At 43.6% G+C, this 72,089-nt stretch overlaps 1 protein-coding gene across 3 annotated transcripts; it reads left to right on the forward strand.

Moving 5' to 3' along the window:
• Positions 1-14,165: 14,165 nt before the first annotated feature.
• LOC147888822 (uncharacterized) lies at positions 14,166-44,511 on the forward strand. Of its 3 annotated transcripts, none has more exons than XM_087392723.1 (3): positions 14,166-14,401; positions 40,328-40,351; positions 43,836-44,508. In XM_087392723.1, the coding sequence occupies exons 1-3, from the start codon at positions 14,191-14,193 to the stop codon at positions 44,231-44,233; spliced, it is 633 nt and encodes a 210-aa protein (XP_087248849.1). In that variant the 5' UTR covers positions 14,166-14,190; the 3' UTR covers positions 44,234-44,508. The 3 variants fall into 3 exon arrangements, with proteins under 3 accessions (XP_087248849.1, XP_087248850.1, XP_087248851.1); XM_087392724.1 differs by lacking the exon at positions 14,166-14,401 and adding an exon at positions 20,732-20,961 and having other exon boundaries at positions 43,836-44,511; XM_087392725.1 differs by lacking the exons at positions 14,166-14,401; positions 40,328-40,351 and adding an exon at positions 20,732-20,961 and having other exon boundaries at positions 43,836-44,511.
• Positions 44,512-72,089: the final 27,578 nt, after the last annotated feature.

Below are 72,089 nucleotides of genomic sequence, written 5' to 3' on the forward strand. Positions count from 1 at the left end.
TACTACCTTGGTGAGGATATTGCATATGATTTTATTTGTGGATTCTGCTAGTCAATTCCCTTAAGGGTAGTAGGGTGTGCTTTTTCTATGAATGACCATGAAGCCAGACAAGAGTTCTTGGATTACCTCATTGACAAAATGTGTGCCTCTATCCGACACAATTTCAAGGGGGCATCCGAATCGGGTGATCACATGTTCGTACAAGAATCTTGCTGTGCTTTTGGCATCTGCCTTTCTGACTGCTTTAGCTTCAGCCCATTTTGTAAAGTAATCAGTGGCCACAATGATGTAGCGTGCCTGTGTTCCTTTTGCTGCTGGATGTATGGGACCCACATAATCAATCCCCCATTTTTCAAATGGCTGTTGTGCAACAACTGTTGTTAGGGGATTAAAGTCTTTGTGTTGTGGTTTAATAGTTCGTTGGCAAACATCACAGCCTTTTACATATTCATAGGCATCTGCCCACAGGGTTGGCCACCAGTAGCCTGCGAGGAGAACTTTTCTTACTGTGGCTTCCCCTTGGAAGTGTCCTCCTGCAATGCCTTCATGGACTTCACTCAGGATTGGCAGAATCTCATGAGGCATTACACATCTTCTTAATATCTGGTCCTTGCCCATCTTGTATAGTTGTCCTGCAATGAGTTGATAGGGTGCAGCCTTTAGAATCAATTTTCTGGCATCTACTGCTTTCATGTTAGGGGGTGGTCTTCCTGCCATCAAGTACCCAATGATATCTCCACACCATTTGGGAACAGCATCTATTTGAAATAGTGTGGCATCTGGTAAGTCATCTTCTACTCCAGTGGCTTCTTCTCCTGTCTTGACTCGAGACATGTGATCGGCAATGTAGTGTTGGGCACCTTTGCGGACCACAATTTTGAAGTTGAATTCTTGTAGCAAGAGGAGCCATCTGGTTATTCTTCCTATGGTACACGGACGGTTCACAAGATAAAGCAATGCTTGATGGTCAGTGTAGAAGACAAAATCATTTGCAAGAAGATAGTGCCGAAATTTCTTTACACTGTACACCATTGCTAGGGCTTCTCTTTCTGTGGTTGTATAGTTGATCTCTGCATCATTGAGTTGTCGACTGGCGAAGTAGACAGGGTAGTCTTTCTTATGTTCACCCGGTTGACAAAGCACACTCCCAATTGCATACTTGGATCCATCAGTATGAACATGAAAATCAATATCCCAATTGGGAGATAGAAGGATGGGTGCTGTGATTAGGCGCCACTTTAAAAGCTCAAAGGCTTGGTCGCACTCTTCGGTCCATAAGAACTCCACTAATAATTTGTAAAGTGGTCTAGCTATCATGGCATACCGCAATATAAATCTTCTATAATAGCCGGCATGTCCCATAAAGACCTGTACACCTTTGGAATTTGTAGGAGGAGGCAATTCCATGATGATCTTGATTTTGTCCATGTCAGTTGCAATCCCATGTTGAGAGATGATGTGTCCCAAAACAACTCCGTGGGTGACCATGAACTGGCATTTTGTTGGATTTAGGGAGATGCCATAGTCCCTGCATTTGATTAATACTTCTTCCAGACATTTGAAGTGGTCCTGTTTGGTTGAATGGATGCACAAACCATCCAAGAACACCTGTAAAAACTTATTCAAGAATGACTTAAAGCTGTGAACATGACTCGCTGGAATGTGGCTGGGGCATTACAAAGGCCGAATGGCATGACTCTATATGCAAAAATACCCCATTCTGTAGCAAATGCTGTTTTTGATTGGTCTTAAGGAGCAATTTGTACTTGGTTATAGCCACTGAAGCCATCCAAGAAGCTATAAATTTCGGATCCTGCCACCTTTTCCAACACTGTTTCTGTTAAGGCTAGGGGGTAGTGATCCCTAATTGTGGCGGCATTCACATTTTTCAAGTTTACGCATATTCTGAGCTTCTTGTTGCGTTTAGGCACAATGACAATGGGTGAAACCCAATCAGTGTGCTCTATCTCGTAGATGAATCCGGCATCTAGGAGTTTTTCCAGCTCGTCATAAACCATGGTGCCATATTTAGGATTTGTGCGATAAGGTCCACATACCTTAGGGCGAGCACCTTCCCTTATAGGGATCGTGTGAACTGCCACTTCTGGTGAAATTCCTTTCATCTCTTTGTATGACCATGCTAGGCAGTCACGGTATTCCATTAGGAGGTCTTTGAGTTTGATTTCATCTTCTTCACGGAGCTGTTTCCCAATGAACACCAACTTTTCTTCCTCCCCTTCAAGGGCGAGGTTTATTGTGCGTGTTTTTGCCGGTCCCTCATAGATTGGAGGTTCTCCAATGCTATCGGTTTCTTGAACTTCAGATTCTCTGATTGGTCTTGGCATTGATATTGGTGCACTGCCACTTGTATAATTCTTAAAGTATTCCGGCATTGCTCGAAGATCGGCCTCTGATGGGGTTGAACTAGCCTGAGATGTGGCATGAGTACTGGGTGGCATAGTTGCATTTAGTAATTTGTTAGGCTCTTCTTTCCTTCCTTTGTCTGAAGTCTCTTGATCGAGCTTCATCCGCACATGTGGCTTATATTTCCAAAACTTCTTACGTTGGGAACTGTGGGGTAACTTTTCCACTGGTAAGGTGTTTCCAAGTAAGGGTTCATGTGCTGCACATACTCCTTCCAGTCCCTCAGGGGACCATTCAAGAGGTGGTGGTTTTGACTTTGAGGGGACTGCCTTTGCAAGATACAATTCCACACTCCGTGTTTGGACTCGTTCGAATTCATTGAAGTGCTCGGCCTTGGCTTTTCTGCGATTTCCTCCGGCAGCTTTCTTGCGGGATCTTCTGCTGTTATTCAACTGTGGAGGTTCAACTTTTGGAAGCTCAACTGCCATTAGGGCATGCAGAATGGCTAGGTCATTATCAAAGATTTGATCTTCAATTTCAGCATTCGCAGCCTCTGTTTCAAGGTCCCAAGGAAAATCTGAGTCATCATTGGTATGGGAACCTTCTTCAGGTTCATTATTCCATTCGAGGTCTGCCATAAAGAATGGCATCTCTAGATCGATTTGTTCTTCATGTGTCGGTGGAGGATCGACCTGTAATGCGTTAACATCTATTTGTGAGAAGATGGGGTCTAATGAATGGCAGTTGTCGATGGTTGCCAATGTTTGTATCCAATTATTGACATTGCTTTGTGAGTCACCTGCTATGGCATGCTGTTGCAAGGGATCTGATTTGCTCGAGATTGTCGTGGAAGATGTGTCATCCAATGCTCTAGGAACAATTGGTTTAATAGCTCCTGTCCCCACATTCACCCTGACTGTAGTGTCTCGATTCTGGATTGTCAATCTATCCGTTCCCCAGTCATGGAGGACTGATGCTTCCCGTAACCAAGGACGTCCCAGTAAGATTTGATAGGATTTTTTGGGGAGATCCAAGATTGTGAATTGAAGGGAAAAGCGGACTCTTGCGATCTTTGTGGACACGCCATTCAGTATTCCCAAGGGTTTAGCCTGTGAATCATCGACAAGGCGTATGTTGAAATTAGCCTTTTGCATTGGTGGGAGACCCCATTCTTCGTAAAGCTCCTTTGATAGGACATTGACACCTGCTCCACCATCCACTATGGCTTGGATTTCATTATATGCCTTGTGGATCAAAGGCACAGTGATGTTGCGTATGTCATCTTTCTCACCCATCCGTACAGGGATATCATCAATGTCGTTCATAGGTGGAGGGGGATTTGCAAGTTCAATCCATCCTTTGAAACTCTCCCAGAGATTGGGACAATTTCGTAAGAGGATTCCGATGGGAATGGACACAGGGCAACTCAGGATGCTAGAGAGTGCAGCTCCTTCAAGTTGACATGGCGGTACATTCTGTTGTGGAGTCTGTTGTTGGAACAAGGGCTCGAGTATAGTATCAATCCTTTGTGGGGCCAAGTCATGGAGTGGGTCTTGAGCTTGTTTCTGAGCCTCAAATTGAGCTTGTTCATTTTAGACCCATTGCTGAAGTGCCTGAAAACGAGCCTTCTCCACCTCTGCATTCGGGAATGTTGGAGCTTCTTTTATTCGAGGCTCGGGAGTTGATGTGGATGAACTCGGCTGCTCATTGCTTGGCGGATGTGGAGGCACTTGTGCTTTCTTTCTCAGAAGTCGCTTCGGTTGGATTGGAATGATAGGGTCCTTCGTGGCCTCTTTTTGTTGGCGTGTAATTACATTGATAGGTTGTGACCTCAGACTTGCCGCAGACCCAGACTTTGATGGTCCACCCCAATGATGCCGATGGGGACGTCAGGCTTAACCTCTGTTTGTTCTGGGGCCTTATTTTTCATGGGACAATCCATACAGGCATGTCCTATGCTACAATCTCTGCAGAGTGGTTGGAAAGTGGCTGGGCTACCGCGATGAGGGCACTCTGCGATTCTATGATTTTCTCCACAACCGTAACACTTGATTGGTGCGCGAAATGTGTTGGGTCGCACTTGATTTGATAGACTGGTATTAGACCCTCTGCACCTTCTACATAGTACACTGGGTACTCTGCTTCATACTCAAATAGTGAGTCTACTTCTTCGGCTTGTAATTGATGTATGGGAACTGCCTGAGGAGCTGGATTTGGTGCTCTTGGATACGGTCGTGGATTCGGATTCCTGAGGAGTTGTGGGACTTGTGTCCGAACGGGAACAGGATTTAGTCTCGGAGCTGGGGGCGCTTGTGCAAGTGTCGGTTGCCTGTATACTGGCATGGGTGCCACTTGGTATTGTGGTGGTCGAGGCGGATTGTTGCGCATGTTGAAGATGCAACTGGTCTCATCATGGCCGCCGACGACACAGATATGGCACCACAACCATGGCGGTGGATTTGCTTGTGCATTGATTCTTGCTCTTAGGACTGGGCATTCATTTGCTGTATGATTTGCCAAGCAGTGTGGGCACCAGACATTTTCTCGCCGTGGATATGTTTGAGTTGGTGGCTGAGACAAGTGAAGTTTTTGATCCATGGCCTGCATCATATGTTCTTTCAGCTTCAAGGTCATGGCCTCGAGGCGATCTTCATTGGATGTTTCGGCAGTGTCCTTTGATTTACCTTTTTTCGAGCGCTTATCTCGTGTATTTGATCTAGCATCATCACTGCTAGTGTCTGAATCTGTCATGCCATCTTCGATGTCAATTGCTGCCGCATGAGCAGCACTGAATGTTTCATAGCTACTTATCTTTTTCATATCCTTGCGGATTTTCTTTCTGAGGCCTGCTATGAACCATGCCGTGAGGTACTTTGCATCTGGGCGTGGGTCACATTTGGCGATCAATCTCTTCATCTTTCCCAGGTATGTGCGTACATCTTCCCTCCGGCCTTGTTCGATCTTGCTGAGTTGGAGAGCGGGATCATCTTGTAGCCTCTCCGTTTGAAAGCGACGTTTGAATTCGGTTTGAAGTAGGTCCCATGTAGCACGTTCTTCCACAAGAAGGTCGAGGTACCATTCTGACGCCTCATCAGTTAAGGCCATTGGAAACCAAGCCACCTTAGTTTCATGGGATTGATCACCACCTGCGCGACATGCGGCATCAAAATGTTGGAGGAAGCGAGCAGGGTCTCCCCTACCATTATATTTGGGAAGTTCCAGTTTTCCCAAGGGGCGTCGGCCGTGATTGTTGTGATTTCGTCGATTGAAGAAGTTGTCAGCCTCGGCATCGAGCTCGATGTCCCCATCATGCTCAGGACGACGTCCAGCCATGTTGGGGCGTGGAGGAGTTAAAGGAAGTTGTTGAATCTCAGGGGGGAATTCGGGGTAGAGGATTGGCGGGGGCGGTTGTTGCAGTGGAGTAAGTTGCGGATTGGGCGAGCGTTGGAGTCGATTGGCCGGAACATAACTGCATGCAGATGGTGCGTGATTTGCCAAGGGTATCGCTACCCCAAGTGTGGGTGGGGAGGTGGTGCTGTTAGGAGAGTTAGAGTGGTGTTAGTTTGTGTAGGGACCGTCGTGTTAATAATGTGCTTAGGATTGTCCTACGTGTGTAGGGAAATGTGCCGGTGCAAACGGATCGTTAATCGGAAGTCGCGGCGTGAAAATACGAGTGAATTAATGCAAAATGAGGCCCACACGGGGGCGCGAATGAACGTGTGCGAGGGATGCCGAAATGGTGTGCAATGGGCTGGAAAAATACCCCGTAACGTGGTGTTTCTGTGTGTGAAATCTGGGTTCAAACAGGGTTCAATTTGGGTCCCAAACGGATGAGTTTCGAGGGGTTAAAGGAGGGGTAAATTTGGCGTTTGGGGGGGTCCTAATGGTGGTGTGAATGGACTTTAAGTCCAACCGAGGGGTTGAAACCAAGTGACTCTAGTGAGACTAACTAACCTAGATCCTCCCAGTTACTGTAACTGGGAGGTTAAACTAACTGTAGTTAGATACTAACTGAAGAGTTAGTCTAACGTAACCGAGGGCTAACTAAACTAACCTAACCGCAGTTACTACTAACCAAACCTACGTAGCTAATCTAACTGAGGTTAACTAACCAGCCTAGTTATCCTAACCTAACTAACCTAACCTAACTGTAGTTAGGACTAACTAACCTAAGGTTAATCGACTAACCTAACCTAACTGTAGTTAGTACTAACCTAACTATGGTTAAACTAGGGCGGCGGCGCTGCGTGCGCCGCCGCGGGGGGGGTAGCGGGGGGGTACAGAGAGGGGGGGGGGGTAAGGGGGAGGGGGTAAGGGGGAGAGAGAGGAGAGGGGGGGGTGGAGGGTCGAACGTAAGGGGTGGGGGAGAGAGAGAGAGGAGCGAATGAGAGAGAGAGGGGGTGGGGGAGAACGAGGGGGGAGAGGGGAGGGAGTGAGAGAGAGAGGGGGTGGGGGAGGGGGAGGGGAGGGGGGGAGGGGGAGATGTAGGGGGAGGGGGGGGGGTAGCGGGGGGGTACAGAGAAGGGGGGGTAAGGGGGAGAGAGAGGAGAGGGGGGGTGAAGGGGCGAACGTAAGGGGGTGGGGGAGAGAGAGAGGAGCGAATGAGAGAGAGAGGGGGTGGGGGAGAGGGAGAGGGGGAGGGGGAGAGGGGGAGGGGGGAGGTGGGGGGGTGGGGGAGAGGGAGGGGGAGAGGGGGAGGGGGGAGGTGGGGGGGTGGGGGAGAGGGAGAGGGGGAGGGGGAGGGGGGGAGGGGGGGGGTGGTAGTGGAGGGGGAGGGGGAAGCGGGGGAGGTGAGGGGGTGGGGGAGAGGGAGAGGGGGAGGGGGAGAGGGGGAGGGGGGAGGTGGGGGGGTGGGGGAGAGGGAGAGGGGGAGGGGGAGAGGGGGAGGGGGGGGGGGGGGGGGGTAGTGGAGGGGGAGAGGGGAGGTGGTAGTGGAGGGGGAGGGGGAAGAGGGGGAGGTGAAGATGAAGGGGGAGGGGGAGAGGGGGAGATGGTGGTGGAGGGGGAGGGGTAAAAGAGCAACAAAAAAAAACTGAAAGACGAAAATTGAAAAGCAAGGCGAAGTGGTTACTTGACGCTCTCCAAGTCTTTCTCGATGGAACGGGATTGTCGCGGAACAATGGACGGTGGGTGGAAGGCTAGGTCATCGCTGCGAGAAGGGCTCGATGTCACTTACATGATGGCGAGGATAGGAGTAAGGGGGCGGTCGATGGAGAGGGAGAAGTGTCTTGCGTGGGGCTCGGAAGGAGGAAGAGAATGGAGGCAAAAGTGAAAGATGAAGGATGAGGGGGGGTGGAGTAGGTTTTTATAGGTTTGGATTTTATGTTTAGGGTTTAGGTTTAGGGTTTAACCCTAAACTCTTCCCGAGCCATAACTCTTTATGGAGAGCTCGGTTTGCCTTTCTGTAAAAAGGTAAAATGATCGTAATTGAAAGCTCTATGCAACCGTGTCCACTACCTAGCCGAATTGTACCATCATGTGGCTTTTACACCTACCTACGCATGTTTACTCGCTACTTGAGACGCTAGTCTCCCCGGCAACGGCGCCAAATGTTGGCTCTTTCCTACTGCTTTCGTAGGAAGAGCTGGGTGGTCTATGTTGCAGGGTTCCGAGGCTTTTTGTCACCTACAGATATATTGGGTTTGTCGTTGTAGTATATGTGTAGCTTAGGACCTCGAGTCGTGTTCCGGTGAGAGACGTAGGCTTAAGTGTGGTGAGTAAACAAAATGCAAGCATGTGTAAAAGGCACGTAAACCATTGTTGTTGGGGTGGGGGTTGTAGGGTTTAGGAGGAGTTTAAGAGTTCAGAAGGCGGTTCCAGGGTTTAGAAAGAGTTCAAGGGTTCAGAAGGAGGATCCAGGGTTTAGAAAGAGTTCAGGGTTAGAAAGAGTTCCAGGGTTTAGAAGGGGGTTCCAAGGTTTAGAAGGAGTCCAGGGTTAGAAGGAGGGTCCAAGGTTCGGAGTAGAGTACATGGTGGAGAACTCGTCTCCCTCGTAGATCATGGAGTTGAAGGGTTTAGGAAAGCATAGGAGTGGGAGAGGAAGAAGGTGTAAGAGCATGGGTGAAGGAAGAAAGAGAGGAGGAAGGAGGAGGAGGGAAGAGGAGGAGGGAGAGGAAGGAGAGAGGAGGAGGAGGAGGAGGGAGGAGGAGGAGGAGGAGGAGGAGGAGGGAGGAGGGAGGAGGAGAGGGAGAGGATGGGTTGCAGGGTTGGAGGAGAGGGGAGAAGGGTTGCAAGGTTAGGACATGCTTTTGGACGTGCAGTGCAAGGAAGCATGGACACTTGAGACAAATGCTTGGAATACCAATGTAGACTCAACACAACGCCCCAAGAGTGTGGGCTTCATTCCATTATGGGGTATTTATACAAGTTGGAGAGCTTCTCTCTCTTCATGTAACACAAAGTCGTATCACAAAGTTGTAACAATCACAAAGTTGTAACACAAAGTTGTGTCACAAAGTCGTAACACATTCTCTCTCTTCATGTAGAAGATGTAACACAAAGTTGTTACACAAAGTCGTAACATAAACTTGTAACACAAACTTGCAACACAAAGTTGTTACACAAAGTCGTAACATAAAGTTGTGTCTAGAAGTTGTAACACAAAGTTGTAACACCTTCTCTTTCTTCATAAGTTCATGTTGGCACAGAGTCAACAGGGGAGGAAGGAGGAGGAGGAGGAGGGAGGAGGAGGAGAGGGGAGGAGGAGGAGGGAGTACAAGGGTAGAGAGTGCAAGGGTAAGGGCATGCTAGAACACGATAATGTAAGAGAGCATGGACGCAATGGAGATCAATCACATGAACACAATAGTGAGCTTGAACACTGAACCCCAAAGAGTGGGAGCTTCATTCCATTGAGATATATTTTTACATGTTGGTCTCTACACAATGCATAGGTACCTTCGTGGTGGGATCTCTTTTGTAGGAGACCTTTTGGACATGAGTCCCTCTGCTTTTGAAGGGGACCTTTTGGGTCTCTACACAAAGTGGGGGGACCTCAGAAAGTGTAGCCTTTTAGTATTTCTCTCTCTATATTTAGTCTTTCTCTCTCTAGATCCTGATTTTACAAATATGATTGGATCTTTTCTAGAGAGAATTTTGGCTATCCTCATCCTTTCAGATTTATCATACCATCTTTCAGGATCAAGATATTACAAGCGGAGATTTGCTGCTACTCTACACACACAATGCTCTCATAGTTGTTGTCTTAGTCTATTGTACTTCTCGCCCTTGTTCCCATAGGGTTAGCAGACCACTATCCTCCAAGGCCTCGTATCCCATTGTCCCTTCTCGTCTCCTGTTTGAAAGTTGACTCCCTGGTATATCCTATCACTATGGGTAATCCTCTTTGAGGAATCTCATGTGTTTCAGTTTAGAATATCATTTCCTTACCATTGTAGGTCTCTGAGAAGCCCCTTGGATCTAACCATAGGGTGCAATTACAATTCCATACTCATGGCTTCAATTCATGTTGCCCCCTCACCCCATGGTCTAGGAACCGTGTCATGCACTATGTCCACCTGCATCGTCTCCTTTGTCTTTCCTTTCACGGATTATAACTTTACCATCCCTACAGACAGCCCATTCGACCTCCTCTCTAGTTGCCGTAACAAGTATAATTCCTTCCTTCTGATGTTCCTGCTGCAAGAGTGTAAGATTGTCATCAAGGTATGTCTTAGTCCCTTTTAGAGTAGCTCTCATGCTCATAAAAGTGGATCTATCCATGGCAGTCTTGAACTTAAATATGAGTGGCCTTATGGCCACATCATCTCTTGGTACTCACCACATAGCCTCAAAGGTGAGATCGATGTTCATCTTAGTCGTGAGAGCTTTTGCATCCGCCATTGGGATCTCACCCACCATTGCCAAGTCTCTTACTAGCACATTAAGAGCTTTATTGCTTTGTGCTTTTTCCTCCTCTAAGACATCAGAAATGAAAGGCTTCTTCAGGGCTACTCCACCTTTTTTGGCCTCTTTTTCTCCTTCTAGGATTTTTTCCTTCCCTTCTATTATTTGCCGTGTAAATTCTACAATTTGCCTTGTATATTAGCTTGAGTTACAACCATCTCCTTCTTGAAGGTTTCATTGCAGATTTCAGTTTCTCTAATGCTTTCTTTGTTTTCTCTTCTAGTGACTTTAGGGAGTTGACTTGATCCTTAATGGTATTTAGCTCCTCATTTAGAGGTGGCTGGAACTCACCCTCCTCCCGTTGGATGCATGCTTTTAGTGCTTCATTCTCAGCTTTGAGTGTGGCAATTTGACGTTATAATTTTTTATAATTGAGGCAGGGAGGTGGAGAGGGGGTGGGGGAGGAGAAAGGGGGGGGTATTGGGGGGAGGAGGAAAGGGGGGGGGTGGAGAGGGTGGGGGGAGGAATGGGGGTGTGGAGGAGATGGGAGGTGGAGGTGGAGGGGGAAAAGGGTGGGAGGTGGAGGTGGAGGTAGGGGGGTAGAGAGGGGGGAGGTGAAGGTGGGAGGTGGAGGTGGGGGAAAGGGGAGATGGAGGGAGAAAAGGGGAGATGGGGGTGTATAGAGAGGTAGAGAGATGGTGGGGGTGGAGAGGGGGGGTGGAGGTGGAGGGGGGGGAAAAGAAGGCGCTGGTGGGGAGAGGAAAAGGGGGAATGGTGGTGGAGGTGGAGGGGGTAAGGAGAGATGGGGCGTAGAGAGAGGTAGAGAGATGATGGAGGGGAAGATGATGCAAGCACGTGCTCCGCTTTCACTTGAGGTGTTAGCCTCCCCAGCAGCGGCACCAAATGTTGTCTCTGTTTTACCCAAATGCAGGTTTCGAGGGTGTTGGTCACCTACAGTCGTGTCATTGCTCGTTGTAGTGTAGGTGTTCACAAGTGTAGCATAGGTCCTCGGGTCGTGTTCTGGTGAGAGGTGTAGGCTAAAGCCTGGAAACTTGATCTCATGCACACGTGAATGAGAAAGAGGGCTTGATTATAACGATAGATGGAGGCTTTCCCCTCCATGGGAGTTCAAAGGTTTAGAAGGGGATTTCAAGGTTTGGAAGGGGGACAGAGTTGAGAGAGCTAACTAGGAGTTCCAGGGTTCAGAGGGGGTTGCACGGTTTAGGAGGAGTCCAAGGCTGAGGAGTGGAGAGCTAGTCTCCTTCGCGGATTCAAGGGTTAAGAGTTGAGAAGGAGGGAGGAAGGAGGAGCAGGAGGAAAGAGGAAGAGGGAGGGAGGGAGGAGGAGGAGAAGGGAGGAGGAGGAGGATGAGGGAGGAAGGGGGAGGAAGGAGGAGGAGGAGGAGGGAGGAGGAGGAGAGGGAAGGAGGAGGAAGGAGTACAAGGGTACAGAGTGCAAGGGTAAAGGCATGTTAGAACACGATAATGTAAGAGAGCATGGACGCAATCGAGATCAATCGCATGAACACAATAGTGAGCTTGAACACTGAACCCCAAAGAGTGGGAGCTTCATTCCATTGAGATATATTTTTACATGTTGGTCTCTACACAATGCGTAGGTACCTTCGTGGTGGGATCTCTTTTGTAGGAGACCTTTTGGACATGAGTCCCTCCGCTTTTGAAGGGGGCCTTTTGGGTCTCTACACAAAGTGGGGGGACCTCAGAAAGTGTAGGCTTTTAGTATTTCTCTCTCTATATCTAGTATTTCTCTCTCTAGATCCTAATTTTGCAAATATGATTGGATCTTTTCTAGAGACGATTTTGGCTATCCTCATCCTTTCAGATTTATCATACCATCTTTCAGGACCAAGATATTACAAGCCGAGCTTTGCTGCTACTCTACACACACAATGCTCTCATAGTTGTTGTCCTAGATTGTACTTCTCACCCTGGTTCCCATAGGGTTAGCAGACCACTACCCTCCAAGGCCTCGTATCCCATTGTCCCTTCTCGTCTCTTATTTGAAAGTTGACTCCCTGGTATATCCTATGACTGCGGGTAATCCTCTTTCAGGAATCTCATGTGTTTCAGTTTAGAATATCGTTTCCTTACCATTGTAGGTCTCTAAGAAGCCCCTTGGATCTGACCATAGGGTACAATTACAATTCCATACTCATGGCTTCAATTCATGTTGCCCCCTCACCCCATGGTCTAGGAACCGCGTCATGCACTATGTCCACCTGCATCGTCTCCTTTTTCTTGCCTTTCATGGATTATAACTTTACCATCCCTACAGACAGCCCATTCAACCTCCTCTCTGGTTGCCATGACAAGTATAATTTCTTCCTTCCGATGTTCCTGCTGCAAGAGTGTAAGATTGTCATCAAGGTATGTCTTAGTCCCTTTTAGAGTGGCTCTCATGCTCATAAAAGTGGATCTATCCATGGCAGTCTTGAACTTAAATATGAGTGGCCTTATGGCCACATCATCTCTTGGTACTCGCCACATAGCCTCAAAGGCGAGATCGATGTTCATCTTAGTCGTGAGAGCTTTTGCATCCACCATTGGGATCTCACCCACCATTGCCAAGCGTCTTACTAGCACATTAAGAGCTTTATTGCTTTGTGTTTTTTCCTCCTCTAAGACATCATAAATGAAAGGCTTCTTCAGGGTTGCTCCACATTTTTTGGCCTCTTTTTCTCCTTCTAGGATTTTTTCCTTCCCTTCTATTATTTGCTGTGTAAATTCTACAAGCTTGCCTTGCTAATAGGATTTTTTCCTTCCCTTCTATTATTTGCCGTGTAAATTCTACAAGCTTGCCTTGTATATTAGCTTGAGTTACAACCATCTCCTTCTTGAAGGTTTCATTGCAGATTTTAGTTTCTCCAATGCTTTCTTTGTTTTCTCTTCTTCTAGTGACTTTAGGGAGTTGACTTTATCCTTAATGGTATTTAGCTCCTCATTTAGAGGTGGCTAGAACTCACCCTCCTCCCGTTGCATGCATGCTTTTAGTGCTTCATTCTCAGCTTTGAGTGGGGCAATTTGACCTTATAATTTTTTATAATTGAGGCAGGTTGGCTGGCTTTTTCTTCAATCACCCAAGTCATATCCTCCTACATTTGCTTTAGCTGAGTTTTTCACTCTACATGTGTTGAAATCCTTCTATGTAGAGTCTCTTACCTTGTGCATACTTCCATCTCCTTTGATTTCTCCTACCTTTTCTATAGTGACTCAATCTTGGCATCTTGTATCTTAATAATGTCTTTAGCTTCTACTCATACGCATGCCTTGGCATTTGTATCATCCACATTCTAAATATTTGCCCCACTGGCATTGTATTTTTGCTGATTGTCCCCATGTGTTTTCTTATCCCATGAGTTATCCATCTTCAAATATCCAAAATTTGAATCCCCCAATTACAACTGTTATATATATGTGAGACTTCTACTGAAAATGAAGTTGAATTAGACCTCATTGAAGTTATATCTAGAGAAGGGGTGTAGGTTGATGTGGCTGCTGCTATGTGCGTGAAGATTATTCCCATGAGCGTGGATAGCTAAGACCCCCACCCATTCCTAACAACAGGTCTGCCATTCGGATAACGTTATCACCTTGCAAAATTGTCAATTCAGATTTTTAGCAGTGCCCCATTAGGGGCAGGGCTCTAGCTACTAGAAAGCTGCTAATTTTGATGCCCTTTAAAAGCGGAACGATGTCACTTATACTTAGCCACTTGGGGGCAGGTGTGCCTCTTGTTTTTCCCACTTCCCTCGCGATCGTCGGCTTGTGTGTGTACACACACACCCCAATCCATTTCTCGCACGGGTGGGCATCAAGCCGGGTGTACGGCCCTGGAGCGGGGATAGGACCACATGAGGGTGGTGCCGTTGGTGGGTAGGTGTAGTTTTTACGCCATAGACAGGGCAATAGCAACACCCACCACCGCACATCTTACAACATACCACCCCCTCCCATCCTTCCCATGATGCCACCTCCTCAGTCATCTCCGGCTTTCGGCCCTTCTCCATTGAAGCTCCTAGTACTCGTCCTTGCCCTTGCGCTTGCTGTTTACATCATGGGTCCTCCTCTGTTCCGGCAGCTTGCCCAGGATGCTGCAGCCTCTACACATTCTGGATCTTGCACTCCATGCATTTGTGAGTGTTCGCCGGAGAGCGACTCGCTGTTATTGCCCGGTAAAGCTCTCAAGCATTTCCTACTTTACAGCTTTGAGAAGAAAGGGCTTGTTTTGGACTACTAACATGCTAAACATATTGTCTTTTGACAGCGCACGCTGCCCCCTATCAGTCAAATGTATGCGTTTTGTTTCGCGGTAGCATCGGCATCACGCGTGCTACATTTTTTGGCACCTGCATTGGCTCTCCCACTTTGTTCCGCGATACGTAATAAGAAGTAATGCGTTGCGAGATCGCCACAACTCCTTTACAACGCTGGATGAGATGTCCACGGTGGACCTACCTTTGGATATAGATGTGTTTTAGAATTTGCGTGCGTGTCTTGCTCGTGCATGTCGTTCTCCTCAGTCCGTCCATGGGGTGAATTCAATAAGCTTTCACACTAGCCTATGTGACAAGTGGCTCATATACAGTGGATCAAAAGCATGATCAAAATGCACCTGAACATGGCTAGGAGCAAGTAGATCTCATACTGTATTAGGCAATGTAGTCAGAATACGTTGTGCCTCAGATCTAGTCAGGTGTCCCAAGGCCTGCTCCTTTATGAGGTAGGATCTCATCTCCCGGCACTCATCATCATACTAAGGATTCTGTGGCATCTTTCCAGTTGGGGAGCGAGCTATAGATCTGGTCGTGGGGAATGATCTGATGGCAGCATCATGTATAATAGATACTAGTGCATCTAAGGCTAGAGCAAGGTCTGCATCGTCTCTCAAGGGAGTCGCTAGCCTTTGTGATAAGTGGCTCATATACACTGCATCACGAGCATGATATCAAAATGCACCTGAACATGAGTAGATCTTGCACTGTATCAAGCAATGTAGTTAGAACGCTAAATGACAGCTATGAGTGATCGACACCAAGGGAGGGGGACCTATGAAGTCTTGTACTGGTGTCACAAAGGTCGGGGAGCCCATCAAGTAGTCCACAGTGCTGTTGCCCCCTCCATGTGGGAGACATGGAAGTCCTCTAGACCTCGGCCATCGCTAGAGACTGATGATCAAGTCATGTACACTCCCGTATCTAATAAGTGTCTCCCATAACTTGTCATATGTGATGCATCCTTTGAGTGTCTCTCTATCCTGAACTCTGTTGGGTCTACCTCTGGCACTCGGAGGGGATCTGACTCAAAAGTCAAGCAGCTCTACTTGTCTATTCCCCATACGCGCATTGAAATCACCAAGGAGGATTATCTCTCCATGCCAGGAAAACTCCATTATCTCCTCTAAATTATCTCATAGGGGCTATGACCATTTGTAGTGACCTTACGTGTGTAGGATGATGTGTCTTGGGGGAAATAGCACATTGCAATAAAGAGGGGTGGTGTGCCAAGTGGCTGGAATCGTGCCCACATATGTCCTGTGTGCTCCTCCTTCCATATCACAGCTGTAATTGGCCTCAGATGCAATCTAAATAGGACTGCTACCCTCTAGAGCCTCGTATCATTTTCCCTCCTCGTCTCCTGTCTGAAAGTTGATTCCCAGGTATATCCTGTGACTGCGGGTAATCCTCTTTCATGAATCTCATGTGATTCAGTCTAAAATATCATTTCCTTACCATTGTAGGTCTCTAAGAAGCCCCTTGGATCTGACCATAGGGTGCAATTGCAATTTCATACTCCTGTCTTCAATTCATGTTGTCCCCTCACCCCATGGCCTAGGCACCATCATGCACTATCTCCACTTGCATCCTCTCCTTTGTCTGTCCTTTCACGGATTATAACTCTACCATCCCTACAGACAGCCCATTTGACCTCCTCTCTGGCTTCCATAACAAGTATCATTCCTTCCTCCCGATGTTCCTGCTGCAAGAGGGTAAGATCGTCATCAAGGTATGTCTTAGTCCCTTTTAGAGTGGCTCTCATGCTCATAAAAGTGGATCTATTCATGGCAGTCGTGAACTTGATTATGAGCGTCCTTGTGGGCACATCATCTCTTCCTAGTCGCCATGTAGCCTCAAAGGTGAGATTGATGTTCATCTTAGTCATGAGAGCTTTTGCTTCTGCCATTGGGGTCTCGCCCACTACCAAGCCTCTTACTAGCACATTAAGAGCTTTATTGCTTCGTCGTTTTTCCTCTAAGGCATCAGAAATGAAAGCCTTCTTCAAGGCTGCTGCACCTTTTTTTACCTCTTTTTCTCCTTCTAGGAAATTTTCCTTCCCTTCTATTATTTGCTGCGTCAATTCTACGTGCTTGCCTTGTATATTAGCTTGAGTTACAGCCATCTCCTTCCTGAAGGTTTCATTTGCAGATTTCAGTTCCTCCAAAGCTTTCTTTGTTTTCTCTTCTTCTAGTGCCTTGAGGGAGTTGACCTGATCCTAGATGGTATTCAAGGTGGCTGGAACTCACCCTCCTCCCGTTGCATGCATGCTTTTAGTGCTTCATTCTCAGCTTTGAGTGTGGCAATTCGACCTTATAATTCTTTATAAGTGAGGCATGTTAGTTGGCTTTTTCTTCAATCATCCGAGTCATATCCTCCTGCATTTGCTTTAGCTGAGTTTTCCACTCTACATTTGTTGAAATCCTTCTGCGTAGAGTCTCTTACCTTGTGCATACTTCCATCTCCTTTGATTTCTCCGAACTTTTCTGTAGTGACTCAATCTCGGCATCTTGTATCTTGATAATGTCCTTAGCTGCTACTGATATGCATGCCTTGGCATGTGTATCATCCCACCTTCTGAATATTTGCCCCACTGGCACTATATTTCTGTCGATTCTCCCCATGTGTTTTCTTATTCCATGAGTTATCCATCTTCAAATCTCCAAAATTTGAATCCCCCAGTTACAACTGTTATATGTGCAAGAACTTTGCTGAAAATGAAGCTCAAGTAGACCCCCTGGAAGTTACATCTTGAGAGACCTTCAGCTTGCAATAGCTTTCTGTTTTGCTGTCTTGATTAAACTGCTTCACTGCTTTATTGTTTGCAGGTGTGGACTATAACATTCTTGTACAAATTGACCCCCAAGACAGTGATGAACTTTGTAGAGGGCCCTTAAGGGAGTATTGGTGATCCAGGTAGAGGTGAGGGGCTGAGAAGCATAGGCGGGGAAAATCTGCAACGTTGGATAGCATGGCGGGCTGTTGAGGACGCGACGAAGCTACATGCGGGGGTTGAAGGTAGCCTTCACGGGTGGAGGTAGGGGGCCGGGGCTCACACAGTCCTTAGGCTGTACTGGGTGGGGATCGACCCCTCACTGTTTGCAGCGAGTGGCAGATTGCCCTGCCTTAGACAGAGGCGACAGCCTCTGCAAGGTGGCCCTTGACAATAGGGAACACCCCCCGTTCAGTTCGGAGGGGGGGGTTGGGGCAGTTGAGTTGCTGCGGCAGAGACCCTCAGTAGGGGTCGTTATGAGTTGGTGGGTGGGTTGGGGACTGGCCTGAAGGACATAGAGAGAGAGAGAGAGAGAGAAGAAGAAGAAGAATATATTATCGTCCTCTGAAGACCAAAACCGGCCTATGGGACCTGAGCAATACAATATCTGTGGGAGAGAGAGAGAGAGAGAGAGATGTATTAACATCTGTGGGAGGCCTACGTGCCTATGTGACAAGGTGAGAGAGAGAGAGAGAGAGAGAGAGAGAGAGAGAGAGAGAGATGTATTAACATTTGTGGGAGGCCTACATGCCTATGTGACAAGGTAAAAAGTACACCAAAAAGGAAAATCTCATACAAACCTCAATGGGTTGGAGCGAAGGGCGGGCGCGCTAGGGCTCTTGCTGAGTACTAAACTAATCTACGGATCTCAATAGCTTGAGCAAAATCAAATGTAAATATATGAATCAGAGTCAGAGACTAGCTGAAGTGGGACTAATCTATGGTGCTAACGGAGCTCAATAGCTCAAGCAAAATCAAATGTAAATATATGAATCAGAGTCAGAGACTAGCTGAAGTGGGACTTAGAAGCCGCAGCCCGGCACCGTGGTGGCTCATCTGTGGGTAGCAAAATCTGCATCTATCGGCCTGTCTCATGCTGTGGAGGCGAGGGAGGGTGTGGTTTCCTTGATCCTTCAGAGTGACCCCCCTCGTCTCCGGCAGTCCCTCTGAGGAAAGCTATGATAGGCTATGAGGAAAGCTATGATAGGCTCTTCGTGCTGTAGGTGGTCTTTGCGTCCCTCTCTCAGTGATCCAGGCTGCGTGCATGTCAGCTATCTCCTCCTCTAAGCTATGGAGAGAGAGAGAGAGAGAGAGAGAGAGAGAGAGAGAGAGTCCTTGATACATGCAAATCTTAGAGAGATTAAATCATTAGTACATGTGAAACATAGAGATAGGAAATCCTTGATACATGCAAAAGCATATATAGACAAATTCCTTGGTACATGCTATAGAAAGAGCTAGGAGGTCAAGCCCACGTATAAATACTTCATAATGTAAAGACACTCATAGTCTTTGGGTAGTGTATTCACTCTACTCTTGTATTCTTGTGCAATCTCACTCTTAGTGTCCATGCTTCCTCAACACTATCAGACAACATGCTCTAATGTTGCAATCTCCCATCTTCTACTTACTCTCTTCCCTACCATCCTTGAACTTTCTCACTCTTCTACTCTCTTCCCTACCGTTCTTCTACTCTTCGAGTCTCTGTCCATCTCTTTGTTCTGCTATGCGTGATGGAGTTTATGGTTTTCAATCTTATGAATGATTATCGTGAGATTGAAACTGCACTATGTTGTGTTTTTAGAGGATGAGTTTGGGAATGTTCATGGATTCATCAAGGTATAGGCCTCCTTGGGACATTGCAAAGGTAGATGTGCTCATGGGATTGTAGATATTGGGCTTCTACCAAAAAATAGTAAATGATACTGTGTAGAGTTGCGTCTATGGTAAGATGTTAAAACAATTATAACAAAATATAATGAGGTCTCCTTGGTACATTGAAAAGCCAATGAGCCCTTTGTTGTAATAATCCCATAATTGCAAGAAGTTTCAAAAATAAACTATCAACTTTGAAAGGAGTAAAATGGTGGCCAGAAGAAGCCACGCCTTCTCAATGTCATAGATGTGGCAAATTGGTGGTCGAATAGCTAGGTTTTGAAGTGGCCTTAGACTTCCTAAGAGCACATGCCAGGACAATTCTAGATTTAGACGTACACATTAGTACGATATTAGCATCACAAAGCTCCTCATTTCCCAATTGCAAGGCCACGGATTTCTCCTTATTTGGAGTCATCCACCATCATCTCGGGTTTATTGCTCCCATTGTTTTATAGGAGCCTTTCACTTGCCTCAAGAAGCGATCAATAAGGCTGTTAACTCAGAGACTATAGAATTCAAAACTTGCAATTTAGTCCAAGTAGTCTTTGGAGTCTTGGTGGTGGCTACTCGTGTTTGGACATACGTACCATATTGCCGAAAAACACTTTGAAACCCTCACGACATGCACATATCAGGGTTTCGTGTTCCAAATGCTCCATCGGGAGGAAGATCACTCACCAAAACAGATGCAATAGGGACCGATGCACTTTAAATAAGGCTGGTGGCACAAAAGCAATCGTGAAGCCAACCAATCATCTGAATGTAGTTGGAGTGAGGCATGTATAGTGTTTGGTGGCAACGCCCAGCCCCAATGACATGTCACGGTCCATTTTGTGGTATCTTCTTTTAGCTTGTCACGCATGCCCCCCCGCTACTCTCGTTCCATCTTGAAGAACAGCACAAACTCAAATTGGTAATCCTTTCGAAGGTCAACAATTTTTGTGTTTTCCAAGGTTTACCAATAGCTGGCAAAACATGTGAATGCAACAACGGTTGGTGGCCATTGATCAAGTGACCTTTTTGAGGCGAAAAAGGGATGCCAAGGAGTGAAGCGGACATCGAATGGTTTGAACTAGGCCTAATTGGCTAGTTGTGGAAGTCCATGAATCTGTGCTTGTGGTGCTCATGTCAATGCACGCCCACCAGAGAGAAGGGGCGTAGGGTGACCCACGAGAGAGAAGGGGCGTAGGGTGACCCACGAGAGAGAAGGGGCGTAGGGTGATGTGGCTGCTACTGCGTGTGTAGATTATTGGATCTTTGAAAAAGGGGGACACCCATGAGCATGGATAGCTTCTTAAGACCCCCGCCCATTCCTAACAATAGGTTTGCCATTCGGATAACGTCGTCACTCTGCGACATTGTCAATTCAGATTTTTTTTTCTGCGATGGTCTGGTTGGTGTGTACACACACACACACACCCCGCCCAATCCATTTCTCGCACGGGCGGGCATCAAGCGGCAGGTACGGCCCTAGAGCAGGGATAGGACCACGAGGGTTCTACCGTTGGTGTGTAAGTGTAGTTTTTACACCATAGACAGGGCAATAGCAACACCCACCACTGCACATCTTACAACATACCACCCCCTCCCATCCTTCCCATGATGCCACCTCCTCAGTCATCTCCGGCTTTCGGCCCTTCTCCATTGAAGCTCCTAGTACTCGTCCTGGCCCTTGCACATGCTGTTCTCATCATGGGTACTCCTTTGTTCCGGCAGCTTGCCAAGGATGCTGCAGCCTCTACACATTCTGGATCTTGCACTCCCTGCATTTGTGAGTGTTCGTCGGAGAGCGACTTGCTGTTGTTGCCCAGTAAAGCTCTCAAGCATTTCCTACTTAGAAGAAAGGGCTTGTTTTGGGCTATGAACATGCTCAACATATTGTCTTTTGACAGCCCCCTATCAGTCAAACGTATGTGTTTTGTGGTAGCATCTGTATCTAGCATGCTACATTTTTAGCACCGACAAGTAGTGCTTGAGTTTGTAATGAATTTGTATCGACCTACATTGGCTCTCCCTCTTTGTTCCGCGATACGTAGTAAGAAGTAATGCGTTGTGAGATTGCCACAACTCCTTTACAGCGCTGGAAGAGATGTCCACAGTGGACCTACCTTTGGATATAGATGTGTTTTAGAATTTGCGTGCGTGTCTTGCTTGTGCATGTCGTTCTCCATGCGGTGAATTCAATAAGCTCTCACACTCGTGCACACATGTTTCTTTTTGTTGTAAGAAGCATATTTCCTAGTTAGCTACTACTCTCTTCCTCTCTCTCTCTCTCTCACACACACACACACACACACACTTTTTTTTTTGTGAGAAGAAATATTTTATTGCTGTGAAATAATTACATTCATAGTTACTCCAAAAGCGGAGTAAACTACTCAACTGAAAATTTCAGTATAAGCCATACATACATCATGATCAATCAAATGAGTCTGAAAGCAATCATAAAACGATTGCCGCAGAGATCGTTTGAAAAAATGAAAGATGTAAAAGTAGGATCACCAAAGGCTCTATGATTTCTGTCCATCCATAGAGTCCAAAGTGCCCAATAGCGCACCCAAACAAAAAATAAATTAAAACCCTGTCTAGCGGGATGAAAACCAAATAACCAGAAAAACGTGCCAAAGGTAACAGTAGGAAATCTCGATCGAAGCCCTTGACGAATGAGAGCGAGGAAATCACAAGTATGTGGACAGTGCCAGAAAATGTGAGGCACAGATTCAGTAGAATGTAGGCATCTATGGCAAACAGCGGGGGCAATATGTCTATGCGCGAGTAACTGCCCAGATGGAAAAATGCCAAGTAGGACTCGCCAGAGGGAAAGCTGTTGCCGAAGAGGGACTTTATAATGCCAAAGGAGACGTAGCCGCTTTCTCCACCACTTTGATGGGCGATCCATATGCCAAACAGAATTGGCTCTGTCAGAAACCCAAGGCGGAGGTAACAACACTTTATACAGAGAAGGCACTGTAATATGTGAGAGCTTCAAAGGATGGCTGAATAATGAGCTCCCAAACCATACTTGCTAGCAATCGTATAAAAAGATAAAAGAGTGCCATCATCCTGAAGTACATCCGCCACAGAAGAAATACTTTTGAAAGATATAAAATAAGAACGCTTGGGTTCTTGTATAGCCAAAGGAGGGTGGAATACTTTGGACCAATAAATATTCTCAGCCCTTAAGGAATTTTCCGACAAAGAATCCCTGCCATTCCATTCCAAGTGGGATAAAATATGCTTCCAATCAAGAAGCAAACGAGAGACAAAAGGGCAGCCTTTGATCTTGCCTTGAATAGAGTCAAATAGAAAATCCCACTGTGTAGGCTGCCAATGCCTAAAAGCAGAAGTATCAATATGCATCAAAAGAGAGCGGATCATGAAAGCCCAAGGCTGATCCCCTTGCATAAACTGCAACATCATTTTCCCCCTGTGAGCAAGTATATGCACCCCCGTGCATCTTTGGAGAACAGATACGATGCATAGAGAGTAATGTAAGACTTTTCTTGCCATTTTTTGAACACAAAAAAATCTCCATGATAGCAGACATAAAGGAAACCAGATCTGCCTTAGTAAACATGATGAGAGGCATATAGAATTGTATGTATGCTATCAAAATGGATTGTGTTATTCGCAAACGAACATGTAATGGCTAAGTTGCAAGCTTCCAAAATTCAAGTTTTGCCCTCAACTTTGTGAGCTCGCAATCAGTTTGTTGAGAACGAGTGAGCCCTCAATCTAGAGGATAGCTAAGATTTCGAATCAATTGAGAAGTTGGAACAATTTCCCCAGGCCACAAAAGACTGTGCCAGTGTTTAGCATGCAACGGCAATAGCTTGGATTTCCGAAAATTCACATTGAGACCAGCAGCTAAGCCATATGTAGGAAGAGCCTGCATAATCAAGGAGAGATCACTCTGAGTATATTTCGGGGTAAAGAAAGAATCATCAGCATATGCTTGAGTGATCATGCTACGGCTGCCAAGAATTTCCAATCCGTGCAACATGCCAGTGTCCAAAAGGTGGCCATATATTGAAGCATTGGATGTGTGAGGGAAAGAGTGAGGGAGTGGAAACGAAGGAGACAGAGAGAGAGAGGGGGAGACACAAAAGTGTGGGTGTGAAGTGTTGAGCCACACCACAAACTCATAGGTTTTATTAGGATTAGGCTTTCACCCTATGACTGTCTTAAGACAGTCATAGGTGTCATAACTTTAACAAAAGGGTGGCAATGTGCCTTTACCCCAACAACCTCCCACCTAAAGGCCAATGTGCCTAAAGGGGAGAAAAGAATAAAAGTTACAGCAATATACAGTTACTGTATACAAGACCATAAAATAAGAATGGTCTCATCCTAATCCCATGATGTGGCGGCAATGTGCAAACCGCTCTGTAGACAAGCTCTTAGTGAGCAAATCTGCAGGATTATCATCAGTATGCACCTTCACAAGCTCAAGCCGCTATGTGCTTGGTCTTCTGATGAAAGACCGGATTCTTTGCCAACATGATAGCACTCTGACTATCACAATGCAAAACTAGCATATCTCCTGTAATGCCCAAATCTCCCACCAGCCGAGTAAGCCATATTGTTTCCTTGCAAGCCTCAGTAGCTGCAACATATTCAGCTTCAGTGGTTGATAGTGCAACGCATTTCTGCAACCGAGACACCCATGAGATAGCACCTCTTGCAAATGTGAAAATATAACCGGTAGTAGACTTCCGGTTATCTGCATTCCCTGCATAGTCTGAATCTGTAAAACCATGCACCAATGCATCCTGCCTACCATAGCATATGCACAAGTCTTTGGTACCCTTGAGATACCTCAAGACACCTTTCACTGCTTCCCAGTGCCGCTTGCCTGGATTTGCCATATACCTGCTGATGACTCCCACCGCAAAAGCAATATCCGGACGAGTGGCAACCATGGCATACATCAAAGAACCAACTGTAGATGCATACGGAACCTTGGCCATTTCAGCCTTATCATCATCTGATCTGGGGCTGTCCTTACTGCTGAGTTTTAAATGTGGAGGCAACGGGGTACTAATAGACTTCCCCCCCTCCATTTTAAATCTCTGCAGTACTTTGTCAATGTACTCCTTGTGTGACAGAAACAAAAGTCCCTTGGACCTGTCCCGAAGAATCCGCATACCAAGAATATGATTTGCATCACCCAAGTCTTTCATGTCAAAAGACTTATGCAGTTGTTTCTTCAAAGCAATAATCTCCTGCTGAGATTTGCTGGCAATCAGCATGTCATCCACATATAGAATGAGTAGCATCAAACTGCCATCCTTTGCCCGTTTGGTGTACAAGCAGTGATCAGTCTCACACCTATGATACCCTTGGGACTGCATGAAGGCATCAAACTTCTTGTACCATTCTCTTGGCGCCTGCTTGAGTCCATACAAGCTCCTCTTGAGCTTACACACAAGCTGCTCTTTCCCTTTAACAGCATATCCCTCTGGCTGACTCATATAGATCTCATCATGAAGATCTCCGTGAAGAAAAGCAGTCTTCAGATCCATCTGACATAAATCCATGTCCTCATGAGCAACAAGAGCTAACACTGCTCTCAAAGTAGTCATCTTGACTACAAGGGAAAAGATCTCATCAAAGTCAATGCCCTTCTCCTGCTTAAATCCCTTGGCAACCAATCTGGCCTTATACCTTGGTAAAGCATTTGAATCCACTTTGACTTTGTAAACCCACTTGCATGGCAAAACCTTTCTGCCTGCAGGTAGTTGCACCAAGTCCCATGTATCATTTTGAAGTAGGGAGTCCATTTCTGACTGCATGGCTTTCTCCCACTTCCTTTTCTCTGTTCTTCCCATAGCTTCCTTGGAGCTGGAAGGCTCACCACAATCTGTCAGCATGATAAAATTAGCCACATTATTGGCTCCTGGAACAAACCTGTCAGGAGGCCGTTGTACACGAGTGCTCCTCCTAACAAAATGTTCCGGATTAGGCTGCTGTCTAGCCTGTTCGTCATGCATGACGGGTGGCTGTACCACCATATTTGGCTGTTCTACAGCCCCATTTGCTGGCATATCCAGTGGTGCATCATTGGCAAAATTGTCTGGCTGATTTTCAGCCTGTATACCCTCTTGAACAGGGTCATCTACAGCAGCCTGCTGCTGCATATTAATGGGCATTCTTTGCTGTCCGACATCATCATAAACAACCCTCCTGTATTCCACAGGTTGCACGGGTTCTTTGTGTACACTATCCTCTTTAAAGATAACATCATTGCTGCGTATAATCTTCCGTTTGACGGGATCCCATAACCTGTACCCCATTTCACCTTCGTCACCATAACCCATAAAGATGCATCTTGAAGACTTTGGCTCCAGTTTGGTGCGTAGTTCTTTGCGTATATGAGCAAAGCACTCGCAGCCAAACACACGTAAGTGCTTATATGAAGGTGGCTTGCCAGACCACACCTCCTCTGGCACTTTCAACTCCAAAGCCTTGTTCGGCGACCTGTTAATTATGTGAATTGCTGTTTGCACGGCTTCTGCCCAAAAGCCATGGGGCAATGCAGCATAAGACAACATACATCGAACCTTCTCTTGAATAGTTCGATTCATCCGCTCACTCACGAGATGCATTATGAGGGGCTGTGAGTTCCTGTTTAATGCCCTTAGCTTCGCAAAATTGTACAAAAGCATGTGACACATACTCACCCCCATTATCGGATCTGAGGCATTTCAGCTTGCGATCTGTCCGATTCTCAACCTGAGCGACAAACTTCTTGAAAGCATCTAAGGCATCGCTTTTATGCTTCAAGAAATAGACCCACACTTTGCGTGTGGCATCATCAATAAAAGTAATGAAATACTTTGCACCCCCTAGTGATAGCTGTGGCATCTCACACAAATCAGTGTGCACTAGATCAAGCGGTGCTCTATTTTGGGGAGTTCTCCTCTTATGAGGAGTCATAGAATGCTTGCCAAATATGCAATGATCACAAGTAGGCAAATCTGAAAATGAAAGAGACGGCAGATAACCCAAACGTGACAGTTCTTGCATTCCTTTAACGGACATGTGTCCCAACCGGCTATGCCACAATGAAACCTTTGGCAGCTCGGTTATGGCAACAACATGATTACCTACACTGGAAACATAAAGAGGGTACAAGGTATCACTCTTATAACCCTCAGCCACTACAACCTGGCCATCAGTAATCACCCATTTGGAATTGCCAAATGTGGTGTGGTAACCACTGTCATCCAACAAGCCAGTGCTAATCAGATTTTTCTTGATTTGCGGCACATGGCGAACACCATCAAGCATAAATGTGCGTCCATCATGGAATACTATTTGTATACTGCCAATCCCTGCAATCTGACATGCATAGTTGTTCCCAAGGTGAACAACTCCATGAGTACCTGTGTAGGAAGTAAACCACTTCCTATGAGGAGTAACATGAAAAGAAGCACCTGAATCCAAGAGCCAGGTGTGCATGTCATGGCCATCAATAACCAATGTATGTGCAATTACAGCAGAAGAGCATAAAACATCATGTCTATCACTTTCACTGTCCTCTGCTGCAACATTCAGTGCATCCAAGTCATCTGCCTTGGCCTTGCCTTTGCCTTTGCTTCCACTGCCTGCATCCTTTGTCTCAGCCTTCTTGGCTTTCTGATCCCGTATAAACTTGAAGCACTTAGACTTCACATGTCCCTTGCCACGGGACTGACTGCGGGACTTGGACTTGCCAGCAGATCTCCCCTTCTGCTGAGTCCTACCTCTTTCCTGTACCTGCAAAGCATTGGAAGACTTGCTGCCCATATTATTCTTCCTGCTCATCTCCTCCATAAGGAGAGAGCTCTCCACATCAGCATACATAAGAGTGACATTTGAATTTGACAGAGTGGTCTTGAAAGTGTCCCAACTCTCAGGGAGGGTACACAACAAGAAAGTAGCCTTGAACTCCTCATCAAGGTTCAATCCCTGTGCAATAAGCTGTGTAAAGATGGCATTGAACTCACTCAAGTGTGAGGTCATAGCTGTACCTTCCTTCATGCGAAGGTCGACAAGCTTCTTCAACCAATAAACCTTACTGGCTGAGCTCTTTTGGGCATACAACTCTTCTAGCCTCTGCCATAGGCCATAAGAAGTCTTTTCAGCCTGAACATTGAACACAAGAGAATCACTGAGAGTGAGCATGATAGCAGCCCTAGCAGACAAATCAAGCTCCTCCCACTCATCATCTGACATCCCAGATGGCTTGACACCCTTCACCCTTATGGGCTTAGAAATCTTCTTTAGCAGAAGTACATTCAAACACTGTTCTGCCCATAATGCATAATTGTGTGCCCCTTCCAATTTCTTTATGTTCAGAATTGAAGATTCACTTCCCCTTGATGCCATATCAGATAAGGAAAGTATCTGACTCCCTGTAAGTCAAAAAATGACTAAATAAAATTCTGATTTCTCAGAAAAACTGCTCTATCAAGAGCCAGGAGCACTCACAATAGTGCTGTTTTTACTGTCAAAAAATCTGCAGCAAAACAGAAAAATTTTCTCTCCAGTCACTGTACCTTCTGACACACTGTACCGTGCTCAAATAGGCATAAAACAGTAACTTCAGAATGCTGCAACTGTTCCACAAGTGCTTTATTAGTGCATCATCAGCTGACGAAGCACAAAACACTGCTGTCCTGGACACTTCTCCCACCTCAGATGAGGTATTGCACTGATTTTATATGCATAAACCACTTGTCATACACTGTTTTGTCCACTGAAAGAGGTTCCAAACACCTCAGCCTGTCACAAACCTGCAACAAAGAATGGGACAAATCCCAAGCAATCACCCTTCTGACAAGGGGATAAAAGGCATCTGAAGGTCTCAAACAGTAACTCAAGTGCTCACAAGCAAAATCTGGGCAAAAGCCCCTTGATTTGACAATTGTACCAAGTGAAAAACACCTCAACACTGAGGTAGCATACAAAATACAGCGCTCTCCTGGCACTTTCACCTTACAATGTAATGCATAAATGGCCCTGTGTACACAGTAACAACACAGATCCCAACGTACAAACACTGAAGAGAAAATCTTTTGAGCACTGTCAATGATGGACAGTTAGGGACCGAGTAAACTCGATGCGCCCTGGCCAAGCGTGGCTCAATTGAGATTTTTCAAGGTGTCGTACACAGAATGTGACCTGCAAGAAAGGTCACTGAATACACTGCGGAAACAAGACCAATGTGGGCACCCTGGCTCCACACTGCCTCAAGGCATACACTGCATAAACTTCCAGGCAAAAGCCCTTTGAAATTGTCACCCAAAAGCTGAGATTTGCACTCAGCAAAAGCATAAAAGCCCTCTGCAAAATCAAGGCATTTGACCTTCCCGAAGCAAAATAACTGTGCAACCACCACACACTGTGGCACTAGTCACCTCAAGCACGAGGGACACGAGGGTACTTGCTGTACCTCCAACACACAGTTTTGAGAACTGAACAACCGGGAATGAAGAGCAGAGTGCTCTCTCTTTTCCTTCTTCCCTCAAAAAACAAATGTGCCTCCTGTACCTGCTGTATCTGTGCAGGGTACTTGCTGTACCCTGTACTTGCAAGGGCACGAAATCCCAGAAAAAAAAAAGACCTGAACCTTGTACTTTCCTGACGCAGCGTCCGTACGGTACGGCTGCTTGTATGGCATCCGTACGGTTGGTACGGACGGTCGTACCTGTTTGTACGAAGGGCTGCCTGTACCTGCGGCCGTCGGTGCTGTGCGGTGCACAGCTACTAGCTGCTGCTGCGTGTGCGCGCTGCCCCGCGTTGCCCCGCTCTGCCTGTGCGCGTCGACTGCGCGTTGCTCTGCTCTACCCGCGCGCGCTGCCTGCACGCTGCCCTGCTCTGCTCGCGCACACTGCCCTGCTCTGCCCGCGCGCGCTGCAGTTGTCCGCTGCTGTAGGGTGCGATGCCCGAGGGGAGAGGAAGGGGTAGAGGGAGGGGTAGAGCGGAGTGGAGAGGGAGGGGTAGAGGCTCTGATACCAGTTGTGAGGGAAAGAGTGAGGGAGTGGAAACGAAGGAGAGAGAGAGAAAGAGGGGGAGACACAAAAGTGTGGGTGTGAAGTGTTGAGCCACACCACAAACTCATAGGTTTTATTAGGATTAGGCTTTCACCCTATGACTGTCTTAAACTCATAGGTTTTATTAGGATTAGGCTTTCACCCTATGACTGTCTTAAGACAGTCATAGGTGTCATAACTTTAACAAAAGGGTGGCAATGTGCCTTTACCCCAACAGGATGAGTGGCTATGGCAAGTAGTAAAGCACTGAGGGGACAGCCTTGCCGAACAGAACAACCAAGAGTCTAGGTTGTAGAAATATGCCTTGAAAGTATGCAGGCAGCTTTACTATCTTGATATAGCCAATTGATAACTTGCATTGAACAGTATCAAAAGCTTTGGCAATATCAACTTGCAATAGCAAAACATCCCGTTGCATATATTTGGCATATTCTATTCCAACATAGGCATTAGCAATATTATCTATGATATGTCTACGAGGAACAAAACCATATTGTGCAAGATGCAACCCATCATGCAAATAACCTTTTATCCGATCAACAATCATTTTGCTAGTAAATTTGTAAATAATTGGCATAAGCATGATAGGTCTCCAATCAGCCAAAGATTCACAGATTTGCTTTTTTGGAAGGAGTTTAACAAGACCTCTCTTCCATGTGTCTGGCATTTTTTGATTTTGCCAAGCAGAATTCACCATATGCAGCAAAGTATGCTTCAAAAGAGGCCAATATTCTAAAAAAAACTCAATTGTAAGACTATCTCATTCTGGAGATTTCCATCTACCACAGGATTTGATTGCATGTGACAATTCCCTTTCAGTAAAAGGTTCCTCCAATTCCAAAGCTTGAGTAGTGGAGATAATAGGAGAAACATGCTGTAAAAGTAAATTTCTTGCAGACAAAACCTGCTATGAGGGGAGATCTGCATAACCAAATTGCTGAGAGAAATAATGTACAGAGACAGAATCAAGCTGTGACCGTGATGTAGTCCATGAACCATCAGGCATAAGCCCGCTGCAAATGTTTGTTTTTAATCTCTTCTGATGCAAGCTTTTAAAAAATTGTTTGGAAGAGCAGTTTATCTTTGAAAGCTCTTTATCTTGCTCTGGTCTCCCATTTAGCAAGTTTTCTGTGATCGTTGATTTGGAGACAATGTTTAGCTTGGCATAGTGTTGTTTGCTCATGCAAGGACAAAGGACGAAAGTGACTGAGTTCAGTGAGATCTTGACAAGTCAATTTAACCTGAGCAATAGTTTTTCTTAGAGTCGGCTCTTGTAAATGCTCTTTCTTCATGCCTTTGCACTTCTCTTTGACTGAGAATGCAATTGGGCATTGGCTACTATGTCCTCTTGGTGATTGAGGACTTGGTTCGAGTTTTTAGGGCTTGGTGAGTTGTGATTTTGTTGCTGCAATTTCTTTTTGTCATAAGCTATTGGTCGGCCTGGTGTGCCGCCTCTTTCTTGGTTCACAGGTGCCCAGGCAGTGCTACATGAGTCATTCTTTGGTTGGGTACTTTGTTGATTTTATTTTGGAGCTTTGAAAAGCTTTGTGAATGCCATCTGGAAACCACCCAAAGAGAGTGCAGCTGGGGTGCAGTGTGATTGCATCTGGACAGCCAATGGAATTGCACTCGGAAAAGAGAATGCCTTTGGATTGAGCCTATGGGTTAAGTGCACGTATGTGATGGTGTTCTATGCTTGAAAGCCTTGCGAAGGCTCAGTGAATTGGGGTTGCGTGCTCAGTTGCAGGGAAGGTCTCCGAGATGCAACTTGTAATCATTTCACTGTGAAATATAAAGAAATACTGAAAGGGGCGCCACGGTGTTTGGGGCCAATGGGGTGCACTTGTCTATGCTTGTTGAGCAGGGGCATTCTGGCCTCCATCCCTTTTTCAGTGGTTTTGTTTGTGAACAAATGGGTAAATGCCAAATGGTGATCATGCAATGGTTAATGGTTGTGATATATGCTTTGTGAACTGTAAATAAGTTTTGAAGTAATAAAAGATTTAGCTATTTCCACTGCCATCTGAGTGATTAGAGGCTGGTTTCATTGGTTCCATTGCCGGGATACCACACTCGCCTCGGTAGTTTGGTGGAAGGATATCTTTGCTGCACTTTTTGATAGATGAATATTACAGCCATAACATGGTGAGTACCCATGAGCAAGAGAGCTCCACAACTCGTGAAAGGAGAAGGCAGGAAAGCCTTAATGATCCAACTAGTGTACAGTTGCAGGGAGCACAACAAATGCTTTTTGAGCAGGCCACACATGAAGCTACAACTCCGCTCAACGGTGATACTAGCTCTAGCAGTGAGTCGATGCATGGATGCAGGAGAAGAATTTGAGCTTTATGCAGCAAGAAAGAAGACAGCAAACGGGTTGCCAAACACCAGGATAAGAAGGACATCAAATCTGAAAATAAAAATTATGGCAAACGACCGCTTCAAAAGGGAGGAAAAGCCCAATTCAAAGCTGGCCAAAGGCGTGGACAGCCTAATAAACAGCCCTGTACCAAGTTATCTGATGAAGAGAAAAAGTCACTCATGGAGCAAAACAAATGTTTTATATGCAAAGGAGAGGGACACCGCTCTTATGATTGCCCATTCAAGAAAAGAGACAGGTCAGATGATGATAAGAATGATGATAAACAGGCTGATCGGAAGAGCAAAAGGCCTAAACCTTCCACAGGACTTCTTCCAGATGTGATTGGGAGTTTGCCACATGCACATGATGAAGAGGAAACGAAAAAGACTGAGATGTGCAGAGCATGGGGAAAAATCAGATATTAGAATTGTTTGTTTTTTTTTGATTCTGGGGCAAAGGCGAATTTCATAACTCCTGATATGGCAGGAAGGCTTGGCATCAAGCCTGAGGAAATGGGGCCATTAGGCATGTGTGACATGGCCAACCCTGAACTTAACACACTTGTCACTCCTATCAGTGGCAAGTTGAGGATGCATATTTAGGGAAATTAGGATACAGAGGACTTCTACAGTATGCCTTTGCGAGAGTGTGATGCTTTGCTTGGGATGCCTTGGATGTACAGGGTGGGGGCTGATGTGCAGATGAGAAACAAGAAGATTTCTTTAACTCATAGAGGCAAAAATCATGTACTTGATGTAAAGTTGAAAGGGGAGTCCATCCCTGTAGTTTCAGCTTCTTGTATTTCCAATGTAATAAAGCATCATATGTCAGCGTACTTGATTTTTGTCAAAGAGGACAGCCAACTAGTTCAGGAAGGCTCTACTCTTTCTGCTTTAGATAGAAAAAGGGTTGCTTTTATTTCAGATTTTCAGAATTGTTTCTCAGATGCACTTCCTCAAGAATTACCTCCCAAGAGGCTCGAGGATCATCAAATTGATATAATTCCAGGAAGCTCACCGCCTAATATATCTCCCTATCGTGTTAGTAAGGCAAAATAGGAAGAGAACTCTTGGAAAAGGGATTAATACAGCCAAGTAATTCTCCTTACTGTTCCCTTGTGTTGCTTGTGCAAAAGGAGGATGGCAGTTAGAGAATGTGTATTGATTATAGGGCTTTGAATAAAGTCACAATTAAGAACCGTTTTCCAATCCCACGCATTGATGATATATTAGATCGGTTGGAAAGTTCCTCAACGTTTAGCCGTTTGACCTTAAAAGTCGATACCATCACATCGTACAGTGAAGATGTCTTCAAGACTGCCTTTTGCACTTCATTTGGCTTATATGAGTTCCTTGTGATGCCTTTTGGTTTCACTAATGCACCCGCCACTTTCAATGGAATGATGGATATAATTTTTAGAGCACACAAAAAGTTTGTGGGCACTTTCTTCGATGACATCATTGTGTTCTCTAAAAATGAGCAGGAGCACAGGAAACACCTCACTATTGTGTTTTAAGAGTTAAAAAGACACAAGCTGTTAATAAACACCAAGAAAAGTGAGTTCTTTATGCATGAGATTCATTTTCTCGGTCATATAGTGTCAAAGGATGGAGTCAAGATGGATCCTAACAAGAGTTGAGGCCATAAGGAGTTGGCCAATTCTGAAAAATCTGCATGACGTTAGGAGCTTCCTTCGGTTGTTGTTCATACTATCGGAGGTTTATAAAGTACTTTGCAGAAATTGCTTCTCCCTTGTATGCTTTACAAAAGAAAGCTGTACCGTTTCGGTGGGGACTAAAGCAAAATGCAGCTTTTGAAGAGCTGAAGCAAAAGTTGTGTTCTGAACCCGTTATTATCTTGCCAGATGTTGTAAAACCCTTTGCTGTAACTTGTGATGCATGTGGGAACAGCATAGGAGGAACTTTGATGCAGGATGGCAGAGTGGTTGCATATGAGAGTAGAGTTCTCAAAGATGCTGAATTGTACTTGAAGCAAAAGTTGTGTTCTGAATCCGTTATTATCTTGCCAGATCTTGTAAAACCCTTTGCTGTAACTTGTGATGCATGTGGGAATAGCATAGGAGGCACTTTGATGCAGGATGGCAGAGTGGTTGCATATGAGAGTAGAGTTCTCAAAGATGCTGAATTGTACTTGCAGAAATACGAGAAGGAAATGTTAGCAGTGATACTTGCTTTGACCACATGGAAACATTACCTTCTTGGAGCTGATTTTTATGTGCAGACAGATCATCAGCTACTTAGATATTTTCTCACGCAAAGAAAATTATCTGAAAAGCACATGAGATGGGCTAACTTCCTCTCAATGTTTCATTTTCAAATTGTACATGTGCCGGGTAACAAAAATGTTGTGGCTGATGCACTTTCCAGGAAACCGCAGCCTGAAGCAGTCTCCAAGAAACCCAGTGTTTCAGCAGTGAGCATTGCTTAAAACAATGTGTTAGATGTGATGAAAGATCAGTATGTTTATGATGCTGATTTTTCAACTATTTATGATCAGCTTTCTGATGGTCAAAGGCATATCACTATATGTTGAAAGAGGGTTTCATTTTGATGCATGGACGACTCTGTGTCACTGATCAGATGTGACAGAAAGTCATAATGGAAAGTCATGCTTCATAATATGCAGGACATAGGGGAAGTACAGCAGTGGAGCAATACTTTTATTGGCTATCTTTGAGGAAAGATGTGGAAGAATATGTGAGAACATGCATGGTTTTTCAGAAAGCAAAGTTTGACAAGTAGAAGGCACCTAGGTTGTTACACCCTTGGCCAATTCCGGATAGACCATGGCAAAGCATAGCTATGGATTTTGTGTTTGATCTTCCACGTACTCCTACTAGACATGATGGGCTGTGGACAATAATTTGTAGGTTTAGCAAACAAGCCCACTTTGTGCCAGTAAGAAAGAAAATTATAGCATATTAAATGGCCAAATTGTTTCTGCAGCATGTCTTCAAGTATCATGGAATCTTGAATCCATAATCAGTGATAGAGATCCGAGGATGACCAGCCTCTTTTGGAGAGGGCTGTTCGAAAATATGGGCACTACGCTGAATTTTTCGTCATCTTTTCACCCTCAGTCTGATGGACAATCAGAGCAAGAAAACTCTACCATCCTGGATATGTTTAAATGCTGTGTCTCAGACCACAAAAGCAAATGGGAGCATTATTTGCCTTTGCTGGAATATGCTTACAATAATACGGTGCACACATCCACAGGTAAAGCACCTTTTGAAATAGTGGAAGGTGCTAGGAAGATACCTCCCATTTTGCATACAAAAGAGAATCTTCGAAGCTGATCGTTTTGTAAAAAGCCTTGAAGAGGCTTACAAGAAGATCAAATATGTCTTGCAAAGAAGTCAAGATAAGCAGAAAAGAGCAGCAGATAAGCACCGCAGGGAATTGGTATTCATAGAAGGTGATTGGGTTTTGCTGCGTTTTCAGAAGGCAAGGCTGAAAAATAAGAAAGGCAAGGAAATGTGTTACTATGGTTCTTTCCAGGTTTCTGAAAAGATAAACGAGGTAGCTTACAGGCTGAAGTTACCTCCGCATTGTAAGATACATAATGCCTTTCATGCGAGCTTGTTAAAGCAATATCATGGAGATGTTCCCGAGGATTTACCTGATGAGGTACAGCCTGAAGTTGAAGAACATGATAAACTTCGGGTCCCAGAGTAGATTCTGGCACACAGAGATAGAAAGCTCAAGGGTAAAGTTATCCGTTGCTACTTGGTAAAATTACAAAATTACCCATCACTCCATGCGAAATGGATGGAGGAAGGTGAATTGGCAGTCTGCAGATTCACTTGGGATATTGCAGCTTTACCTTGATGCTTTCCAAATAGAGTCGACTCTGGTCCCAGAGCAGATTCTGGCATACAAAGATAGAAAGCTTAAGGGTAAAGTTATTCGTCGCTACTTGGTAAAATTACAAAATTACCCATCACTCGATGCAAAATGGATGGAGGAAGGTGAACTAGAAGATTCACTTGGGATATTGCAGCTTTACCTTGATGCTTTTCAATTAGAGGCTGACTCCGGTCTGGGCTCCTACAGGTAGTTCAGCAGAGCGAGCGTCTGGAGCATTACTTGGTGTTCGAGACGGGGGTAGCATCCCCACTCCCTTAGTACAGACGGGCTCACCGTGATTTCATGAGGTCGCTTGATGACTTTGTATGTTTCATCCGAGATACTGAGCTGATAGTATTTCTGCTGTGAGACTTCATGATATTGATGCATCTTGACTATTGATCGCCGAGAATCACATAGATTTTGAGCAGTGTATATGAATGGATGCATGCCTCTCCTAGCCATATTTTCATTGTCTCTGTATACTATAGCTGCGGCTTTCTTGTATACTCTTTCATGGTATATTTCATGCTCGCTTTTGCATTTTGGGGCAACAAACTGTGGTTGGTTGTTTCAAGAGAGGGGTATGTCACGGGGGCGTGCAATTCTAAGTACTTTTATGTACTACAAGACTGTGACAACTTTGGTTTTAAAAGTCCAAGCGTGGGCTTAATAATGTGTAATTAAACGCGGCATGATGCCTAGCACATAAGCGTAATTAATTCCTAGGTCCAAAGGCATTCCAAGGAATTAAAAGAGTAGTTGTTGGCATTTTTAATGGGCCTCCTAGAGGGCCATGTACCTGTAGTGCCCCCTAGAGTTCCAGGTGGCTCTAGTGCCTTCTACATGCTCCTTTGCCATTCCTGGACCTTCTTGGGCCTTCTAAACTTCACATGTGTGGTTTTCTCTCTCATCTTCTCCCTTTGTTGAGATTTTGGACTGGTTTCTCAACTTCCTTCAACTGAATTCCGTTTTTCTTCATAACTCCTCATCGTTTGGATTCCTCGACTTCCGTTTGGATTCCTCGATGGCTTCCTCTCTGCCTCTCCTTAGCAGTGATATGCTTTTCCCTCCGTGCGTTTGGTAGAACGGGCAGAGCTAAGTACTTCTTGTGTTGGTCGAATTTGCGAAAGTGGCTTTTCTTGGACCTTTTTGCTTCTACAGCCTCGTGGGCCTCTCCTCTTGCAAAGCTATCCAGCTGAATTTCGAGTGGTCGCACGCACTGGTTGCTGGTTTTTCTCAGTTTTGGAGGACTTTTTGGCGATGAAACTTCTCCAAAACCTTGTCAATGCATTCTTCTCTGAAGCACGCTTCTTTTGAGCCTAAGAACTCCCACTTCTTTGCGACAGAAGTGCTTCTACATGCTCCTTTGCCATTCCTGGACCTTCTTGGGCCTTCTAAAATTCTCATGTGTGGTTTTCTCTCTCATCTTCTCCCTTTGTTGAGATTTTGGACTGGTTTCTCAGCTTCCTTCAACTGAATTCCGTTTTTCTTCATAACTCCTCACCGTTTGGATTTCTCGACTTCCATTTGGATTCCTCGATGGCTTTCCCTCTACCTCTCCTTCGCAGTGATATGCTTTTTCCTCCGTGCGTTTGGTAGAACGGGCAGAGCTAAGTACTTCTTTTGTTAGTCGAATTTGCGAAAGTGGCTTTTCTTGGACCTTTTTGCTTCTACAGCCTCCTGGGCCTCTCCTCTTGCAAAGCTATCCAGCTGAATTTCGAGTGGTCCCACGCGCTGGTTGCTGGTTTTTCTCAGTTTTGGAGGACTTTTCGGTGATGAAACTTCTCCAAAACCTTGTCAATGCATTCTTCTCTGAAGCACGCTTCTTTTGAGCCTAAGAACTCCCACTTCTTCGCGACAGAAGTGCTTCTTTTCGCATTTTTCAGTGGAATTCTTGCTGATCGGCTCTTGTAAATGCTCTTTCTTCATGCCTTTGCACTCCTCTTTGGCTGAGAATGCAATTGGGCATTGGCTACTATGTCCTCTTGGTCTCCTTCACAGTGATATGCTTTTCCCTCCGTGCGTTTGGTAGAACGGGCAGAGTTGACCACTTCTTTTTCTGGTCGAATTTGCAAAAGTGGCCTTTTCTAGACCTTTTTGCTTCTACGGCCTCCTGGGCCTCTCCTCTTCCAAAGCTACAGCTTTTTGTTGAATTTCGAGTGGTCCCACGCGTTGGTTGACTGTTTTTTCTCAGTTTTGGAGGACTTTTCGGCGATGAAAGTTCTCCAAAACCTTCTCAATGCATTCCTCTCTGAAGCACGCTTCTTTTGAGCCCAAGAACCCCCACTTCTTCGCGACAGAAGTGCTTCTTTTCGCATTTTTCAGTGGAATTCTTCCCGGTCGGCTCTTGTAAATGCTCTTTCTTCATGCCTTTGCACTTCTCTTTGGTTGAGAATGCAATTGGGCATTCTCAACTTCGAGTGGTCCCACGCGTTGGTTGACTGTTTTTTCTCAGTTTTGGAGGACTTTTCGGCGATGAAAGTTCTCCAAAACCTTCTCAATGCATTCCTCTCTGAAGCACGCTTCTTTTGAGCCCAAGAACCCCCACTTCTTCGCGACAGAAGTGCTTCTTTTCGCATTTTTCAGTGGAATTCTTCCCGGTCGGCTCTTGTAAATGCTCTTTCTTCATGCCTTTGCACTTCTCTTTGGTTGAGAATGCAATTGGGCATTGGCTACTATGTCCTCTTGGCGATTGAGGACTTGGTTCGAGTTTTCTGGGCTTGGTGAGTTGTGATTTTGCTGTTGCAATTTCTTTTTGCCATAAGCTATTGGTTGGCCTCGTGTGCTGCCTCTTTCTTGGTTCACAGGTGCCCAGGCAGTGCTACATTAGTCATTCTTTGGTTGGGTACTTTGTTGATTTTATTTTGGAGCTTTGAAAAGCTTTGTGAATGTCGTCTGGAAACCACTCAAAGAGAGTGCAGTTGGGGTGCAGTGTGATTGCATCTGGACAGCCAATGGAATTGCACTCGGAAAAGAGAATGCCTTTGGATTGAGCCTATGGGTTAAGTGCACTTATGTGATGGTGTTCTATGCTTGAAAGCCTTGTGAAGGCTCAGAGAATTGGGGCTGCGTGCTGAGTTGCAGGGAAGGTCTCCCAAATGCAACTTGTAATTATTTCATTGTGAAATATAAAGAAATACTGAAAGGGGCGCCACGGTGTTTGGGGCCAATGGGGTGCACTTGTCTATGCTTGTTGAGCAGGGGCATTCTAGCCTCCATCCCTTTTTCAGTGGTTTTGTTTGTGAACAAATGGGTAAATGCGAAATGGTGATCATGCAATGGTTGATGGTTGTGATCATTGCCCTCTGAGTGATTAGAGGCCGGTTTCATGAGCTGAACCCCCAGCTCAACTAGGTGGTTAGCTTAGCCAGGGGGTATAGTAGATATGGCCAGCAAAGAATGGCCTAGCTTAGCCTCTTCGTCAAAAACCCCCTCCACTCCAAGAACCTCTAGCAGTAGATCTCGATACGCCTTAGTTGCAGCAAGGACTCCTTCCCTAAATGCGCACATGTATGAACGAGGTGGTTGTTTTGACCGACCCATTATTGGGTATCACGAACAGATTTGCTTCCTACAGGATCAAGTGCGAGAATTGCGGATGCAACTGGCAGATGCATTAGCTCGAATCCAAGTTTTGGAACGACCTGGTAAGAAGGCAATTATTGAAGAGGTTGTAAGTCTCACAATGCTTCCCCCCCTACTCTTCAACTGATCTCTGCAGTCAAGAATCTAGTCTAAACTGAAGTGCAGAGAGCCAATCAAGAAGTGATTGTGGAGTTTGATGCAAAGGAAAACAAAGCTGATGTTCAAGAAGAGATTAAAGAACATGCAGCTAAAAAGGATAATGCTCTGGGGGGCTCCCAGATGGATGGTATAAAGAAGTGGATTCATTCAATAATACCTTTACATGTGTCAAAGCATCCATTCCTACTATTGATTGGACAGCTGACGCAGATGACAATCCTGATGATCCTAATAAGGGTTCTACGACAATCTCATAAGCTGAAAGGGACTAAGATATGGATAGCCAAAGAACTCAACTTAAGGATAAGGCAATGGAATTAGCCAAGGTTAAGGCTGCCAGGAAGGATGTTAAATGGGCATTTTATCGTGAGGGAATAGCACTTATTAAAGAGTTTAAATCTAAACCAAAAAGACTCTCAGTCTTAAACTGATGTATGACCAGCTATATTTATGCTTTCTATGTAGGTACTTTCTCCCGTGGACATTAATAGACTGACTCTCTCTCTCTCTCTCTCTCTCTCTCTCTCTCTCTCTCTCGTCTCTCTACATTCCACTCTTCCGCGCTAGTGATTAGGATGGGCACAATTTAGTGAGAGTATTCCAGGCACCTTGCCCGCTACAATTGCACAAGGAAGGGGGAGGAAGCATGGTGTCATGGGGAAGCAGAGAGAATGGTGGCATGAGGAAAGGTTGGAGGGCTCATGTGGGGAGAAAGGGAGCATCTAGCAACAAGGAAATGGTACATGAGAGGCTAATAGGAGATGAAGTGCCTCTTCTTTGCTCGCGCAACTTCCTTTTATAGCCAGTGTATTTCACTCTGATCAAGGTATATCAATGGTAGGTAACGTCCTAGTGATTTGTATGAGAATGGTAGAGACTGCTACTTCATGGGCATAATATTCTTGTAAGATTTTGCAGTGTTTCCTATTGTCCCCACTATGGTGTCTTATTGAAATATTGAGTAGGCTTAGCTAATGGATGCTTCAATCTTGGTGCAGTCCATTCCACAGATCCTTGTAGCTTAGATCACTTCATCGTTTATTCGATACCTCTAGATTGCCAATCAATATTTTTTCTTCATGTATGTTGATGCTTGTTTATGGACCATTTGTCTCGCAATATGGTTTATAACACGTGCTGTGTGTTTTTCTTGGGCAGGTGTTGGCGACACTCAATCTGCAGGTAGACATGTCAACTATGTTTGGGAACTGTATATGTTTTCTGGAAAGCTTTATCCAAGCTACTTTGTCAGGATTACTGTGCTCTTGGCTGAGAGATTGTGTAAGAGGTGCCGTGTGTTTCAAGTTATTGGGATTTGTCAACATTGCAAGGGTTTCATCTGCAAGTTGCACCCATGGTGGAGATTTTGCAAGGCTTGTCATTGTTTAAGGAAATTTATAGAGACTGACTACAAATGTGTGCCTTAGATCCATTCTGTTCTGTCCTTGGATTCTGAATGAAGGCTTTCAAATTAACTCAGTGCTGTCAGTTCGCCTTGCTCTGCTGATGGCAGAACTTTTGATTCTGAGAGACATGTTAAGAACGTTGGAACCTCTCTCATGTGAGCATTTTGAACATTTCTTTCTGCTCGTGTGACAAATATGATTATATGTATGCATGTGCAAGAACACATAACGATGCAGTGATGTCAACATCATTGATGGAGCTGTCCCTTGTAACTAGTCCTGCTATGCATGATGGAGCTATTTACATTGACTTTCAAAGTGCAATTCTCTCTCTAAGTGTTCAGTTTGGGCATGTCTGGAGTTAAACTACACAGTGGCTTTTGTACTGCGATGGGCAAAAGATTAGATGCTTGAGAATATTGAGAGCTTGTTCAGCTCTGAACATTTCATAAGGAGTAGGTGTTTTACATGATTACCAGCGATGGATTTTCAACAATGTTTCATACTTTCCTGGAAAGTGTTTCACACAAATTGATGCTCTACTGTCATTTGGGTGCACCAAGCTGAGGCTGTTCCCAGCTCTCCTTTGAGGTGGTTGACCTGGTTAGCCCACCCCCATGGAAACCCGCTTCCCCTGCCCCCTGCCCCCCCCTTTTTCTGTAGCATGCCTTCTTGTAGTAGTACTGATCTCTATTCTACTTTAGGTGAATGATGCAGTTCATGTTTGGAGGGACTTCAGGAGCATTCACAAACCTCTTGGACAGTAGTGGACTGTCTGTGAAACTTTTAAGACACAGGTCATTATCTTTGGTAGATATTATTCTGTTGTACAAGCATAATCCTCCTTCTGTGGCCATGGGTACCCTGGTTTTTGCAGAATGAGCAGAGCGGTGCAAACCGGCTGCCTCCATGAATGCAAATCAAGCCTTTGCCACTGACCATACAGGCAAATGCATGGTTGGATAAAAACGCGTTTCTAAAGGTTAGAAATGCTAGAAGCCAGCTCAAAAAATTAGTGGACTTTGTGGAGCCCTGCAGCCTACATCATATTTCAGCGCTATTGCTCCTGCAAATTGCTTCAGCCTTGGCCCTTTTGCGTGGACACTGGAGGAAAGCTTCAAGTCACAACCTTCCTCGGTAATTTCGATTTGAATAATCACCCCCCTGTATAATGTTCATCGTCACACATGGCTGCTGTGCATCGCTTGTTGTTTTGGGTTGGTTTGGGGCTGGTTTGGGACTGCTCTATTGGCTGAGGGATTCTCTCATTTATTGGAAGAGGGCTGCTCTCATGTACCACTGGTCACTGCTATGCATGATGCTGCATGCAGGTGAGGACTTCTCGAATTGGAATCTGCTGTCTAGCAGACTTTTTTGAGGGTGACAAGTTTCTGGCATTTGCTATCAAGCAGCCTTGGAAACTGTACTGCTGTGCACACTACTGCAGTGTGCTGTGTGAACTTTGAAGTCTGCTGCATGGAAAAGCTTGCAGGAAAATTGTGGCACTGTGCAGTACTGCACAGTGCATTGTACATTTATGATTTGCAAATTGCCATTATTTTATTTTTAATTTTTTTTGCAGTTCGAGTTTGAACAGCAGCTACCACTATCAATAAGCATCTAATTTCCTCTTTTTAAAATTGTAGTGCAGACTGTAGTTGAACCTCGGGGGTGTTAAAGCAACTAGCTCAGCAGCATGCCTAAACTTGTGAATCCTCTGTGGAGCACCCGCACCACTATACTAGTTGCAAATCCTTTAACAGGGACAGGTACAAAGGAGTAAATATGCAATTATTGTGGAGAGCCTTTCACGAGCTTGGTGAGACGATCGATTCACCATGTATCGGGACTTGGTAGCAGAGGCATTGGCAGATGTCCTCAAGTTCCCAAATAGTGCACATAAAATTATTACAGACAATCCATGATCATTTTTTTGCTACTGTCATGCAGGATGCTACTACCATTACCTCCTTTAAGAAAAAGCCAAAGGCATTGGCTATTTTCAGAGAGCATAGTACTCTTGATATCATTCGGCCGTTGAAGACAGGGTTTGCCTATATGCACATTGTGTTGGAGCGTCTTCTTGCCATACATGCAGCTCTCCTTACAGACAGTCGTGTCACAGATGTGGTTGGAGTGGAATGACTATACTCAGTCAGAGAGCATGGCAGTTCAGAGGATGTGCTTGGATCATACATTTTGGAGTGATACACAAATCCCCTTTGTCCTTTGCGCAAGCCGTTCATTTTTACTTTCACAATCCACCTCACTTTCTAGCAGGGTGTCCCTAGCACCCCTTATGGGCCGATACTACCCCCTCCTGCTTTTTGTCCCATTTGTAGCTGGTTCTGGCCCCTCAGAGGGCCGTTCTTGGCGAATCTCCTCCCCCACCTCTCACCAGCGGTTCACACACACAAGTGCTGTCTTTTACTTCCTCGAGGGTTTGTTCTCCCACCCCATGTGAAATACCCCCAACCAGGTCACTGTGGCCCTGTGAGCAGAGATCATGTACTGAAGTAACACACAAATGGAAACCCCTTTGGGTTGAGCTAGCAGCTCACCTCCCAGTCTTAGGCTTGGTACCTTGAGGCATCCCCGAGCCTGAGGTCTAGACCATCACGAGAGCTTGTCAGCATTAGGGCCAGATTATGCATCCCATACCACATGAACCTTCCCCTAGCTACAACCCCCCCTCGTCAAGAGGTCTAACATCCACATGAGACATCCACCTCCAGGATGCTCCAAGATAATCCAATATGAAGTCCTAGTCTTGTATTTATAGGCCTAGCTTGGCTATCTTTATCAGCTTCAAGCGTAAAGTAGCCTCACTTTCCACAAAGGCCTCATTGTTACCGTAAGGCCATGCTTTTCCCAGAATAGCTAATGCAATACCTCTTGATTGAAGGATGCCAAAGCTCTTCTCAAACTAGGCTGAGCGACCATTTGGGTTGGGATACAGTAGTAAAAAAAGGATAAAACATAACATGTTTGAACGGTAGAGGTTAATGTACTTTATGTTTACACTTAATAAAATTTAGTTGCTGTCTCTTACCTCAGCATGCATACCAGGAGTGACGGGAAGATTCTCTTATTGCAACTTTTTATGTGCTAGCAACACCCTAGATCTTGTTTAGTTGAAAAAGAGAGGTTTAGGAAATATATGTGTTGAGTGCATGCACATTGACTTGTTCCTTTTTGGTTTGGCTTGTGTGCAAACACAACTTCTATCTCATATAGCATACTTTTGTGTGTGTTTTCAGATTGTGAAAATGTGGACCCTGATTTGAAAGATGATTTGGACAAGAACACCCTTGATTTACTTTCAGAGGAGCTGAAGTTGCAAGAAACTGTGGCTGAAGATGGACAGCTCCATTCTGACTCTGCATTGCTGGATGCGAAGAAGATGGCTTCTCAATATCAGAAGGAAGCTGAGAAATGCAATTCTGGAATGGAAACATGTGAAGAAGCTAGAGAGAAGTCACAAGCAGCTTTGGCAGCACAGAAGCAGCTTTCTGTTATGTGGGAAATGAGAGCAAGGGACCTGGGTTGGCGAGAGAAATCTGAGCGGCAGAGCATTTTCACTAGAATTGGGCTACCGGACATAAATAATGATGCACAAGCCGATTCTTTTTTCAGAAGAAGAAAACACAAGTTATGATTATAGGTAACAGCAAACGTGATACACTTGGGGTCCAGCAAGTATGCCTAAGGGGTGCACTTTTTTCCCCCCTTTTTGGAAATCTTACAAATGATGGGCTCAATTATTTGATGAGTGAATGGTGCTCCTCCGCAAACCTAGTAGTCATGCAGGGAATTTCACTTGGGCTCTTCTGCAAACCTGGTATTCTCACAGGGAATTGTACTATGATCTTATATGCATGGTGTAACTTTAGATTTAATATGGTATTCATTATGGCCAATGAAGGTATTTTCTTTCTATTGCCGATTGATGGGATCGATTCTTTTTTGAAAATTGCAAGATTCTTATTGTGAAAACGAAAATTGTCAACTTTGTATGGCTCATGGATATCATATACCTTTTGTTAGACTGTACAGCATCTTGCAAGGCAGATTTGACCGTCCTTTCTTTGGAGCTAGGTCTTTCTTACCCCCTCTAATTTTGCTAGCATAAAGCAGTCGTGAATCATGAGTTGTATTAATGTGTTCTTGATAGGATATAAAAGTTTAGTAGTAGTTAATAGCGTGACACTGTTGGAAATGCCCTTGATGTATGGAATTCTGTCCCAAGCACGGAATGTTGTTTTGGTGTAATGACGGTCATCAAAACTGTGCATGCCGGTCTAGAACTAAACATGGCTTCCACACAATCTCAGAGGCAAGTGATTCTCGTTGTTTTAGGAATTTTGTCTTGTGACTTCATGCACCTATGATAGTCGTACTTTTTAATTGGTGGACCTCTTCTCTTGCTCTTACATTGATCTTGTTTGTTGCTCATTGCCTTGCGGTAGAATAGAAGGTTTCTGTATGTTGTGTTTGCATAGTACTTGGTCGCCAACTTAAGTATTGGGTAATGTTGATGATGATATATATCAATCGAGGATGGGTACTTCACAACAAGTTCTTGCATGATAGAGACGCCTTATTCCAGAAAGGGTCTCGGATATCTGCTTCTTAGCAGTGGGATGCATTCGGGGGGCTTGCATCTTAGTGGGGCAGGACTTAGGTGTATGGTTAGGGTGATCTTATAGCGGGGGACACAATGTTAATGAGACTGAGGATGGGGGATACTCGAGTAGGATCCTCGATGTATCTTAGTGGGGCAGGACTTAGGTGTATGGTCAGGGTGATCTTATAGCGGGACTCACAATGTTAATGAGACTGAGGATAGGGGATACTCGAGTAGGATCCTCAATGTATATGTATCCGTTGTCGATAGCAGAGAGCACCCTTTTGGAGGCAATTGATAGTCTTCGAAATATAGAGTCTTGGATTGTTGGAGACCTCAACAAGCTGGACTTACGAGGAGGACAAGCGGGGGAGCCACCCTTGCTCAGAGTAGGTCACTTGGGAGTAGTTTTATCTTTCCCATCAGGTAGGGGTAGTCCTTGGGTGAGACGTTGAGTTCTCTAGGATTCTAGGGAGTCTGATTTCTCTTTTAGGTAGGATTGACACTAGATGGATGGTGGAGACACGACATCGCTAGGTTAGACTTGCAAGCAATGGAGATACAACACATGTAGTTGTCCTACACTCCTCTAGGGTGAGACGGGTGTTGCAAAAGACATGATGACACATGATTTTTTTCAAACGATGATGGCCCCTAGGTCAATAGGGTCTCATCTCTAGTAGTTGAGAGAAGATGAAAGTCAAATGCACTCCGACTTGCAAGATATCCTAGAGATGACTACCCCTTTTACCAGTAGCTCTCTTGGATAGAGGAGATTTAAGAGTACTGATAGCTCAGGTAAACGTTAGGGCTTGAACGCTTGTTGTGGTCACCCTAAGACATCATCGCCAATTCTTCATGGATGAGGAGCTCTTGGAAGTCTTCTTGTGCAGAAACGTGTAGGGGAGCATGGTTTGCCCCCGACGTTCTTCACTACTCTTGGGAGAACGTAGCGCTTCCTTGTGTTTGGCCTTTTAGGAGATTTTTAGCTTGGGACGGCTACTTGTTTTGCTAGATGAGGTTGGATATGCGTGATCTCGAAAAGATAGGATCGTGTTGACATCTGCCAATGGTGACCGATCATATCTTTGGATAGCCTACAAGACCTTAGTAAAGGTCTTGAGCTTGAGGCTTTGTCTAGACCTCCTCAACATCATTCTTGACAACTAGACAAGTTTTGTTCATGAGAGGTGCATCTTGGACATAACTTTTTGGAAGGTAATGGATTGGGCACAAGAGGAGGCTCAAACTCTTGTTGGATTTTGAGAAGACATACGATGAGGTGTATTGGGATTTCATGGAGGGCATCATGCAAAGGATGGGCTTTTCAAACTAGGTGTGTGGGGAACTTTTGCCCTTTATGCAAGTGGCTCCAACTAGGTTCTCGTAAGGGGACATAGAGGGGAAGCCTTCTAATTCTCCCATTTAGTGCATCAGGGTTGCCCCTAGTCCCCTTGTTTCTTTCTGTTGTAGAGGAATTAAGGTGTTTCCTTTGCTCTCAAGCGGTTGGTCTAGTGGGTATGTCCCTTTCGAACTGGCAAGAGAGGAGTTGATGGATTTGGAGATCACAAAAGATACAACCATGTTTGTGGAGGGCTCACGAGAGAGCCTAGAGAGGGTTCAACTTTTTTGTGGAGGTGTAGTGTTAGCCATCAAGAGACAAGGTCAAGTGGAATAAGTTGGTTTTAGCATAGGCTCTGAGGAGTTGCAATTATGGAGCATGAACCTTATCTTCTAAGGGACAAATGGTAAGATACATGGGTTGTAATGTGGGATTGGATATTTCAACAAAGGAGTTAGATTTTCCTATTGCTTGAGAGTATCGGTGCAAGCTCCTCTATTGGAGCTCGAGCAGGCTTTCTTTGGCAGAAGAGCTTTGGCGATTAACTAGGTTCTTTTGGCGATGGTTTGGTTTATTGCCTTCTGTTGGTGCTTTAACAGGAGATGCATGGGGCACTTGAGGCGCTTTTGGTGCACAATTTTCTTTGGGTTGGCTTTGATGGCACATACCCGACACAATGGCTCTCTCCAAGTAGAGGGAGGCCTAGGTATTATTGATCACGGAGGCAAAGTAGAGCAATTTTGGGGAAGCCAGTTATTAGGGGTTTGGCTCCAAGCTTTGAACCTTAGAAGCTCTTGCTCCGACATGAGCTCCTAAGGAAAATGCTTCACAGGCAGACAATAGTAGTAGTCTCATCGGTCGATCCTCACTTTTACAAGGGGTTGCCACTAATGCAGAGCTTGATGAGAGTGTGATGGTGTGTGGCATCTCTCAATCAGCCTCATTTGGCCATGCCCAAAGCAAGATGACTTCCAGGGGCGGCAGTCCTTGAATTGGCACCTAGACATCTGAGATTAGGAGGCTCGTATGTTTGGAGCAACACACGCATATTGGGTGGGCATAGTCGGAGAATGACCCGACGAGATCGTTGGGGGCATGGAGTTGGCTCCCTCAATAGCCCAAGGATAGGCTAAGCACAATTGATGACCTGAGAGGGGCTAGCAATAGGATGCAAGAGATCGAAGAGGCCATCCCAGGGGCCAAGAACACATCCAGGATTCTCATGCTGAGAAACCAAATCAACCAAAGTTTTCGCAACAGCAATGAAACCGGTCATGCTTACGTACTCAGGATCAAAGACTATAACAATCAACTCGCAGCACCAGGAGAGACTATGAACCCTATAGAAATGGTTCAAGTCATCCTGAATGGACTAGGAGAGGGATACAAGAATCTAGTCCAGAGTATTGCCATCCCCAACGGCAAATTCCAACATTGGAAGAACTTCAGTAGTCCTACTTGGTGAAGAACTTAGGACGCAAGCCATTCATGCACGCAAAGGTCACTCAAATGATCAGGCATTCATAGCAGAGGCAGAGGCAGAGGCAGAGGTAGATCATTCCAGAGAAGTGGTAATCATCAGCAACAATAGAGTCAGCAACAAAGTTAGCAGTCTCAGCATCAACATCATCCTCAGCAACATCAGAATTAGCAAAGAGGAAATCATTCCAATCGAGGAAGATTCCAAGGACCAGGAAATGCATCCACCAACGTGTCAAACATCCGGTGCAACTACTGTCATAAGTTTGGACATTATGAAAGAGATTGCCGCAAGAAGTAGTATGACCAAGGCGGTCAATCTAGCAATAATCGAGGGAATTTCCACGGTAGAGGAAATCATTGTGGTGGACATTCTAGTCATAGTCATTTTGCAAATGAACATGGCAATATGTTTCTTGCAAATGAGGAAATGCAGTAGACTAATACAGTGTACCTAGACACTGATTGCAATCCAAAAGAGGATTTCAGCTCTATCAAGTCGACCAAGTAGAACAGGATCCTTGGTACATCGACAGCAGTGCATCATCTCACATGACAAATCATCAGGAATGGTTCACAAAGATGAAACCATTATAGGGTCAAAAGAATGTAATCTACACAACAGATAATACACCGAATCCAGTTCAAGGGATATGTGTTATCCCTATGAACGATTTCACTGGTACAAAAGGATTGGTGAAAGATGTACTCTATGTTTCGAAGCTCAGCAAGAACCTCTTGTCAGTAGGTCAAATGACAAAACACAACTACCGATATCTTTGATGGAGATGAATGCACTATCAGAGATAAATCCAGAAGATGTCAGCTCTAGTAGGAAAGGGTGTCAAGGAAGGACACTTGTATAGAATGCTAGCTACAGTACTAGATAAGCATGCCATGTCAACTCAACCGCAACAGATGCCAATATTTGCAAAATGGCACAAGAGATATGGTCATGTCAATTTCAAGTACTTGTTAGATCTCAGGAATTAGAATATGGCAATTGGGATTCCGAAGCGACAGTTTCTTAGAAAAGTATGCGAAGCATGCTGCTTCGGCAAACAAAAGCGAACAAATTTCGGCAGAAGTACCTCTCAAGCACGAGGTATTCTTAATTTGATACATACAGAAGTATGGGGTTATGCCCAGATCCACAACATCGATGGTTCACTTTATTACTTTACTTTCATCGATGACTACAATAGATATTGTTGGCTCTACTTTCTGAAAGAGAAATTTGAAGTGTTTTCCAGATTTCAAGAATTCAAAGCCATGGTAGAAGACCAGTTAGGCAGAAAGATCAAAGTCATGAGATCAGACAAAGGAGGTGAATACATGTCTTCAGCATTCATGAACTTTTGCAGAAGTCACGGCATTTGAAGACAATTCACTTATGCATATACTCCTCAATAGAATGCAAGAGCTGAAAGGAAGAATGGAACTTTAGCAGACAGTGCTAGAGAATTCTTAGTAAGAAGCATCTTCTGAATTAGTATTGGACAGAAGCAATAGCCACTACAAACTATTTGCTTAATCAGCTTCCTACCGAACCTATTCAGGGTATGACACCTTATGAAGCATTCACGACATAAGCCACACATTGGGCATCTTCGCATATTTGGTTGTATAGCATATGCCCACATACATGATGGTCATCACAGGAAATTGGATGCATAATCACGTAAATGCATCATTGTTGGCTACAGTGAAGAAAGCAAATCATACAGGTTGTATGATCCCATCAACCACAAGGTAATTATCTCCAGAGATGTAATCTTTGATGAGGAACCAGAATGGAAATTTCAAATACACAGGAGATAGAAGCATCGACTTCAAAGTCATCTATAGAAAAGGTTGATGAAGAAGAGCTAGAAATGCTAGAAACACCCCAAGTAGAGCACAACAGCTCAAATGGTCTACTAGGGAAAGTAGTCCACTAGCCAGATTGACATATGCTTAGAAAGGCAAAGCAATTCAGGTCAAAACCACCAACTATGCTCTTATGACTACCATCATGGCTATAGAAGAGCTAGTGTACTTTGATGATAGTAGACAAGCCAGAATGGCAAACTGCTATGAATGAAGAAATGGATGCTTTGTATAAGAATGAAACTTGGGAATTATGCAACCTTCCACAAGAAAAGAAGGCCATAGCAAATAAATGGGTATACAAAGTGGAGTACGATCCAGATGGAAGTATTCAAAGTTACAAAGGTAGACTAGTTTGCAAAAGGATTTGCACAGCAATATAGTCAAGATTATGATGAGACTTATGCTCCAATAGCAAAGATGGATTCCATACTATTCTTGATATCACTAGCGATGCTCAACAGATGGAGTATGTATCAGCTCGATGGCAAGGATGCATTTCTCAATGGTTATCTAGATAAGGAAGTCTACATGTAACAACCAGCAGGTTATGTTGAGCTAGGAAAGGAGAATAAGGTTTGCCATCTCAAGAAAAGTCTCTATGGCTTAAAGCAAGCACCTGAAAGTTGGTACAACAGAATTGACAAGTATTTTGTTGATATGAAATACATGATGTCCAATGGAGATCATACTCTCTACTACAAAGTTCAAGGGGAAGACATTACGATTGCACTTTTGTATGTAGATGATCTGATTGTGATAGGAAGCAAGGATAGCTTCATCAAAAAACTAAAACAAGAATTATCGGCAGAGTTTGACATGAAAGATCTTGGACTTATGCATTATTGTCTTGGAAATGAGTTTTGGAGAGATTCAGATAGCACATTCGTGAGTCAGCTCAAATATGTTGATAGTCTTCTGAAGAAGTTTCATATGGAGATTGCAAGATTGTAGCCACTCCCATGGAACGGAGTTTGAAACTTACTAAATATTCAAAAAAGCCTACAGTCAATGATAGGTACTATAGGCAGCTCATCAGATCTCTTATATATCTGACTATCACATGGCCAGATATCTGTTATGCAGCAAATTCATTTGCACAATTTATGGCAAATCCAAAAGAGTCTCATTGGAATGCAGCCAAAAGAGTCTTGAGATACATCATAGGTACAAGATATTTTGGAATAGAATACAGAGGAAGTCATCCATGGTTGCATGGATACTGTGATAGTGACTATGTTGGAGATCATGAGACTAGGAGATCGCGACATAGGGATATGCATTTTTCCTTGGTCAAGGTACTATATTATGGTTATCAAACAAATAGCCAGCTGTTTCTTTGTCTTTGACTGAAGCAGAATATAGAGCACTCACTACAGATGCATGTGAGGCTATATGGCTCAGAAGACTATGATCAGAAACAGATTACTTTGATGAGTAAAAGCCAACAACAATATACTGTGATAATCAATCGGCTCAAGCAGTGGCCAGAAATCTAGTATATCACTCCAGGACACAACACATTGATGTCAGAGAGCACTTCATTAGAGAAAGAGTGTTACTTGATGACATCACACTGTAGCGTTGTGATAGCAAAGAGAATGTTGCAGACGTCTTTACCAAACCACTTGGTAAAGAGCTTTTTGAGAAACACTAACTAGCTCTTGGTTTGATGCAGAGGAAGGACATTCCCATTAAAGGGGTGTCATGGAATGTAATGCTCAATCCTTCTTCAATTCCCTAGAATCATCATCTTGAGGGAAGGCCTACTTCATGATGTTGATCTTGAGGGAAAGGTGTTGAGAGATCACACTCAACATCATGTGATCATATGTGCATGGGTTTGTATATATTCTACATTTTCAACTAAATCTAGTGTACAATTAGTCATTTCTGGTGTGCTCTCTAGTTGTGCCCTCTCTCCTCATCTCCACTCTTCCTCTTTCCCCAATGCTCAGTCCTTCGATTCCCCAGAATCATCATCTTGAGGGAAGGCCTACTTCATGATGTTGATCTTGAGGGAAGGTGTTGAGAGATCAGGCTCAACATCATGTGATCATATGTGCATAGCACCATCATGTGATCATATGTGCAGGTTAGATGCCCTAACCCTAACCATAACCCTAAATGGGTTTGTATATATTCTACATTTTCAACTAAATCTAGTGTACAGTTAGTCATTTGTGGTGTGCTCTCTAGCTGTGCCCTCTCTCCTCATCTCCACTCTCCTCTCTCCCCTCTTCATATTTTGTCACAGAGGGCTTGGAGACCATGATGTAGTCTGACTAGAGGCATCACTATTGACATGGCCCCCCAGATACAGAGAGATTGGAGACCCGCCCTCTATTACAATGTGAAATGACCAGATAGACACATGTACAAGACATTTTTGTAGCTCATAGGAGGGTCACCATGGCACTTGGATACGTCTTCTGACTCTTGCTCCGAGATTGAGAGTAGCTATTAGTCACTAGTTTTGGATTTGGAGTCTACATGGTTGGTATCGTTGGTTTTAGTCTAGTATAGTACTCAACAAAGGGTCTTAGTTAGCCTTTGCCTCATCCCTTTGTGGCTTGTATGAGCATGTGTCACTTTGATTTTGTACTTGGTCTCATAGGCCCGTGAGGTCTTTCGCAGATGTTTATACATCTCTCTCTCTCTCTCTTCTCTCATTTCTCTCTCTTTCTCTCTCTCTCTCTCTCTCTCTCTCTCTCTCTCTCCCTCTCGTTCTCCCTCTCCCTCTCCCTCTCCCTCTCCCTCTCCCTCTCCCCTCCCCCCCCCCCCTCTCTCTCTCTCTCATATCAGCATGTACTTGCAACTATGATTTGTAGATTGATCCTTCAATGCACTTTGTTTTTTGACTGAGATCAACATAGGGTTAACAACTCCTTGATACCAATTTGGTTACCCATCCTCTAGTGGAAGGTACATTTGAGTTTAAGGTTTTGTAATTGTGCTTACCCTCGATGAGGTCGATGAATGATTCTCTGATTGTTTTGCATTTGCTTACCCTCGATGAGGTTGATGAATGATTCTCTAATTGTTTTGCATTTGCTTACCCTCGATGAGGTTGATGAATGATTCTCTGATTGTTTTGCATTTGCTTACCCTTGATGACGTTGATGAATGATTCTCTGATTGTTTTGCATTTGCTTCTAGCATCGTTTTGATGAGGTTTTGCTTACCGTCGATGAGGTTGATGATTGATGCTCTGATTGTTTTGCATTTACTTCTAATGTTATTTGGATGTTATTCTTCTCTGAGAGTAGTTATTAGTCTCTTGCATCATTGGCCTTCCATCTTGAATGATTCTCTTATTATCCTCTCATCTTGAATGATTCTCTAATTCTTTTACATTTGCTATTAATGGTGTTTGGATGTTGTTCATGAGAGGACTTATTACTCTCTTTGTTGATCTTGAGAGTAATTATTGATTTCTTGCATCATTTGCCTTCCATCTTACTATTTTTATCCTTCTTTATAATTTCCATTGAAGAATTTTAGTGTTTGTTGGCGATGGTCTCTAGGGCTTCTTCTTTGTCAATTTCTTGAGAAAATCCTTTTTTGATAGATCCAATGCTTGAATTTTCTTGCCATAGAGATATAGAAAATGATTGAATGATGAACACAAAGATTTTCATTTATAATCCTAGTTGCAATTGGTGGCTTTGGGTGTTGGTTTGGTGGCAATGGTAGTATTAATCAATTTGGATCGAGTTCACTTGCTTCTTTTGCTAATCTACCTTGAATAAGAAGTGAGAAACATCTATGTACCTATTTTGCTCTTTGGATCTTCCTATTTTAGCTTATGGATTGTCCACATTTACTTTTGTAGTCTGATGAATCGCTAGTGTTGCCTAGAGCAAATTTTCCTTTTTGTTTCATGTAACCTCCTGAGGACTGTATACATCTTTTTCTACTTTACTTCCTAATAATTCTTAGCTTTTCCACATTCAATTAGTTCTTGTTGTACATTAATGTGTTTACATGCTTGAAACATAAGCCTACATATGTATCTAACTGTGCAAGTTAAATAGTTGTAGGATATGGTACAATCAAATCCTTAGAAATGTTGTTGATAGATGGCATGGGTTCATATTATTACTTCGGTGTGTTGTCATTAATCATTGAAGTGAATTTGATGCCATCAAATGTCTCAAATATACTATGCCAATAGGGGTTATTTTCTTCTCACTATAAGATCCTTATTCAAGGTATTTAAGTTTTCTTCTATAAATCTTAGCATTGTACAAAAGTACTAGATTGCCATGTTTAGTATCCATATTTTGAAGATTTATATCAAATAATGCTTTTAGTTTCCTCTATTCTCCTTTCATGGCATGATAGGCTATTTGCTTGTTTCTATATTTCTTTCCCTTAGTCTTTCCTTTAGGGACTTTTGATCACTTGACTATTCTTGTATGGCTATTCTCAATTTGTATATACTTCTAGGCCATACAACTAGTTGAAAAGGCATGAATCCCATATTGAACTTGACCTTTGTTCTGTATGCTCATAAGATTCCATTAAGCTTTTCAACCCAACCTGCTCTTTTGGTTGCACTATCTTGGTAAGAATGTATAAGATGTGTCCTCCCTCAAATACATATTTAATAAACAAAATATATGGTGACCCTTATCCATAGAGAGGAACATATCTATAAATTTTTTACTTTCTCAAACACAATATCTAACGGACTTGGTGAGACACTTGTCCATAGAGAAGGTTTGTTGTGCTTCTAGCATCTCCTTTTTGCAGCACTACTCTAGCCTGACTCATGTAAAAAAATCTATAGCAACAATTATATATTGGGCTCATGTGTCTTTTGCAATTGGATGGATGGGTCCTACATTAGATACTCTTGCACGTGTGATAAGTTTCCAAAAAAATAAAAAAGTAATTAAAAGTGTTAAAATGTTGAAAAAAATGTGCATTGTTCTATCCCCCTAATCAAAGGTACTCAAACTATAGTTTATAGCCCATGTATTAAATCTAGAATCTAATGATTGATCTTGTGATATCTACTTTTAATTTCTTCCTCAAGTTGTTAGAGGGTTGTTTAGGTAAATTGAAATCAAATCTAGTAATTTGTAAACAACTCTAAGCATATCTAATTTCACAAGGGTAATAGATCTTGATGTGATAAACTATAAAAAGAAATTTGGTGAAATTTGAAGGGTAAATTCTACCCTCCCTAAATGAAAAATAGTCCATCTAGAAAGAAAATATGTCATAGCCAAATATCAAGGCTATAGAGGCTTGGTATTAGGCTTGGAAATCGAGGTTTAGGGAAACACAAATCCTAGTGGAAAGCTAAGGGTGGGGCGATGTGTCCATGTAGAAGGTCCTTCTAGGTTGACACAAAGGCTACATAGGCTACATAGGCTTGGTATTAGGCTTGGAAATCTAGGTTTAGGGGATACAAATCCTAGTGGCAAGCTAAGGGTGGGGCAAATTGTCCATGTAGAAGACCCTTCTAGGTTGACACAAAGGACATTTGAGGTGCCACATCATGAATACGTGGCCCTCTTGCCACATCCTATTGCCACCTCAACATGCCACATTAGCATGGATGCCACCTTCCCTTGCCACCTCATATTTCCACCTTTAACAAAAGACACATAATCGACCATGTGTCATTTGCCACCTCACACATCTTGCCACATCACCTTGCCAACTAGTGTTGCCACCTCATACATGTTGACCCATCATGAATGACACATCATCAAGCTCTCATCAAGGTGCTACTTGCTACATCATCTCATACATGGCGCTACTTTTCCACCCCAACTTGCCACATCATCCCATGCAAGGCCCTACTATTACTAATTTTAGTTAAGTTAGCTAATATTAATATAACAATGAGAGTTAATATTAATATATAGTATATGTAATGTTTGAAATAGTATGGCTAATATTTAGAGAATACCTAGATCAAGGTATTAGTGGATTGATATTAGTATGTTAATATATTAGTAAGATTAATATATTAGTAGGATATATAGTACTAGTACGATTAATATTAATATGTTAGAGCATACCTTGATCAAGGTATTATAGTATTTTATATATATTATATATATAAATAGGGTAATAGTATTATTAGGATTAATATAGTTTAGCTAATATTAATAGTAATATATAGTATATGTGATGGTAGCTATAGTATAAGTTAAGATTCTTGCATAAATTGATGGAGGCAGGTAGTGTCATGTGGGATAGCTGCATCACTATTATGTAGGCACACCATGCTTAATCCATAATCCTGAGTCTAGGTACCCAAATGCATGGGGAGTGCCACACAGGATTCTCGAACCTAGAGCATTCACACCTCCTCATTGACTCAAATACCTCAATCGAGGGAGCAATGGAGGATGGTGATGGAGATGGCGATGGTGACCTACATCCCTTGCAATCTAGGCTCCCTCTCCTTCCTCTCAGCCCTGAGTACAGTGCCCTTGTGACATTGTTGTCTCACTCAACTCTCACTTTGCCACATACGACACTCATAGAAAGTCCCTCGTTTTGCATGCACAATGTGAGAGTGGCTGCGCCCCTTTGACCTGCTTTTGAAAGAGAATACTTCGGTCTTGATTTCATTGATCTCACTGCCTTCCCTCTGCTAGTCGACAACTTTCCTGTGCAAACTCAGATGGATGTCGGTGATGGAAGTAGAGCACTATGGACTTCCCTTGCTGGTTCCCAAGAAGGAACCCAAAGAGGAGCCGACCGGTGATCGAGGAAACGCCTTTTCCTTCTCGGGCCATGGACGAAGCAGGCTTGGAAGGTTTGCAGGACATGATTCTCTTACTCCGGAGTAGTGGCTCATGGTCTACTTGGACAAGCCTCAACACCCAGCTCCTTATACAAGAGGGCTCTCTAGCAAAACAGAGGGGGATTCTTCTCAACCCCTTTTTAGAGAAAGAAAAGATGTTTTGGCAGCTCCCAAGCGAGAGTACAAGAAGTGAGGAACGAGTCCCAGGCCTTAGCTGCAAAGTCGACCCAAGAGGATTGTGTGCAATCAGCCACTGTATCTAGATAAGTGGTCTCCTTTCTTAGGCCTAGATAAGCCATGCTCAACTATTCTCCTGGTATGGGTAGAGCTTCCTGATTTGCCTTTCTCGCTTTGTAACGAAGCCACTTCAATTTGCAACAGCCTAGGAGAGGTAGTCAGTGTAGAAAGAGAGTAGTTCATTAATCCTAGAGGGAATCCCCAGCAGGTCTATGTTCAACTAGATTTAGCTGAGGGGAGGGGTGATCAAAGAACAAAAAGCTATGTATAAGCACCTACCCAATTCATGTTTTTTGTGCTGTCGGACCACACAATTAAGAGCTGTCCCTTGAAGCGAACTAAGCCCAAAAGTAATACTAATCCTCCTCAAGGTCCTAAGGAAAAATGGACTCCCAAATAGCCTGACGCTCCCAAAAAGTCAGAAGCTCCTCTGCGTCCAGCCAGTCCAGTTAAACCAAAGTAGGATGTCTCTCCACTAGCCAATTCTAGAACTACTCTTAACATTCTGATGAAAAATGCTTTCGAGGTGTTAGTAGAAACGGTTCCTGAACCTAGCCTCTAGCTCATTCCCAAACTGGAATAGGGGGATGAATGGGCCAAAGACTTTGAGGATGAAGTCATTAAGAGTGATAATATGCTAACAGAGGATCTTGATGATTTGGAAGAAGATCTCCCTCTTCCCCCTCAACTAGATAAAGACATAGTGGTTAAAGGTAAACCACAACAACTGCTCACAACGAGAGGAGACTATCTACAGCCAAAGGCCCATCTGCACATGCAAGTAGCCCAAACCCTAGGGCCAAAAAGGGGCAGAAAAATCATGGTAAGTAGACCCATTTCTTTCGTGTCCCTGAACGTCTGTGGTCTCCTTGACCCCAATAGGGTAGGTATGCTGGCCACTTGGCTGAGAGATAATTCTCTCTTTGACTTTTTTGGCACTACAAGAAGTTAAATTGAAAGGTGAAACTCTAGATGCTTGACTCGAGAGTATTGACAAGAGGAGGACTTGGTTTACCACCTCACATGAGGAAGGTAGAGGTGGGTGTGCAATTGGAATTTTGTCACATTATCGTAGATGTGGTTGTTGACACTAACAATAGATGGATTTTGGTGAAATTCCTACTCAAGGGAATTAAGTTCTCGTTGTTAGTGTCAATATACACACCTAATAGCTATCATGAGAGGTGTGCTCTGTGGTAGTGCTTATCCAATCTAGGGGAAGATGTTGTGCTTATAGGAGATTTCAACATGGTTGAAAGAAGTGCTAACAAATGGCTGGGTAAAGGTAATACCTTAAGAGGATCTGAGCTTGATGCTTGGAGTGACCTCAAAGATTCTCTTCATTTGGTTGACATGATTGATTCAGGAGACTTCACTTAGTCCAACAGGTAGATTGGGGAGACAAGGAGAGAAGCACGACTAGACAGAGCCTATCTTTCTCAAACTCTACTCCAAGCTACTTCTAGTCTAAAAAGTATAGCCTATTCCACATTTACAATCTTTGATCACAAACCGCTTTTTCTTTAGTATGACTTTGGGTAAGGTACAAGAGCCTCATCCTAGTTTAAGGGTGACCCTAGCCTTTTCCAAAACTAGGCACTGTATAAGCAAAAGTGAAGGAGCTGTGGACTGCTGCTCCTAGACTCATTGATGAGTCAGCAACGGGCTGACTTTTGGATTTGAAATGTCCTTAAAACACAGGAAGTTCTCAAGCAGGCCAGAAAGCTCAGCGACAGTAGAGAATAGACGTTGTCCAAAAGAGGTTTGATTCTCTTGAAGCACCAGGTGCATAACAGAGATACTTAAGCATAGATCGATCTTCACCTTGCCAAGAGCGAACTAGCTAGACTGGAAAGCATAAGATATTCCTCAGCCTGATTATACACCAGAAGATGCTAGGATGGTAAGCTTGATAGGCCCACCAAAGAAACTTTTAAGATTATTCAGTAAGAGAGCTTTAGAGGAAATTTTGCTCCTTGAAGTTAGCACAAACAGTTGGGTGCAATCGGACACTAAAAACACAGACTTCATTTGTGAACACTTTAAGAACCCATTGTCAAGAACTATGCATTCAGATGATGGAATGGCTCATGCAAGACATAGATCTAGTCTACAAGAGAAGGAGTAGTCACAGGTCTAGATCGTCAGAGCTTGGTAGCTCCTCTTACTCTTGGTGAACTTAAGGAAGCGATGCTGGTCATGAAAGACGACAAAACCCGTGGAGAAGATAGTCTACCTATTGAGTTTTACAAGGTCTTCTAGGATTGGATAGGCCCCAGACTTCTGGAGGTGTGGCAGGAAAGTATCTCCACCTCTTGTCTTCCTGATCACCTGAATAGTGGAATACTCAAACTTATTCCAAAAGAAGGAAGAAAGGATTTAATTAAAAATTGGAGACCTCTAATTATGCTTAACTGCAGTTACAAAATTTTTGCCAAAGCTTTAGCACTAAGAATTCAACACAAGATGGATAGATGGATTTTGCAAGAACAGAAGGGATTCATAAAAGGGAGACACCTCCTAGAGGCTATTGTAAATATTTGGGAAGGGTGTGAACATGCTAGGGAGTTGAGTCAAGATATTTGATTCATCAAAATAGATTTTGATAAAGCTTGTGACAGGCTTGATTGGGATTTTCTAACACAATCCATGAAACACATGGGACTGATTCATCTCTGCGGTTAGACTTTTGGTCTCCAACGCCTCAGCCAAGGTGTGCATTAATGGTGAGATGTCATCACCTTTCCCATTAAAAAGATCCATTAGGCAAGGCTGCCCCATTGCCCCTCTCCTATATGCTATAGTAGTGGATGCATTGGGCTCATTGCTCATTGAAAAAATGTCTGAGGGTACATTCAAAGAAATTGACTTACCTACTAGTGGGAAGCAGATGGTTATGCAACAATTTGCGAATGACACCAATCTTATGCTGAGAAACTCCGCTCGTGATGTGAGTAAAGTTATCGAATGTCTAGAAATGTATTGTCTAGCATCAGGCTCACTCATCAATCATAACAAAATAGGATATTGCGCTCTCAGTGGGAAAGTCACAAGTTGAGCTAGATCTCCTGGTCTATCAACTGATCCATAGGTACTGTGTTCAGACTGCTTGGCATACCCATGGGCTTCGAGGTGTCTATGACGGAACGATGGGACTAGGTGCTTGACAGGCTCAGTGCACAGTGGGAAAAGTGGAGAGGATTTCAATCAAACTTGGTGGGAAGAAGAATGGTACTCAACCATTTCTTGTGTCCCATTACCATTTTTTACCTGTCTTGTTGGCATCCAAGTCAGGCGGGATTGGATAAACTGATCACCAAATGTAGATCCTTTTTGTAGGGGGGATATAACAGAATCGCCAAAGTGAGATGGAGCTTTTGCACCCAACCCAAGAGTGAAGGAGGTTTGGGAGTAGTCGACATCAAGCAGGAGGTGGCAAAGTTGGTTGCTACATGGATTCTCAAAGTCCTTTTAAGCCCTGAACTTGATTGGACTACACTTTAGCTCAAAACTTCAAACTTATTTGGCCTGTTAGGGCTAAGAGGTGGAAGAATTACCCACTGGAGTTTTCTGTCGTGAACCCTACTCAACCAAGGGAAGTGATTTATGAAAATCCCTATGGAGGGCACGAGAATTAATCAAAACTCAATTGCGCTTCTCTGGAAAAGGAGCTTTATGAGGCTGGACTCCATTTGGGCTTCATTAATTCACAAAAATGCTTTACTTAACAACACAAATTTTATTAGAGCCTGCTTCCTTTTCAACAAGGGCCTCCAATCTTGGGGAGATTTGTGGCAAATGGATTAATTCAGATGGAAGACCTTGCTAGAAATTAGGAGAGAATTCAGACTTACCAAATCAAGATGTGATGTTTTTCATCCTGCTAGACTAGCTCTTTGGGAAGGAGACACACAGTGGAAGGGGGGATCAATACTCAATTACACCTTAGAGTTCAGCTGGATACTCACTCTCCCCATTTGCTTCTAGTTCCTACACCCTATGACTCTATTGAAGATATGATCCCTGTTGTAAATTCCAGGTGGAACACCTTTGACTCTACGCTTTGCTAGAAGTGGAGATTTTGATATATTTGGGCTAAAGCCATTCTGAAGAAGATGTCAACCTTGCTTTGGCTTGTCCTACTGAAGGTTTTTTGGACAAATGGAAGGGGGCTGAAGATTGGAAAAGGTGATGGCAAGTGTCGACGGTGATCGAGAGCTCAAGAAGATGCTTTTCACATATTCGTAGCATGCCCGTTAGCTAGGAAAGTCTAGAAGAAAGTGTAGATACAATTAGGTGAGCCAATCTATTGGAAAGCAATTCTTCTTGGGGATGCTTCTAAAGTCAAACACACATGATGGGCACTTGTGCGAGCACATGCATAGTGGTTTGTGTGGATTTCTAGGAATGAATTTCAATTTAACGCTAAGCGTACTGGTGCAAAATATATGGTTTTGAATGGTTAGCAAGCATCGTGCATCTATGATAGTGACCTCGAACTGTTCTTCACGGAGATCAAGAACCAAGAATTGGAGCAATGCCAGACCTTCAACTAAGAATGCCATTTCAAGGGATCCATCTACTATGAGACTGACTCAGACTGATTTAGCTACTAATTTAGCTACTTTGAGACTAACTCAGACATATTTAGCTATTCTGAGTATCATCTGGATGATTCATGATGTGCAAACCTGCTATTATAAATGTATTTTCCGAAGAATAAATATATATCTTATGAACTACTTATGATATAAATTTTTTTTTCTCCAAAAAGAAAAAACCTCGATCGAGGTATGTTGCCTACTACCTAGTTTTCCTTTTCCTTTGTATTTCAAATGCCCCATTTTTCCAGAGACTAACCAAAATGGGGACCCTTACCTTGTAACCACCCATAGGATGCAAAGGCACCAAAGAACGTCAAAGATCTAACACAATTTAGTTGGCCAAGTGAAATGGCATAATAAGTTTGCAAGGTATCTCTCTTACATGTACTAACCACTTATGAAGCTCACCAAAGAAGATACACCATATCTAGGCGTAGAAGAACAAAACAAGAGTTTTGATAATTGAAGAAGATTCCAGTGATAGCTCCAATTTTGCAGGCACTTGACTAGATGCTTGACTTTCATGTCTTTGTTAATGCACTAGATATTGTAAAGCACATGGTGCTAATGCAAATAAAAGAGATAGATTGGTATTGGCCACTATATTATGCAAACCATAATTTAACTGCAACAAAAAATAATAGATCCACAATAGAGCAGGAATGCTTGGAAATTATTTAAGCTTTGAGTAAGTTTTGTTGCTATTTGTTGGGAAAACAATTTACTTTTTTGTGGATCATAAGGCTTTTGTTGTTTTGGTCAATAAGATGCAACTATTAGGAAGGGTTGTGTGCTAGATTTTGTTATTGTACAAAATTTTTTATAGCATAATCCATACACTAGGAAGAGAGCACTTGATTGCTGCAAATTACCTAAGCATATGAGAATCTAGTAGTGTCCATGAAAAGGGTATTCTAGATGCTTTACCACATCCACACAAAATATTTTCACAGTATGGATTGGCTTAATCAGATGATGCAGTTCCTAATTGATGGAGCTTCGTCAAATCAATGTCCAAAGATCAAAGAAAGGTGCTTAATGTTGAAGAGAAGATCATCTTTTGTGATTGTTGGTGCTCTATATAAGTGTGGTATTGATCAACAATCTATTGATGTAATCTAGATCATAAACAATACGCCATATTGTAAGAGGCACATCAAAGCTATCTTAGGTGGATAATTTTTCAAAGAAATAATCAACAAAAAAATATTCCAAGTTTTGTGGTGGCAGCAAAAATGCATTTAGTTTTGCAAAAATAGGGTCACTTTTGTCAAAGTATTGGACATTCAATGAATCAGGATAGCATGATGGTAAATCTGGTGCTACCTTTGAAATCATTCCAAAAGTGGGAGAATTACTTTGTCGGCCCATTCAAACCACTTTTATTGATATTCTAAAAGGTATTTTTCCACATTCAATGTGTAGCCAAGGATTTTCTTTAGTCCTATATACTCTAATAGTAACCAAAAGAAGGGCTAAATCCCTACATTGATAGCCTGACTAATCATATAGCCTTGAGACTAGTGGGAGGTCTTAGCCTCAAAGACTTTGCTGCAGTGTGATGGACTTCGCACTGGAGTGCATTTTCAATGATCTTAGTGGTATTGGTACAAGCTAATGTAGCACAACAATTGAGCCACATCAAGCCTCGATTGGAACAAACCCACTATTACTGTCATGATTATCCTTCATTAAGGTGAGACAAAGAGATTCTCCACCATATAGCATCCATCTAGGCACCTATGGACTGTGCACTATCAATAAACTCACCGTGGTAGCTCAGTATGGGTTAATCGGGTTCCATTGATCAATTCAAGAATCACCTGACCTTGCAAGTTAGCTAACTGGACTATATGACAATTATGGACGTTAATAAACCTATATGGTCCTTCCATCCAAGTTTGATCATGCCAAGCTTTTCTCCTCCTCTATATCACCTATCAGGATCACATTGCTTAAATGTACAACTCATCCATCATAGCTAGTTGCTCTAATCATCTCTTGATTGCTTGCTTCTAGTTCACCAAGGTAAGATTAGTAGTAGCTTATAGATTTAGGACAAAAAATTCAATAGGAACAACAACTTCTAATCCAAAAGCTATTCAAAATATAGGAAATTTGTAGTGACTTTATAAACTACCTATTGAGCCCATAATGTGGTAGGAAGGTTTGTATTGCAATCCCATTGATGTCTATCTAGTTCATGAAGGTAATGATAAGTTGTAGCTTATAGATTTAGAACAAAAAATTCAATAGGAAAAACTTCTAATCCAAAAGCTATTCAAAACCTAGGAAATTTGTAGTGACTTTTTAAGCTACCTATTGAGCCCATAATATGGTAGGAAGGTTTGTATTGCAATCCCATCAATGTCTACTCACTTGTGAGCACTACTTTAAGGTTTTCTTGGTGGGCTCACCTTGTCCATTACATAAAGGTTAACATGTTATCGAAACTTGGTGTATGACCATAAACTCTTTTGTCAATAACTAAAAACTTCATTCATATAATGAGTTTCTTGATCACTAAGAAACTCAATTGGGCAAGAATAATGGTAGATAATATTTTCAAAGAGAAACTTGGCTATAGTTTGAGCCAAGCCAAGCTATCCCTTAAGGATTTAGCCTTTGCCCACTTAGTAGCATAATCTATAGCTGCTAAGATATTTTTATTATGTGTATATTGAGCTGTATTCTTGAATGGACCCATACAATCTAGACTCCAACATTGGAATGCTTCCCATGGTCAACTTGATTGCAAGGGCATGTGGTCTAGAGAGCAATCTTCTTGTGTGCTACTAGACATCACACTCATCACTATGAGCATGGGCATCCGTAAATAAAGTACTCCACCACATCCTAAATTGTAAAACTTTTCAAGCCATAAGCTTGCCATCAGAGTGACTTCTTTTAGGGCTTGTGTGTGCCTCACTAAGTTCTTTAGCTCGCTCATGTCAAGAAACACATCTCCATAGAAAGCCAATAGCCCCTTAGCAATATAACTAGCCACTAATCAAGTTGTACTTCTAGGCCTCTAAGGCCAATTGCTTATGCTTGTCTTGTCGCATGTGTGTGGGATAAGTTCCTTGAGATAAGTAGTGCAGTGTCTCATCATACTCGGTCTCTGTAAAGTCAACAACAAACAATTGTGGATCTAGCAATTCAGTAGAAACACCTTTATTGTCATTCAGGGTTGGCAATCAGGAGAATTAGTCAGCCCTTGCATGTGAGCTCCTAGGTCTATGAATAATTATGGAATTGAATTCCTATGGTAGTAACAACATCCATATGACCAATTTACCTTGGATCACCATTTTTTTGATACTATACAACAAAGACAAATGATCCACATAAAAAATGAGATGTTATTGAGAAAATAATGTCAAAACTTCTACACACTGTATACCATGCCAAGAGTTCATGCGTAGTTGTGCTATAGTTGCACTTGGGTTGAGTCATCACTTGACTTGCATAATAAAATGGATAATACAACTTCCCCTTAAGTTGTGCTAATATGATACTAATGGCATACCTGGAAGCATCCACATGAACATGGAATATACATCCCATATTGGCTCTTTAAGAATGGGTGTTTGTTTAATGCATGGAATGCAAGAGGCCATTCATTAGTCCATTGAAATTTAGTGTCCTTAGTTAGATCATATAATGAAGCTACAAATTTGGCAAAATCATGATAAACCATCTATAAAAGATGATAAAACCCACAAAATATCTCAAATGAGTAAGATTCTTAGGCTTGGGCATAAATATTACTTGGCTTGGTTTTGATTCCTTCTTTAGAGATGACATGACCAAGTAGATTACCATAGAAACACTTTTGGCAAGATTCAAAATCATGCTAACTAGTTTGCATCTATCAAAGTCTTTTATGTGACAAGTGAGATGCATAGAGACAGTCGAGTAAACACAAAAGTCATCCAAGTAGATAGTAACTAGCTCGGTCAAACAGTCCCTAAAGCTTTCTACCATAAACCTCTCAAAAGTAGAAGGTGCATTTTTGAGTCCATATGGCATAACCACCCCACTTAGTAACAAAAGTAGTTTTAGTCCAATCATATGCCTCCTAGATTTCAAATATGAGTGTTTCTTTCATAGTTGCTAACTACCTTCAAAAGCTTGGAGAGAAAGAACAACACCCAAAAAACAAAAAATTAGAGCAATTGTAGAAATGTATCTAAGAGCGATTTGTAGTAGTGTTAGTGATATGTCCAATAGCCCAAATCACTTTCTTGAGCACATTTCAAATATGCCTCTCAGATTTCAAATACGAGTGCACTTTGTGCTCGTTTCATAGTTACTCACTACTTTCAAAAGCTTGGATAGCAAGAGCAGCCCCTAAAAACCAAGAAATAAGAGTAACTCTAGAAATGTGCTTAAGAAAGCGATTTAGAGTTTTGCGGATAGTTACAACAATCCAAATCACTTTTTGAAGCACATTTGAACAAATTATTTTGTCCACACCAGCACCTAAAAAGAAGAAAGCAAGAGCAACTAAAAAAATGTGCCTACAAAAGTGATTTGGAGTGGTGTGGGGAATGGCCCAGTAGCCCAAATCACTTTCTTAAGCACATTTGAACAAAAGTGGTATACTTACACAAATTAGATCTAGAGAAATATTGGATTCCACCATATGAGCTTTTGTGTGTCGTAGAGTTTGCTTGCACTGTTAGCCAGAAGAAATCAGAACCAGAGGCTAGAGGCTAAGCATGGCGACGCTCGCATTAGGAAAAAAGGGAGCTCATTTTAGGGCCCTGTAAAAAATTCACTATTTTCTCTTTTCTCTCTCTACAAAAGCAAGAAAATATGGATACTTGCATGGGAAATGTCAGTGTGAAAAGAAATAAATATATTCTTTCACATGCTTTACATTCAATGTTCATATAAGAGCAACACTTTTTTGTGCAAAATTTGGTGATTCTGACACCGCAGACGTGTCCGGAACGGCCCAAAACCCCAAGAACAACACTGTAAATGCTGGAATCGGACATCCGGAGGCCCGAAAACGGCCAAAAAAGGCCGAAAAGTGAGATTTGTAGAAAAACGCGATTTGGTACGTTTCAAGATTAATCACCAAATTCTGCACAGAAAATAAATTTTTTAAAGATTCAAATTAGATCACCTCATTAATGTGTCATGCTTCTACGAACATATAGTACTATTTCTTTTTCTTATTTTCATCTTCTTTTGTTGAATTTTCAATGTTACATTGGCCCACTCCTGATTGGTTGAGAGCCTATTTTTTCTCTCTTCTAAAAGGCCCCAAAATGAGCTCCCTTTTTTTCTAATGCGACGGCCAAAGAGGAAAGGAGAACGTGAGGGCGAAACGTTATCATGTGATTGACATGTATTGTATCTTTGATGTCCAATCACATTACCTAGTTGGGGGAACCAATTGTTGAAGAGGTTATGGGTAGTCTTATGCATTATCACATAAACTCAATGCAACCATTGGTGGAAGAATTAAAAGATGGGAAGTTGGCCTCTACATGTTCATCTTCTATCATCCTCTGTTTTTATGCCAATTTCAAAGCTAGAATCTCTATCTCTAGTGGTAAAACAGCCTCAGTACTATATAGCAACTCAAAAGGAGTGTGACCTATAGATGTTTTATGAGTGATGTTGTAAGCCCACATGGCTTCAGTGACCTTTTGATCCCACTGGCTCCTGTTTCCTGTGGCCATTTTTCCCATGGTTTTACAAAGGAGGCCATTGGTCCGCTCTGTTTGACCCATGGATGCTAGATAATAGATGCTAGAAGTGTGATGATCAATACCCATGCAGTCCATGAGTAACTCCACTGCCTCATTTAAGAATGGACTCCCATGGTCAGAGACAATTTCCATGGGTGTCCCAAACCTTGTGCAGATACGTTCAAATATGAAATTTGGAACTGCCTTACCATTTGTAGCGGGGAGGGCGATAGCTTCAGCCCATTTAGTGACATACTGAGTGGCTACCAAAAGATACTTCTTTTTGCGAGCAGTCATGGGCAAGGGCCCGACAAAATCTATTCCCCACTTCTGAAACGGATGGATGGACATCACTGGGTGGTGTTGCCCAGGACGGAAATCCTTCCTACCAAAGAATTGACATGGTTCACAGGTTTTGCAATACAAAGTGACATCCTTGAACAAGGTCGGCCAATAGTATCTAGCATGTAAAATCTTCTGAGCTCTATAGTCACTGGCATAGTGGCCTTCACAAAATCCATCATGATAATGCTTTAATACCTTAGGCACTTCATCTACATCAATGGCCCATCTTAGTAACCCATCCATGCCTTGACGGTACAACACCCCATCAAGGAGGGTGTAGCGTCTACTATCTCTGTAGATCTTCTTTCTCTCATAGCTAGTACTTTCTGGAGGAAAGGAGAAAGCAGTTAGAAGCCTATAGATGCTGCCATACCATGGATCTCCCACTTCTATGGCTGCTACAAGGGTTACATCGAGGCACTCCTCTAAATCAATCAAAGCATTCTTCAAGTTGGAACAACCCCCTTTTACAATTTAAAAAAAAAAATCATATTCTTGCAAAACTGCCAACCATTTGGCCAATTGGCCCATGGGGTTTGGTGATTGAAGAACCTGCTTTGCAAGACCAGTGCTAGTGAGTATAATGAAGGACTTTCCAACCACATAATGCTTAAATTTCTCGATGTAGAACACCAAAGACAAGGCATGCTTGTCAGCCTCTGAATAGCATCGCTCAGTGTCGAGCAATTGTCGAGAAGCAAATCGAACGGGATACATGAACTGATCCTCCCCTTACTAGAGAAGAATACCTGCCAGAGTGTGCTCACCAAACCCAAGATTGATATAGAAAGTTTTTGACCAATCTAGATTGCATAGAATGGGTTCTGAAGCCAGAGCATTCTTGATTTGTGCAAACCCATGATCACAATCCTCATCCCAAGAGAAATCAACCCCATCTTTTAATAGCATAGTCATGGGTCGTGTCAAAGTAGCATATTGATCAATGAAGCGGTGATAGTATCCTGCTAGATTGACAAATGAGCATACCTGACATTTGGTTGTTGGTGGGGAGAGTTTGAGGATGGCTTCTACCTTCTCGGAGTCAGGCTTGACACCCTCGGATAAGACAATATGTCCCAGTAACCTCCCTTGAGTGGCTCCAATGGTGCATTTCTTTGGGTTGAGACTGCCATTCGCATCATTGACCCTTTGGAAGGCCAACCTAACCTTCATGACATGCTCCTTACGTGACGAGAATATACAAAAATCATCTAAAAACACCTCCAAGAAATCCCCCAAATAAGGAGCAAACACCATCTGCATAAATCTTTGAAAGGTAGCAGGAGCATTGGTGAGGCCAAATGGCATTACTTTGAATGCAAATGTCCCCTAGGGTGTAGCAAATGTGGTTTTAAGCACATCCTCTTCGGTAATTCTGATTTTATAAAACCCAGAGTAACCATCACAGAAAGTATACATCTCATGACCACTTACCTTCTCAAGAATGAGGTCTTGAAAGGGAAGAGGATGATGGTCCCTCTTGGTGACTGCATTGAGTTTCTTATAGTCGATGTAGACCTGCCACTTGTTGTTTTTCTTTGGGGTGACTACCACTAGTGAAACCCATTCAGTATTGTGAACTGGAACAATAACCCAGCTTCTACAAGATTCTGCAACTCCGAGTGCAAAGCATCGGTCTGCAAGGGCCCTAATCTCCGATTCTTCTGAGCCATAGGCTTTGCATCAGGCTTCAGCTCTATCTTGTGCTCTATGGCAGTCACATGGCAAAGGTGGTGGTAGCTAGTTGCAACGAGGTCAGAGAAATCTTTGATCATTTCTAGGAACTCGTCTTTCTCAACTGGAGTGAGGTCTAGGGAAAGCATAGATTCAAGTTGTTGAGAGGACTAGCTGTTACCTTTTCTGCAGGTGGTGGGGTCAGAGACACCCCCATCATGTAAACTTCCTCCTATGAGATTTCCTCCCCCCCGTCTAATTCTTCCATTGATTTAGACATCGAGGATGAGAGAGTATCATTGCCTTGCTCCTCTTCTTCTTCTAGTTCTGTGGCACCGGGTTGCACCAGGATCTTCTCCTTAGAAGCACCAAAAGACATGTCTCTTGTCTTCCAATAGCTGACTACATCACTCTTTCTCAACCATGGTCTCCCAAGTATGGCTGGGTAACTCCTACCTGTATCTTCGATGTCCACTACATAGAAATTGACGGTGGTGGTCAACCCATTGATAGTGATGGGCAAATCCTCAATGACTCCCAGGGTGGCGAGTCGTCGACCATCTGCTACCTTGATTCGAGTGGACGAACGCCTTGTACATTTCAAATTCAAGAGTAGCCATGTGTCGCACAACACCTCATAGCCAAACAACAGCTCCCGGAACTACCAAAAGATCCTAGGAGGGATATCCTACTATATATTCAACATAGATGTCTAAGGGACTATCATTAAGCCCATTGGACCAAATCGCAGTGCTTACAGAAGGGACTGTAACCCTCTTAGCCCCAATTAATCAACTGCTACGATGTGCTCCCAATTACCACGAGGGGTGGAAGGCCATATGCCTCCCCAATATCCCCCCTTGGCCTGAACATCAACCCTATCACAGACAGCCATACGAGCTCACCAAAATGTGTGACTGGCAATTAGCCGCCACTTATGATCCTCTGTGGACTCGCACCACCAATAGTCACCACTGGATTCCCTCAATCAGCCACCTCAATCAATGCACATCATCATTGCACCGCCACAGGTCACCACCTCTGACAGCAACCACAATTAGAGTATCTGCCATGTGTTGGCTTGCAGGCAACCGGAAAGGAGCTCACAATCCACACAATTCACCTGAACAGCCACTCTAATACCACTGCATGACCCAAAGAGGAGCCACGTATCACTCAAGGTGAGCACCGGAGATAAGGATCACAACTGCTGCCCCATAGCCGTGCCAAAGCTGCAAGAGGTATATCCTAAGGAGGTCTCATCACCACTATATATCCAAGATTCCCTACAGGCTAGAACAAGCTCAGGCCAAGGAAACTATGAGTGAAAGAGTAAACAGAGAGCAATCGCAGTAGTATGAGTACAATACCCTGACATTAGATGGTGGTGCACAGTCGAGGAGTTTGCAGCTTGTGGGAAAGGAGACTCCATGTGTTGTATTCATTGAGACAGTTTTCGAGGGAAGCTATACTGCTACATACGCCACTCACACACTGCGAAGTGGGAGGATCGTCAGTTCTGTGCATGTTTGAGGACATTTCCTATAGGGGTGGTTGTCTCAGTGGTGGACTTTACAGAGAATTATACCTTTGCACCATAGCATAAGATCCAATCGAAGTATTATTTCTCCGAACAGGTGAATGTGATTGAGTTATTGGTTTTTTAATGGCCTCATTATATTGAATTATTTCAATAGTCATTTTTTTTTTCAATGCCATATTGCAAGTTGCTATATCTGTGCACATTAGCTATCATCATGCATAGGCTCATGTGGATGGCATTGATAGCACCATGGACTCACGCATCATTGTGCGAGAGTATCACTTCTACATTAGTGATGATCGATCGCATGATGCCCATTTTGTGCAGATTGCTTCACTTTGCATGATAGTTTCTTGAGGGATCATGGTGTCACATGGCAGCAGTGCTGGATCTGGTCAGACAACTGTGGTGGTCAGTTCAAATTTGCTAGACAGTTTTATTAGTTCTGCAGATGGCACCATGAGATAGGCATTCCGATCACATGGAGCTACTTCGAGACAGGGCACGGTAAGGGAGAGCATGATGGTACAGGTGCTTGCGTGAAGCGTGCTTTGTGTCAATACCAGTTGCGTCACAGTGCCGATCGCATCAAGGATGCACATGATGTGGTGTGGTGGTGTAGCCAGCGCTTATCCACTAGTGCTATCACCTCATTTCAGTCACATGATGATAGGGTGGTGAGCTGGTATTTTTGGTATGTGGACATTGGGAGTCTTAATCGGTCTAGGCCTTTTGATTGTCATTCAATGTCTGGCACTCTTGATTTCCATTCCATTAGGAGCATAGGTGAGTCTTGCCCCATGATCTTTTCTCAACCGTTTGCATGTTTTTGCTCCGCATGCATTGATGATGATTAGGGAGGGTGCTCCATGATACCATGGGCCGATCCATGGGCATGGCGAGTGCTTTCTCCCTTCTAGCCTTGGGAGGAGGTACATGATGATTAGGATGTGGGATTCAGTTCCTCTAGAGATTACGACCAGCTTACAGATATGTTGCGTATTGGTGATATCACGGTCATTGCTTCGAAGGTCAATGAGGAGGGTGTGGATTATTACTTGTTGTGATGCTTTATGGCAAATAGTGTGCTGAATGAGGATACAGTGGATGGGCATGGGATGCACTTCGATGCTCATAGCATGATCGTAGGTGGCTACTATTTTCAGCAGATACAAAGGCGTGGTCATTATATTGAGTTCTAAGAGTACATGGCGGATGAGGAGGCATACATGTATTCTCATCTTGTTATTGCGATCAAGATTAGTTTGAGTCGTGTTCACACTCATAAGGCGACGCCCACTCCACAATGGC

Source organism: Dipteris shenzhenensis, chromosome 21, assembly GCF_047967505.1.
Source record: "Dipteris shenzhenensis isolate YYH24624 ecotype China chromosome 21, Dip_SZ_1.0, whole genome shotgun sequence".
Taxonomy (NCBI): domain Eukaryota; kingdom Viridiplantae; phylum Streptophyta; class Polypodiopsida; order Gleicheniales; family Dipteridaceae; genus Dipteris; species Dipteris shenzhenensis.

Bases quoted from the DNA above. Each gene is read 5' to 3' on its own strand.
- LOC147888822 (XM_087392723.1), top strand. From the start codon at position 14,191: ATGATGCCACCTCCTCAGTCATCTCCGGCTTTCGGCCCTTCTCCATTG. The intron at 14,402-40,327 runs GTAAAGCTCTCA...TTTCTTGGGCAG, and splicing joins CGACTCGCTGTTATTGCCCG to GTGTTGGCGACACTCAATCT. The intron at 40,352-43,835 runs GTAGACATGTCA...GTGTGTTTTCAG, and splicing joins TGGCGACACTCAATCTGCAG to ATTGTGAAAATGTGGACCCT.